Below are 60,948 nucleotides of genomic sequence, written 5' to 3'. Positions count from 1 at the left end.
AGCAGTTCGAAAGCACATCAAAGTACAAGTAGATAAATAGGTACCACTCTGGTGGGAAAGTAAACGGTGTTTCCATGCACTGCTCTGGTTTGCCAGAAGCAGCTTAGTCATGCTGGCCACATGACCCAAAAGCTGTCTGCCGACAAACGGCGGCTCCCTCGGCCTATAGAGCGAGATGAGTGCGCAACCCCAGAGTTGTCTGCAACTGGACCTAACGGTCAGAGGTACCTTTACCTTAGTAGTTATTAATCTGCCTTCATTTTGCTACCATAATTGCTGCTTCAATTAGATTATGTAAGTAAAGGCTACTTTTAGTTCTTCACAAAACAATGTTTTATCGTTTTTAAGCCAGCATTAAAGCATCCTGAATTATTGCTTCTAGAAGATTAAATCAGCCTTGTCAGCTTCCAAGTTTAAGCTACAAAGGATGGTACTCTGCTGATGTGCAGCTGTCATAACATGGCAAGCGCAGTTAGGGGCGGGGCTGTTCTTGTCTGCCATTTGTGACTGTTAATATTTTCAGATTTTGAAACATCTCCTCCTTTCTGAAATATAAGAGCCCTTCATGGTCCTCCTACATGCTGTGTGTTTAACTCCCAACACAGACAGAATATGACAAAACCGCAAGAGACCCAGCTGTTTGAGGTCTAAAGGAAACAGAGTAATCTTCTTGGCTGCCTACTGCAGAACCAAGGAATCCCATAGGAGACAAAACAGATCTGGCAGGCTATTCTTGTTTCTCTTGGATCCCTTTCTCTGAAAATCTACAATCTTTCCTCATCCTGTCCAAGCATCAGAAGAGGCAACTGGTAGAAAAATGTGAGTATCTGAGTAACTTACATTTCTAGCTCTCTAATATATGAAACTTGATTATTTAAAAAGTTCACAGCAATATCAAGGATCTTCCCACTCACAACATAATGGAGAATTTCAGGTTCCTCTCCTCCCTATAGTTCTGTATGTACCGTATGAAATTTAAGATTTCACTATATGGCCAAAGAAAGGCACTCACATGGGGAATAAAGAATAGATGCTCATTTTATACTTGGAAGAACTAAGAATTGCTGAGAGATTATGTGGGTGGTAGTAGTTCTAACAGAAGCTGCAGTTTGCCTACTTGCTATCAGGTCATATGTTGTCAATGTTGTGAAATTTGGGTTACCTAAAAATTATGAATCATTCCTATTATTAAATGTTCTATGTTGCCTGTGTGTGTGTGTGTGTGTGTTTGTGTGATTTTTCAAAAAAGTCTCCATATACTATTTTGTGCTGCCAATATGACGGCAAAATTAACGAAGCAAATTCAAGGAAACTCAGCTACTTGTACCAAAAAAGAAAAAAACTGAAACAGTTGTTTGGAGGGGTGGTGTGTCTGCTAAATGGTATAATTCTTAGAAACAATTTGTGGTTAAAGTAATTATATTTACAGTTCACCTGCCATTTTCTCCCGCCTACCCTTCCATTCAACATATCTGCTATGCAAAGAAATATTATGACGTTTTTCTCAGATTCAAGTCCTCCATGCATGCGCTCTATGGGGCTTAGTCCCACATAAATGTGCATAATAATGTGGCCTCCTAGGCTATTGTCAGTGAAAACACATAATAAAGCTACAGTCCTAAATACACTATCTGGAAGAAACTTCCATTCAAATGGAATGGTACAAATCAATGTGTATAATCAGATTTATAAGGCATGTTTCATTCCTTGTAGAATTGTGCAGTTTGTTTGTTACTCAGCTCTTTTCTGTTGTACTTTCCACCCTTACTTTTTCTGGCCGCATGAGCCTTTAAATCAGTGCTGGCCATCCATAGTATTTTGATCCTTTTGATCAGTTTGTGCTCATGACTGTGGATGTGCTAGTGGAGAGAGAGGTCTGACACAGGAGTCTCGCCTCCACCCCATACAGTGGCAAGCTCAGCCACCATCACTATTCCTAATGCCCTTATTTCCCCAACATTACCCCACCCCGAATCAGCAAATTCCCTCACATTAGAGTCAATAGGGAAGGGGGAAATGGTTCATTCCAACCTGGTTGCAATGAGTCAGCAGGGCTTTCAATGTGGCAATTTCTTCACCATGTATGTGTTCTCATTCTCATTGCCCCTCTCATGTATGTGTGTATATATGTGTGTGTGTGTCATACATACACACACACACACACACACACACACAATTGCTATGCCCATCTGTAGCAAAAATCCACACCCATCTTGTATCAGTAAACATACAAAGGAAACTTTCCTATAACTGAAGGTCATTTTATACTGTACTATTTAATATCCCATACTCATTTTGCATTAGGAATCTGTCTAAAACTATCAATTAGGATGGTGAAGCATTGGAACTGATGCCCCGCAATATTTTTTCTTCAGTCTTCCTTGTTTTAACAACATATTTTTTTCCCAGCTGTTCACATACTTTCACTGAAAAGAAGACCATTTTCTCACATCTGGTCTGTTCCCATCTGATGTTCGTTCTCGTATTTTTCGTCATACCATACAATTGCTTGACATTTCTTAACATATCCCCCCCCCCCCCCCGAGCTGGCTGGAACAAATCTATCCATAAATCTGTTACCACATTGCTAAGAATTTCATTTTGCTGCCATCCAGGTCACTAGGATTGAGGCTGCGTAATCTGTAGAAATCTAAAGAAAATGTTTGCTTTGTGACATTGACCTTAGGAAAAAGCAAGCTTGTTTGAAGGTGGCTCTGATCGTCAGTGACCTATGCAATACTCAGTCTCCCAATTTTAGGGTCCCAACTGCTCTCTGTGTTTTGTGTGTGTGCACAGCACTCTTGAGCACCCAAGCATTCTCATTCACTTAACTGGGAAGGGACAGTTCTATGAATGCATCCTTTTGCCAGCAAGAGACTCTGCCTCTCACACTGAAGTGACTGGGGAAATCCTGGTTGCTCTATAGGCTTCAGAGTCTCTATGCTTGTATGCAATATTCCTGTGATATGCAGACTTTTATTGTATGATTCTTCAAGGTTCTTCTATCAAGACTAAACTCATGGGGGTAGACAACAACATGAAAAAGCAAAGATGCCAGCGTAGTTAGCAGTCAGCTGTCAGCTATTAGAGGCAAGAAGCCTGCCAGATGAGAAGAACAGCATCTACCTGAGAGTTCTCAGAGAACTCAAATGTCAAATTGCTGGTCTTCTAGCAAAAATATGTAATGCTACTCAGGCCACTCTCCATCTCTGAGGACTGAAAAGTAACCAATGTAACACCAATTTTTAAAAAAGGATCCAAGGGGGTTCCTGGAAGTTACAGGCTGGTGAAATATAATATTAAAAATAAAATATGCAAGCGTATTAGTATGTATTTATTTAGATGTCACCTATCTGACTGAGTTACCCCAGCTACTCTGGATGGCTTCCAACCATTATAAAACCACAGTAAAACATATATAAAATATATAGAAGAACAAGCCTTGCTGAAGCAAAGCCAGCATGGTTTCTTCAAGGGCAATTCTTTCTCATGAACCTATTAGAGGTCTTTGAGAGTGTCAACAAGCATATAGATATTGGTGATCTGGTTGACGTAGTGTAACTGGACTTTCATAAATCTAGGGTTCTGTTTTTCTTTACAAAACTACGTCAAGTATTAATAGAGTGGGAAAGAAGACCACCAAGCAACCTTTTAAGGGCTTTACACTATTTGGTATATTATGCTCTATTTTTGTAAGGTTTTATTAGGTCACCCAAAATAATTGGTTCATCTCAAAAATAATTTTTAAAAGCAGCAGGCTATTTTTAACAATTTGTAAGGTAAAGGTAAAGGGCCCCCTGACCCTTAGGTCCAGTTGTGACCGACTCTGGGGTTGCAGCGCTCATCTCGCTTTATTGGCCGAGGGAGCAGGCGTATAGCTTCTGGGTCATGTGGCCAGCATGACTAAGCCGCTTCTTGCCAACCCAGAGCAGCGGACGGAAACGCCGTTTACCTTCCCGCCAGAGTGGTACCTATTTATCTACTTACACTTTGACATGCTTTCGAACTGCTAGGTTGGCAGGAGCAGGGACCGAGCAACGGGAGCTCACCCCGTCGCGGGGATTCGAACTGCCGACCTTCTGATATGCAAGCCCTAGGCTCTGTGCTTTAGACCACAGCACCACCCACATCCCTTTTAACAATTTGTAAGTTTTGTTAAAATGGGGTTATTAGGCTTTAAAGATCAAAGGCATGAAAGAGAACAGACACTTGGAAATGGATTAGAATTGTCACAGAGCAGGAAGGATCAAGGATGCTCGACACAGGCACCTTAATGCTGCAGCATCCTTTGGATTTGGAACATCTAGATCATGGCAGCAGATGCTAGGAGGGGGCTGCATTCTAGTAGGTTGCTTTGTTAACATGGCAATTCTAGATTTGATATAAAATGTTAGAAAGCCTGAGAACAATTGATCAGATGGGCTACTGACCCAGAATAATATTTATAGCCACTGGTTCTACACATGTGTAAGCAACAATTCAGTGACTCACTGTACGTTCGCTGTGTTTGGAAATAAGGCAGACAATGAAAGAACCAGACAACCTTTGTAGTCCAGTAATGTGCGTAGCGCCAGGTCTTTGGAGTCTTTCTTTATCTGATTTACTCAAGCACAAAATATAGCTTCCAGCAAAATTAAAGTTAACATGTTTCTCTAGAGATTAAGATCAAAGCAGTGGGAAAGATTCTATTTCAACAGCATGATGTTCGCTCCCTTATCTATAAACTGGGGGTTGGGGGGTCAGAAGACAGCAAGTGTAGGGAGACGTCTGTTAATCATTTTGATGTGTTGTCTTAGAGAATGTCCACACTTCCACTTGTTTTTTTTTTCTTCCACTTTTTCCATGCTTTTTAGGCACAGGTCTGAGAGGTTTTTCATTTGCCCCACCACTTTCCCCAAGGAAACCCACTGTTCACCGCTAAATCGGAACAAACGTCAATCCGAAAACTGATACTTGCGACAATTCGGCAGGAAGCAGATGGTTTTCTCAGGAAAAGCTTCAGGGCAAACAAAAGCTCACACCTGTGTCTAGAAAGCATGGGAAAAGCAGAAGGGTTGGTGAGTCCTTCGAGTCCTATACCACAGAGCCTTGAATAGACCTTTAATGAGTCACTCACTACTCCCCGTTTTCTCTTGAGTCTCACAAAGGTTCAGGGAAAGCTACAAGATTGGACCACTCCGCAGGGGTGCCATTTTAGATTACAGTAAGAGAGTGGACAGAGCTGCAGCAGGGCACTCCATACAGGGCAGACACAACCAGCATTCTGTGTTTCCCATTGCTTATGTAGTCAAAACAGCCTCACACACTCAAGGGTGCGGGGAGGTATTCATCAGACCTAAGAGAGAGCCTTTAGGTTTGCATCAAAACAAACAAAAACTAGGGAGGAAAAAATCAGGGGAGAATACTTGGTGGTGTGCTCCTAGTTGTAAACCTTACAACAAATTTGTAAGTGAAGTCTTCCAGAGAGGACTGGGGTTGAAAGGAAGTGGCTTTCCTAGCTAACCAGTGAGTCCATGGAAGAGACAAGATTGGAACTGAGGAGCTCCTGGTTCATAACACAGCCTCTTAGCCAGTATGCTCCATCAATTTCATATGACCTACTTTCTTCCCTTTTCTTTTTTAAAACCAGGACCATTAGTTCTCCTCACTCGGTATTGTCTATGCTGATTGACAAGGGCCTCAGTTAGCAGTTTTTCCAAGCCCTTGCTGCAAATGCTGGGGATTGCACCAAAGATCTTATGCACACATTACCTAACAGTGTAAACTCTTAAGATGGTCTTCCTCAGGGGTAATAGTTTAATATTCCACCACTTTGGTCCCTTTGTGTTCCCCATTCAAACATCTATCTACCTGCTTTTGTTTGACTTAAAAGCAAATAGGCAATAGTTTTGAGCATAAGATGCTCGCTCATTTCTGGGATTGCTTTGATGGATTGTATTGTCGGTCATTTTAGATAGCAGGCCATTTGACACAGTCGTAGACACAGCAAATCACTTTGACACGAAGTTTTGTAGTATGCAGAGACAAGGAATTTTCCACTGCTTGTGCCAAATAAAGTAGTCACTATTTTTGGTCTGAGATCAGCATTCCATCCTCCTCCTCTTCTTATACTCCTCCTCTCTGACATTCCACAAACCCTGAGGGAATACAATTAAAAACTCAAGAGTTCTCAGCCATCCACTCATTTTTAGCAGGAGAGTCTAATATATTATGTTCTCATATCTGTGTGTGTGAACTGAGGGCTAGATAATAGTTGGTATTTCATAAACCATTCTATTCCCAAACCAGCTCAACACAGGAAAGGTGGGTGGAATAATCCAAACATTATATAATTCAGAAGTTTTTCTCAGCATTAAAAATCATTTGCAAACCCATGCTGGTACATATTGATTTTGCCCATAGCATTCCAACTTCCACCGCCCACCAAAAAGCTCTTTTGCATATGCCCTACTGAAATGAGTGGGCTCTCCAATGAGGCAGCCTTCGCCCAGCTTGTGCCTTCTGGATGTTTTGGACTCCCATCAGCCACAGCTGTTGGGAAATGGAGTCCAAAACATCCAGAAGGCATCAGGTCAGTGAAGGCTAAAATAAGATATGTGGGGGGAAGGAATCCTAGTGGATTGTGTGAGGTGGGTCAGATTTATCTTGGCTACGGCTCTGCTCATTTTGCTCCTTCAAGGTTTTCTTCTCATGAATTACTCTGATTTATTTGATCAGTGGACTGGAAAGGGTTGTGTGCAGGATTAAAAAACAAAAACAGCAGCTTCTGGGAGCCAGACATCATGAAGGGTAATCCTTGAAGGAGGGGATCCCTTGGCAAATGGTCACCAATCACCTATTGGTAGAAAATCCTCACCTCCTTTTTCCAAAGCACCAACCACTTGTCTGCTGCATCCAGAGTGTTGCTAATGTATAGCACCATGCCCCCAGATTGATGCTATGAGGGTATGTGAATCATAGCAGCTGTAGCTATGTGGGAGCCAGTGTGGTGTAGTGGTTAAGTGTGGTAGACTCGTAATCTGGTGAACCGGGTTCGTGTTTCTGCTCCTCCACATGCAGCTGCTGGGTGACCTTGGGCTAGTCACACTTCTTTGAAGTCTCTCAGCCCCACTCACCTCACAGAGTGTTTGTTGTGGGGGAGGAAGGGAAAGGAGAATGTTAGCCGCTTTGAGACTCCTTAGGGATATCAAATCCAAACTCTTATTCTTCTTCTGTAGCTACATGGTTGTGCTTGGAAGAAGGGATGCATCCACATGGTGACAAGATAGTACACTAGTGCCATATCTAGAACAGAGTGAGGCAGTCACCTCAAGCAGGTGACTTGGGGGTGTCATGAACAGGCAGCAAATTGTTAGGTTTTAATTTGTGGTCGCATTTTTACTGCCAGGGACAGGCCTATGGGTGCGAGCATCGCTTGAACGGACCTGGGCACATTGATTTGTAGGGGACCAGAAGTGGCCCAAGACATTTTGCTGACTGAGGTGGAACAGAAAATGATGTCCACCTCTCCAGTCTAAGTCAAAGTACATGGTTCCCAAGGCTCTCACTCCTCTTTGGAAGTAAAACATACTGTAACTAAAAGCTAAGTCATGGACACATTGCTGCCCTTCATGATACCGAAAATTAGTCATCTGCCTCTGCCTAACTGTAGAGTCAGTCCTGTTGGGGTGATGTGATTTGAGATTCCATCTGAGGAAGCAAATTATCTTGGATTGGCCCTCTTCCTTTCCATTTTGTTCTATACTGGTCAGCACTGTTTCTTGTTTTCTAGTACCCCACAAAGGGGCTCATTTTTTAAGTATACAAGCTACTTTACACACATTTTGTCCTAACTCTGTTCATCCCTATATTTTCTTACTCTTCAGCCAGTCTCACAACTGGGGCAGCATGCATAGAGTCCTTTCAAAGTGTGGTATTCAGCTCAGAGTAGAGCCACTGAAATTAATTTAGTCATATTCATTCATTCCAGTGGTACTTCTCTGGGTAAAACTGAGTTGAATTCTCATCAATGTGATTAAAATTCTGCCAAGCACTCATTTAGGAATAGGGAGCTGAATTCAGTTCCCTTTCCTTCTTTCCAACCAAACACCTGATCAGAAAATTTAAAAATAAAAATCTATGTATGTTGCTTTGGAGCCACCATTGTGGCTCAGGACCAGATCTGAGGAATTGGAGAGCTCTGATTCTGAAGTCTCTTTCCACCATTTGGGGAAGGAAATCTCATGAAGCAGGAATTCTCTAAAAACCAGTTTGTGGGAATCATGTGGAGAGAGTACTGTTGCACTAAGATCTGCTTTCAGACTTTCCATGATCACCTGGCTGGACTAGATTGGTCTCCAGCTTGATCCAGCAGGGGTCTTCTTAAGCTCTTTCATTATGCTGTGTTGTTTTTTAAAAACACAAACAAAACAAAATGTTAACAAGGCAAGGCACTGAAAAATGAACTTGACCATCATGAAAGGCACTGCAGAAAGTAATTGGCATAAATATAGTTCTGCTGTGAAAGGGAAACAGTCGGGTAAAGCAGAAAGTTCAGGTTGTACACTGTCATCAACCATGTCAAATATTGCATCCTTACCACAGGTGGGACAATAGCACTACAGTCCATACCTGAGAGAATTGTGCTGCACTTGTGGATACTTTCTCGGAACCGGAAATAAATTAGCATCTTGCTAATTGAATCTTGCTGGCATTTTCATTGTTGAATGGAAACAAAGTATTTAAATTGCAGGCAACAGGAATGATAATGGAATGTAACACTTTAAAAATAATTCGCTGTAGTAAATGGATGAATTGTATTATCAGATTTAAAAGCTAAGTTTGAATAGTATATTTTCTTTCTTTCTTTCTTTCTTTCTTTCTTTCTTTCTTTCTTTCTTTCTTTCTTTCTTTCTTTCTTTACCTCACATGAAAAGCTTTTCATTCTATTTTGTCTAATTTCAAATACCATGATAAGATACCTTGAGTGCAATGGCAAGTTGGTAAAATTAGATGTAAGATACTGGATTTGGGAACTGTAAGGTTTACCTGGATTGTTGTTGTTTTTAGTTGTTTTTAGTATTCCTTTATTTTTAAGACAAAATAAATGAGAGAGAGATATACATACGGGAAAAGAGGCTGAATTAACCCGACAGATACCTTCTTTGTATGTAAAGTAGATCTATTTTATCCTGACACTTACCGGTAATAAAATGTTTTTCGGGTGGTAAAAAATGTTGAAACACACAGAGGATTTCTCTGCAGTATTTCTAGTTGTTGGGTATGTTTCACCAATATTTTTACACTTGAAACCCATTATCTGGTGAATGTGCCATTAGGTGAGGACTTGCATATGTGAAAGAAATCAGCCCCCACAGAGCACTGCTTTCTGTTACCTGACATCCCTTGCACAAAATGTTGTGCCCACCTCCCACTGAGGCAGTTAACTGGTTCAGCTGAAGGACACAGAGGTTTGCGTGAGCCAGTAATGAGATGTCAAGTAGTGCTGGTGCCTGAGTGAATCAGCCCTGAACTAATGCCCTTTATATTTTTACACACAGCAGCACATACACACTCATGCTCTTTATAAACAAGACTGAAATGGTTGGGTTGAACTATTTAAAGGTCAGACCATTACAGAAAACCAACTGGCCAAGTGGGCAGGCTTTCCACCATGGAATTGTTCAGTCTGAGTTGATGGAAACCTGGTGATATTTTATTTCTTGCTGCAGATTCTAGTCTACTTGAAAAAGCCTTTGATCTCAAGTAAGGTTTCCTGGCATTTACATGGCCAACCTGGTGGTGGGTTGGTTGTCTGAACTCATCCAAACCCACCCTCAGTTTCTGATTATGCTGCCTCCTATGATTCTTGGCACCAAACTCATTACTTGCAGCTAAATAAACAGTAGCAGATGTCAAAAGCACTCAAAGCTGGTATTTTTCTCCTACATAAGTGCTAGTCGCTTAGTGTTATAAATGAAATATTGACTCATTGCTTTGGCCAGAATGACATCTCAAAGCAAAACTGGGCATGGGATTGCTTTGGTCAACAGAACTCGAGTTATTTTTGAATTCCCTCCTTCCAAACAGTGGTCAATCATGTTGCTTATAAATGGGCCAGGGGTTTAATCACTAATAATTACCCACTATTTACTTGCCATCTTTACATGAACATCAGGACACCTGCAAACTATGTGACAAAAAAATTAAGTTGTTATTGGTCATTTCCCCCTTCATGATGCATAGGTTAAAATGATAAAGGTGTCTCCACATGTTAACAGTGTAAGCTACTGCATAATGAAAATCACTTTGTTTGACATTATATTCTACCCCATTTCTTTAAACTATAGATGTAGCTTATCCCAGCTATCAGTAGGTTAGGTAGTTGTTAATGGAGTTAACTTGGGGGAGGGGGGCATGGTGGGGTATCCCTTACCACAACCCTGTGAGGACATATTCTGAGAGTGATTGACTGCTCCAAGGTAAGCAAATGAGCTTTTTGGATGAGTGAGTCAGAAGACCTGGTTTTCCTGCCTCCAAATGCAACACTCTAACCACCACACCACACTGGTCTCCTTTTCTTCATATTTGGGAGCTAACCATTTGGGGAATAGCCATAGCTTGCAGAAGGTTCCAGGTTTAATCCCTGACATCTTCAGGTAGTGCTTGGGTACGGCTGAGAGAGACTCCTGCCTGAAACCCTGGAGAGAACTGCCAGTCATTGGAAACAGTACTAAGAAACCTGGACCAGTGATCTGACTTGGTATAAGGCAGCTTCTTACGTTTCTGTGTTGAGAAGCGGACACTACTTCACAATACTTACTTTGCCACACAGATATTGGGAGGGAAATCACCACACAGTAGCTCTTCCAGCTGAAAAATCAGTGCTGTGTGGTTCTACTTCTGTAACACAGACATTGTCTCAACCAATGAAGCTTGTTTATATATCTTTATCTATATCTATGTCTGCATGCAAAGAGAAACCAGACTTATTTACCTTGGGACATGATTTTTCACTTGGGGCAAGAAAGAAGCTGACCAAATTCCCAGACCAGTCCATGGCCCTGAGGAAAGAGACACCAAACCTTGTAGGGAAGAGGTCATAGCTCAGTGGGAGAACACATGACCTGCATGCTTGGGGTCCAGAGTTCAATCCACCATATCTTCACTTAAAGGATCTTAAAGGGGCAGATATCTGTTTTTCCTAAGCTTGAAGAACACTGTTAATCAGAGCCGACAAACTGGAATTGGATGGACCAGTCATCTGATTCACACTATAAGGCAGCCATGTATGTTGAAACAAAATAATACGCCACATTATGGCCTGTGATTTAGCATATGGAGCTGAATATAGGAATTGGGAGCTGTGCGTAGCATAAAAAATTAACCAGTACTTTTAATACTCTGGGTTATCCTTCTCATTTAGTTACTGCATGATGAGACGTATATGCTAGGAAAGTGTTACTGTTGTACCAATGATATATAATTTTCTTTTCAAAAACAGCTTGAAGGATTGCCCCACGCCTCCATAGTTCTTCTCCGAGTCCATAATAAACCATGCACTCTTGACATGAGCTGCACAATAACATGAATAGAGAGAGAATTCAATGAATCCAGCAGATGTTTAATGGTCAGCTTCACTGGGAACTCTTTGGCTTCTGATCTCCCTGATTCTCAGGAACCGTGTCCTAATTTTAGTAAAGTCCTTCTGGGTCCAATGGGCATATAACAAACCAAAATAGCTTGCCTACAAACCTGAGAAGATTTTTCTGCTGTATCCTGAACTTTGAGTATTTATTCAAATGAGTTTTCCAAGAACAGAAGGATGAGCAGAATCAGGTTTCAGGCTTGTGGGATTTGCTTTGTTTTTTTCTAGAATCCTAGGATTCACCAACTGGAGCCAGGTACAAAAGACATACTCTTTGGCTGTGTACACATTACTGGTGTTTGCTGTGGCTCTGGAGCACTCCTACCCCTGGCTTTTGAGTCCGTGTACACATGGTGTTACCCACGATGCAGAGCTATCCTGCAGTTTCTTGAGAAATATTGCTGTTTGGTTTGTTTCCACCCAAACCAGCTTTGATCTGAAAGAAAAAATAAGCCACATTTACTTGACAGTTAAGCTGAGGCGTGTACACTTGAGACAGCCATTACGCATGCCAGAGGTGCCAACTTGCACCAGAGATTGAGGGGCCCAGCGAGGTGTGCTTGTGATGACACACGTTTGATGCCTTGTCATTGGGAGGAGGCTGAGCATGGCTTCAATGGCTGGTGGCTCCCCTCTCATGTTTGGCCTCCTTCCATGATAGGAGGAGGAGGAGGAGCTGGCTACTGAAGCCATGCCACACTCAGCTCCGCATTCAGCTTACTCTACCCCCTCCCAAAAGATATTGGGGGCCCCAAGACAGCTCCACCCCATGATTTGACGTAATGCATACTCTGTTGGTGTAGATTTGAATAGCACTTTTAAAAAATATAATCTGCATATGATTAGGTGCTGGATTGACTGACTTTTACTCTTAGCTCATAGGAGATTATTCACAAAGACCTTTTAATGCAAGGATGTGGAAATTCTGGAGAGTCATGTGTGCTGCAGTTCCAAAGACTCATTATAGACAAATTTCTCCCTAGAAACATCAAGAAGAATTGAAAATGGCAAGTGATCAGTCTGCTTGCTATCACTGCATGGCCTCCCTTTGTGGAAAGAGATACGCCACGAAAGAAGACAATGCTTACTGTGTGAAGTGCTACGACAGCCTGTTTGCTAACATCTGTGAAGAATGCAAGAAGCCCATTGAATGTGACTTCAAGGTAAGTGTTGATTTGTTTCAGAAGCAAAACTGTTCCAGTGTTATTCCAAGCTTTGTGGAAATAGTACATATAGAGATCATAGGGGCACATGTGTTGCCCTGCCTTCAATGTCCCAGTCGGTTCTCCCCGTCCCAATGCATGAAAGCCTGAAAGATATTTCTAAGAGCAATCAGCTGAATGTTCTTAGAAACTTTCCTGCAATTGGGAAGGCTGCAGTGATCGTGAGGGTGGGATCATAGGCATGTTCAGCTGAATGCTGAAAGAACCCTGTACAGATCTTCCCACAGCCAGACACCTCTGGCCCAGTTGGGGCCTTCAAATACCTAAATAGAGCTACACTTTCCACATGAAGCAGAGTTCTGGGTGTTTGCTGAATGCTCAAAATCAGCAGTTAACTATAGAAACAGTTAAAAAAATTATTTCATTTTCTTTATTTACTATTAGGAGTATTAACTACTACTATGTAGTTACTAGGAAGCAGTCAGGTCCAGGGGTCTGCTACCTTGAAAACTTCAGAATTATTCCTCCTAGCAAACTTCATTAGCTCATGCCTGCCATGTTGGAAGTGACAGGAAAGAAGAAAAGGGGCTCCTCAATTATTGAAAACCACCCACAGGCTTTAAAAAAATGTTTTCATTCAACTCAGACATGAATCTACCATGATCAACAACTAATGATTGTGAGCCATGAAACTATGCTCCTTTTCTGACATAAGTGTGGGGCAGCAGATGAAGTAGAGACTTTGTTTGGAGGGGTTCTGACTGCTCCTGTGTTGCTTGTGACTCGCCGCTGCCCAAGATATAGCACTAGTATTCATTCTTGTTAGATCGGAGATGAGGTTTGAATGGTGAACTGACTGAAGTGCTTGTCTACAGAATAAGGCTGAGGCATTGATATGTACACCAGATTACCTGCACACAAACATACCCACCCAAATCCATAGATCGGTATAATGCATCCATAGATATAGACAGGAAGGAACAAAAAAAAGAGAGTATATTATTATTAGTTGGGTGGAGGGGTAGGTTGTATGTCTGAGCCTCCTTCTAATTCCTGGACCCAGCACTGCTTCATAGAATCATAGAGTTGGAAGAGACCACAAGGGCCATCGAGTCCAACCCCCTGCCAAGCAGGAAACACCATCAGAGCACTCCTGACATATGATTGTCAAGCCTCTGCTTAAAGACCTCCAAAGAAGGAGACTCCACCACACTCCTTGGCAGCAAATTCCACTGTTGAACAGCTCTTACTGTCAGGAAGTTCTTCCTAATGTTTAGGTGGAATCTTCTTTCTTGTAGCTTCAATTCCTGTCATAGCCAGGTTAGCTTCCTGGTAAAGTACTGGCCACTAATTATGGGCCATAAGCTAACAAATAAAGGTAAAGGTCCAGCCCGTTAGGTCCAGTCGCGGACGACTCTGGGGTTGCAGCGCTCATCTCGCTTTATTGGCCGAGGGAGCTGGCATACAGCTTCCGGGTCATGTGGCCAGCATGACTAAGCCGCTTCTGGCGAACCAGAGCAGTGCATGAAAACACCGTTTACCTTCCCGCCGGAGTGGTACCTATTTATCTACTTGCACTTTGACGTGCTTTCAAACTGCTAGGTTGGCAGGAGCTGGGAGCTCACCCCGTCATGGGGATTCGAACCACCAACCTTCTGATCGGCAAGTCCTAGGCTCTGTCGTTTAGTCATCAGAGTGGCAAATGGGGGGGGGGCTCTCTCAACTCGCTGGTATGTAGAAAGACAAAGGCCAGAGGTGAGACTTGATTTTTGTGAGCTAGAAGCTAGAAGCAAGGCTGCAGACTGGGCAGCTCGGAGAGAGAACCATGCCTTCTGGAATCCAAGACAGTGGCTATGGGAGAAGCAAGACCCCCTTGGGGTTTTAATGCTGTGAACCCCTCTGTGTAGGCTCAGGTGGTATATATGTATAAAAAAAGCACATATCATAAAATAACACCACAGTCTCCACTGTCCCTCATTCCAAAGGAAACACAAACCCTGGGTAAGCGCCTGGAACCCCTGGGATTTTGCCCTGCTCAGAGATTGGGGTGGTGCACAACAATATAACCTGTGACATTAAACTTCTGTAGATAAATGCAGGTTTTTAATAGTTTTCAGGCTCCCTACAGACCCAATGGGATGGGTTTCATCCATCATTTGAATTCAGCAGCTTAATATAGAGATTTTAAACTGCATTAACCCTCAGAGTAATGTCTTCGCTTCTTTAATATCTGGGTTTAAAAAGTGGGAGGGGGGGCAGTAAGTTGTATTATTTTAACAATTCATTCCAGAGAGATTTCCTTTTCTAGCCTGTGCTTAATTCAACTGATAAGATCTAGGGAAACCTTAAAATAAATTCCACTGACAAATAACCAGTGAAAAATGACTTCCCCTTGGTCTGTATTACAGACAGCCTCCCCTGTAACTGCTAAGATTCGCAGGGAAATAAATGGCATTCATCATTTTTATGTAATAACACTGTCTCCGCAAGCAAGATATCTCAAGGAAAGATGTGTTTGGATTAAAATATTTTATTCGCCAAATGACAACTTCATTTTGTTGTTTATCTCCTAATGCCTCCTCACTCATCACAGAAATAGCATCTTCGTGGCAAATGGGGATGAAAGGAAACAAAACTTCATGTCTTTGGGCTTCATCTTTTCTCTCAGAACTCAGGCAGAACTTTTCATGAAAACTATGCACACCATGGTGGGATGTGTGTATAGAGATTTGTTCCTCCTTTAACTCCTCATAAAGCACAACTCTGTATAGGAAAAATAAGAGTATATTAAATGTATTGTACACAAAATATCACAATATAACATGTACTAATACTCTGATTGGTATGAGATCTCTCTCTCTCTACACACACACACACAGTCTCTGGTCAATCTTTAAGTGATATATATAATCCTACAAATTACGGTACTATTCAATGTCTCCGCATCCAAAAGTTCAACTATATTGTACTGAAGTCCAGAGTGTAGATTCTCTGTGTTAAATCTTGTAGTTGAAAAACTGCTTATGAGGAGGACTCCAACAACGAAATATCCAGGTAAAATCCTGTCACCCTTCATCAAGTCAGTCTAAGTACATTGCTAAATGATACATAACATGCTGTAAATGACTCGTATAATACAATCGTATATGGGGGGAAAAACCCACCTAATGTGATCCAAAATATTCAAGTGTTTCACTTACATATGCAGGCAACTTAATGCTCAACAATATGGTCAGCTCCCACCTTGCGAGGGCGCTCAGCTCCTGGTGAATTGCTGACTCGGATACTCATTCTCCTGGGGTGGAGATTTAAAGGGACCATAGCATTCCATCACACTCTGGGATAGCATACAGTAAAAATCACAGGAACAACGCACAAGAAACTACTCCAATCCAGACTGAGATTTAGACCTTTGGGGATGACTGTATTCAGATGGAAAATCCATCTGGCTTCCAGTTGCAACATAACCTTTCTTACATCTGGTCTGCTGTATGGGTGTGGTTTATACACTTATATACATACGTACATGGGTATGACACTCCGTTCTATACAAATCAGGATTTTAGAAGATATGTCCAGAATTAGACACAAAAATTTGGAGGCACCTATGGTACAAAGCCACATACGACATAGCCACACTGGTGAGAAGATATGCTTTTGTGGTTCTACAAGACAATACACCAAATTACAGCCCATTTCCCTAGCACAAATAGAAGAGGCAGTTTTCCCTTCCTTACTCCATTGACCTGAGAGTGACTCCCACTGAATTCAATTTTGCAGAGACGTGGTTCAGATTGCAGGCTTTTCCAAACAGTCCCTTTCATCCTGTGCTAGCTCAGATAAAGTATGCAGCTTGAGGGTAGACAAGGAAGAAAAGCTCAGAAAACTTCCTCCGATGTGGTTAAACTACAGAATATTCTGTCTCCCTGCAGGTCATTTTTGACAATTATTCCGAAACCAATGGCTCATAGCGCCTTCTGATTTGATTGTATCGAACTGGTGGGTTTTTTTGGGGGGGCGATGTTTAAAGGAAGCACCTGCTTTTTATTAACATGCATTCATTGTCTCTCAAAGGATCTTGCTTATAAAGGCTGCCACTGGCATGAAGCATGCTTCAAGTGTGCCAAGTGCCATCAGTCTTTGGTAGAAAAGCCTTTCGCTGCCAAAGATGAGCTCCTGCTGTGTACAGAGTGTTATTCTAATGAGTATTCATCAAAGTGCTTCCACTGCAAGAGGACCATTATGCCTGGTAAGATAACAAGGAGCTTTTGCTAACGAAATAAATAGTGTCGCATGGCAGTTTTAATTAATTTTGAACACTGGTCTAGTGGAGCTCAATAGGCAGAAGTACGATTAAGGTGAAACTCTCTTCTTCAATCCAAGGGCCTTTTCAGACGAATGCTTCATTTTTACAGGTGTTGCACATTCCTTATGCAGAGGCCAGTTTGCTATTTACTGTCCAATTCACCCACCTGCTGCCATTTCACCTTTTGCCATTTTACCTCCCCTTTCTTCTTTTAGCTTTTAGGAATGTGAGTAGGTGAGTTTTATGGAGAGCTACTTATGCAGATCCACATCGTTTTGTATGTCTTTTTCCTGAAAGATTTGTTTCAAAATGAAACTCCAGTGGGATCCTAAATATCCTTAAATTTAAAAAGGAAATAAACCTTTTTTTCTCCAAAAAATGCTTTTGGGTGTTGTCCTATTCCACTTGTGATACAAATAGACATTGGGATCCCATAGCCTGGCTGCTTCCTGTGGCAAGGTTTCCTTATTCGGAATCGCAAAACCTTCATTGTGCCTCCAAATCTTTTTTCTTTTTTTTACCTTAAATTCTGGGCATGCCTTTCAGTCACAAAATGGAGTCCCAGGGAACCACTGGCTGGTGGATTCTTTCTCAAATTTTCTTTTTTTGAGCAGCATTTTCAATTACCTCATGGAGGTCAGTTGAGCCACCCATCTCACACATGGCTTGTCGCTCTACTTTATAAGACTGGTGCATTCCCCACTGCACTTCCTCCAGAAGAAAAGTTGTGGGGGCTCTGGATCCTATCCGCCAGCTCTGACAATTGTGAGTAACAGGTGCTCTGCCACAGTTCTTTATTCAGCCAGAGCATAGGCAGCAATCAGCAATTCCGGCTATGCAGAGAGGGAGTACAAATTCAGGCTTGCATCTGAGACTGAAATGTTGTCACTGAATAATTCAGACCCATTCAAAGCCAGGGTGCTGGCCTGGTGTCCCAAATGGAAATTTTAATTATGTACTAAATTGCCAGATTTGCATCAAATTTTGCCTATACCAAAAATATTCGACAGATGCCCTAGTGCAGGGGTAGCCAAGGTGGGGCCCTCTAGAATGGTTGGTTGCTTATAAGTCACTTTGGGTTGCCTTGGGCAAGATAAAGCAACTAACAAATTTAATTAACAACCGCAAAACAATAGATGTTGTGAACAACTCCTGTCATCAAAGACCATTTGCCATGTTGCTGGGGCTGATGGGATTTGTAGTCCAAAAACATCTGGCGATACCATTGACTGCCCCACAGTAGTAGAGCATTCTATGATAATTATTTGTATCATGTCCCAAAATAGCCATTTCTGTGTTACATAACTATTTTGTGGTGGTGCTACAAGGTTGCAACTGGAGAGAGTGAATGTTTTCTAGCAGATGGGCACTGAAACATTCTGCTACATATAAGCTATTATCCAAACAACTGGCCCTAATTTCTGATTATTTTGTCTAATAACATGCCAAGTTATATGTTCAAGATATTGATTATCTATAGAACAATTCAGAAATCCGATTCGCAAATCAATCCACCTTACCAAAATTAATAAATAAATGTTAACACATTTGGCAAGATTTCCTCAGCATGGGAAACAAGTGTGACAGATCCAGTATTTTAAATTTTAATATGCTGGACACTAGTAGCAGTCACACAATTAAATTAGTCTACTTAATGTTAAATCTGTAAGCTGTACTTATGGTCCCTTCTGAATAAATTGGAAGACCAATGTGACTGTGGCGGAATCTATGCACATATTTTTAAAAAACACTGTGAAAATGCTTTTTTTAAAAAGTGTTTTGAAAAATATATTGAATTTGCCATAAGCTCACCATCACCATCTAACGTCACATTTGTATAATGCACTTAAAACACACCTAAGACATTATATTTGCAGCTGTATAGCTGAGTCCTGTGAGTTGATTTAGGAATGGGATTTGGCAGCTGAATTTAGACAACTATGGTTGAAGGTATGAAGCACTGATAGTGATAGGTATCTAGTTTCTTTTAATTCAAGCAGCCTAGTCAGATGCAATCAGAAGGGTCACAGAGAGAGTGGACAGTGCAGAGATGTGAGAGCCAAACTACATGTGATACCATAAAGTCTGGCATAGAACCATCACTGGATTTCACAACTTTTCAAAATTTTATTGAGGTACCCATACATCCCCACCATGAGCCCAGTACCAGCCTCAGGGGAACATTTAGGTTGGGGGAGCAGTGTAGGCACAAAGGACTAAGACCCTCCATCTACCCTGTGCCACTTCTCCAGTAAACCCCAGAGAACCCCCACAACTACTAAAAAAATGCAGGGAGGTTTGGTCTCCTGCATTCTTTGTTGCTTGGTTCTGATACAGAGATGTGATGGCACCCTTATTTTTGGCTGCTTGTTTCACAGCAGAGTTTTATTTCAGATTATCGCATATATATGGCAATTTCCCTCTACTACTTATAATCAACTAAAAAGAAAAGAAAAGGAGGATAATAGGCTTGCTAAAAATTGTTTACTGGTACAGGTAAAGTGCTGTAATGAAATAATTTGTAGACCCAACATGAAGCTAAAATGAAATAATGCAGTGTTGACACTTTCCAGCATAAGATACGAGAGTCTTGAAAAGGTGCTCAATTCACACAAGCACTGGCTATAGGAGTTTAATGCTTCCCAGGACTTGGAGCTAATTAGAACCTTATTATTTTCATTATACTTACCCTATATTCAATTACCACTTGTACAAAACAGCTATTTTCCTGAACTGCCTTCCTCCTCTCTGTGTAAAGCTTCCCCTGTGCTGCAATTTCAAACCATGCTATTTCAAGTCCTTGAAGAGGAGGTGTTGGAAAGTATTGGTTAACTAATGTCTTTGCATTTATTTTCAATAGTCAATTGAAAATATTTTCCATTAAGTGTTATAGTATTCCATTTATGGTAAACTTAGAAAACAGCTCAGGATTAGAAAAACTAGCTGCAAAATGTTGCTGATTTACTTAAGCTCCTGATTTTTACCTAAAACATTGCTGTACAGACCAGAAGGGGGACAGGGATGTCTACACCCAATGTCCATTTCTTGATTTGCTTCCCTGCAACGAACTCCAATTCACTGAAGGTGTCATCTGTGTGTCTGCTCTCATCTACACACGCATCATCATTCGCACATGTGCAATGGCTGTCTCAAATGTACACACCTCAGTTTAACCAGGGCTTCTGCGGAAATTGATTTGAAGGAAAGCACATCACACCAGAGTATTTTTCAAGATGCTGCAAGATACCTATGGACTGTGACTGACGTCAAGTTTCCTCAGCTTCAAACACCTGTAGTGGGTGTATGCTTGAGGCAGAATAAAGCAGTAATGCGTACATAGACTTAGAAGAAAATTTGTTGAAACAAATATGGCAAACTGCAGAGACCTCCACATGTATTATTATGTCTTTCCCTATCGGACATATTAATACCTTACCTCCCTATATCTTATTTTTATGTCCTTTGATTAGTTTTGAGATGGCCATTTCACTTTGACATTAAAACTTGAATTTAACCATGAGTTTCTGTGCTTGGCTGAACTGGGGCTGTTGTGCTATAATTGATAATGAAGAAATAATGTCCTAACCATACTGTTTTAGCACAGTTTTTAATACAGCATTCCCAGCCGGCCAATAATCTGTCAGGTTTCATGATTGGTTTTGCAGGTTCTCGCAAAATGGAGTTTAAAGGAAGTTGTTGGCACGAAGCTTGCTTTGTTTGCCAACACTGTCGGCAGCCGCTAGGGACAAAGCCTTTGATTACCAAGGACAACGACAATTATTGTGTGCCTTGTTTTGAGAAGCAATTTGCTCAGTGTTGTTACTCCTGCAAAAAGGTAATGAAGCAAATGAAAAATACTGGGGCAGTGGGGGTGGAGAGATAGGTGATCACAATGAACTTCACTGTCCATTCCACAAACAGGGGGTTGTCATTTGTCCACAAAGGAGAAACAGACACTCTTGGTGACAGAAGCCACCCTCTGGAATGCACTCCTTCAGATAATTCATGAGATCATAATTACCTTCAAACCCCTCTTCATATTAATGTTTGTTAACAAACCAAAAATATTCTTTCTTACAATGACCCTGATGCAAACATCCTCAGGTTTGATAGAATTCATTGCCAAGAGATGGGAGGAAGCAGATACTCTGAATCTGTTTCCATTGTCAAAATTACACACGCTGAACAGAAGGTGAATGCTAATAGCACCAATAATGCATTCAATGGTGCATTTTACATTTCAGGAGCACCATATGGGATACAAGATGGGTGCCCCCCCCAAATCATCATTCAGTGCAGCATTTCCCAACTTTGGGTCCCAACATCAGACCCAGCCATCAGACCCAGTGGTGAGGGATGTTGGAAGTTGTAGTCAACAACATTGGAGGACACAAGGTTGGGAAAGCCTAATCTAGGAGGCACAGATGTGTCATTATTCGGAATAAGTCCCATTTGACACAATTAGACTTCTTAATGGACAACGCGGGTGGCGCTGTGGGTAAAACCTCAGCGCCTAGAACTTGCCGATCACATGGTCGGCGGTTCGAATCCCCGTGGCGGGGTGAGCTCCCGTCGTTCAGTCCCAGCTCCTGCCCACCTAGCAGTTCGAAAGCACCTTAAGTGCAAGTACATAAATAGGTACCACTTTATAGTGGGAAGGTAAACGGCGTTTCCGTGTGCTGCTTTGGTGCCGGTTCGCCAGAGCAGCTTCATCACGCTGGCCACGTGACCCGGAAGTGTCTGCGGACAGCGCTGGCTCCCGGCCTCTTAAGTGAGATGAGCTCACAACCCTAGAGTCTGTCAAGACTGGCCCGTACGGGCAGTGGTACCTTTACCTTTTACCTTTAATGGACATATATGAGATTGTACTGTTAGAGAGATAATCATATGAAGGCTTCAGTCCTAAGACCACTTATTAGGAAGTGAACTCCATTGGGCACAGTGGGACTTCTGATTCGCATACATTGGATGGTCTTGAAAGTATGCTTCAGCTGTCCATCCACCCATGCAATTCCACAATATAACACCAAGCCAGAGCCCTTCTGTTTAAGTATACCGTACTTCTAAAAATCTCAATGTTGCATTTCCTGTTGGCAGTCCAGCAGCCCCTTATCCATTTCCCCTTTACAACCAGCAGCTGTTTCTGTAGGAATAGTCTCAGAGCCAACCCTGTTGGACATTAGTAATAAAAAAGAAAATAATTCTTCTGAGCATGTGTAGAGTGCCTTTTCCCCTTGCTACAGAGACCTGGAGTGACATTTTCCTTGATCCGTGGGGTGACTCCAAAGTACGCTGGATATTCAGCATCTCTCTCTTTTTATAAATTAACCAAGGAAGTGTGGTGCTTATTGACCTTTGGTTTTGTACTTAATGCCGAAGTTCAGCATCTGGCTACAAATGCTCCTTTATCATCCAATAGGTGATAACTGCTGGCGGTGTGACCTATCATGACCAGCCTTGGCACAAAGAATGCTTTCTGTGTACCGGATGTGAGAAGCAGCTGGCAGGGCAGCGGTTCATTTCCAAAGATGAACACCCCTACTGCCTTGAGTGCTTCAGCAGGCGCTACGCAAAGAAGTGTGTGGCCTGCACCAAGTCTATTACAGGTAACTGTTGACTATCCAACTGACAAAATACAGTCCATATTTTGATAGTCATTATGGCAGAAGCAAGCCTCCTATATAATCATTGGCAGCATTTGTGCTCCTTATTGCTGACGGATGAGCACAGGGTGCTAAAATTATTTATGGTGAATTGGAGAGCAGTACTATTACTGCAGGACATTTAAATGATCATGAGAAAGTGGCCCTGTTGCCACAATTCTTGAGCTGTAATGAGATTCAGGCTCAAACGAAATGTTACGGTACATAACAAAATATTGGCCACATGCCTAGTTCCCTCTTTCGTCTCCGTAAGATCTTGCATAATTTATTTGCTATCACAGCACCCTGGTTCATATCCAATGCTGCTGTTCTCTGGTGCATGTAGCAGAATTTCCCCCCTTCTGCCCTTTCCCCTGCAGCTCTCTGAATACTCCCAAAATCTGTCCCATGAGATTAGAGAACCCTTTGGAGCAGATTTTGAAGGTGCTTAGAAGAGAAGGAGCAGAAGTCCCATTACACAGGCATAACTCCACGCAAGCAGTGCTGAATGCACTATTCTATGTTTAGTGACTCTACCAGTGGTAGTCAACAATTGGCAGCTGGAATGAGAAAATACAGGATTTTGCAACATGGATACATTGGACTACATTTTAGGGAGGGGGAGGGGAGGGGGAGGGAGAAGCTATACAGTTGCTGCTCATAGCTGTCAACTTTTCCCTTTTCTTGCGAGGAATCCTATTCGGAATAAGGGAATTTCCCTTAAAACGGGGGGAAAGTTGACAGCTATGTTGCTGCTGTCATGTTGTATGAACTACAGTGGTACCTCGAGTTACAAACACTTCAGGTTACAAACTCCACTAACCTGGAGGAATTATCTCGAGTTGAGAACCTTGTCCCAGGACTTTCGCCCTTTTAGTTTGGTTCTGATTGTATTCACTTTAACTGCAAATAGATAGATGATAGATAGATGGATGGATAGACAGACAGACAGACAGATAGATACTAGTGAAAAAACAATTAATTCACCCCGGGCCTTTGGGAACTGAATGGCCAGGGACCCACCAATTGTAAATATTAGATTGTAATTTTAGTACACTAGTTGATGGTTTTAGATTTTTTATGGCACTGTGAAGCATTTAGTGATGATGAGATGATTTTAATTATATTTCATGCTGCTCTGGGCTCCCAGTTGGGAGAAGGAGTAATATAAAAATCAAATGAATAAACAAACTAAAAATAAACTCACAAGATGGTTATGGAGGATAAAAATGAAGAGGAAACTGCCTATGTTACTCTGAACTTCTTGGGGAAAGGTCAGATCCAAGATGAATTCTTTAGGAGAAGGGCCCAAGTTCAGTGGTCAGGGATGTGTCTTACAGGCAGAAGGTCCAAGGTTCAATCCCAAGCATCTCCAGACAGGCCTTGGAAGGACACCTTACCTAAAACTCTGGCGAGCCAATCACTGTAGACAATATTGAACCAGATGGACCAATGGCCTGATTCAGTGTAAGGCAGCTCCCTGAGTTCCCATTTTCCTGTGAGAATAGCAACACCAATGCAGTTACCATGGTAAGTAAGTGGCGACTCCGAACATGGCCTTGTTTACATCCACATTTTGGGTCAAAGAGTATTAGTGCAAGAGGAGAGGCATCTATTCCCAGCCTCTGAAAATCAAAATAACAAACAAAATACACAACTGTTTCAAGCAAAGCAAAATCTCAATGAGTCGTCCTCCCCTTTCCAATTTCTAATACGCACAAACACATTAAGCAGCAGCTGGAATTGTTTTTAAGGGTGCCATGGTAAGAGTTCACCCACTTCCTGAGCATGTGATCTGGGGAATCCTAGCATTGCCAAGCATCCTATGAAACTCTGGCTGGCAGGTGTGTCTGTTATTCTCTCTGCAGTGAAAGACGTAGAAGGCATTTTCTGTGTGTCATGCTTGAATCATTTAGCCTCACCTTCATATTCCCAGAATTGAAGAACAGATCTTGCCAGAAATAGAACACTGCTTTCAAGATTTGTGCTTAAATGGCTTATAATTAAATGTTTGGCAAACACACAGAGGCTATTTAAAAGTATTCTAAGACCATTAGCTGGATCCTTTTAAAAACAAATTGAATGACCTCTTGTCCCAGTTCTGAGGGGTAACACTGCCAATTAATTACTGATCCCGTCATTCAAAGAAAGAAACAAAACTGATGGGAAATTCAATCAGCCATAACCTTTCTCTCCATTGCGTATGTGAGTTCACACACAGCAGACCCTGGAATTTCTTCTACAGGCATAATTAATTGCAAGCAATTAAGCACCACCTTTCCACAGCTCCATAAAAATGTGCTTTTTAAGCCAATTTACTTTTATGTGTTAGATTTATAATTCACAGTATCCAACAAATATGGTGAACTGTTAAATCCATAGTAGGATAAAGCTATGAGTATTGAACTAGGTGGGCCTTAGGTCTGATCCAGTAGGACTCTTCTTATCTTCTTACGTATACAAAGCAGTGTGTACCTGTGGATATGCATCCTGAATTAAAACGGACAAGACAGCTCAGGGAAGCTGGCTTAAATGTGCACATTGTTGGTCCCATAGTGGCCAATTCTGAATCTCAGAAATATATACCATATTGGCCCGAATATAAGCCTCACTTTTTCCCCCAAATTCCGACCATGAAAAGTTAAAGCGTGGCTTAAATTCGTGGCCTTACAAAAATTGGCTATTATGATATCGCTGCTGAAACAGTGGTAAAATGGAATGGGTATGAGTGCCTGCGGAATTTTAAGGGAGCAGCTCATATTTGGGCCAATACGGCAGCTATGTCAGCATCTATTGTTGTAGTGCATGTCAAAACATGGACCCTTCAGTGAATTGAGGGTGGCCCTAGACACTTTGCTGCCTGAGGTGGAATTGCAAATGGTGTTCCCACAACCAGGCCAAGGTGCATAGTTCCAAAGACCCATCAAATTATTTTGGCGCCATGAGACAGAGACTCCCAAAAGCATTGTCTCCATACCTGGTAGTAAAGAATATTACGTATCTGATGTTTTGCTGTGTTTTCATCACAGCATTTCACCTCACTCTACCTAATGGTAGGACTGGCCCTGAATGAATCACATGTGTTCATTGATCCAATTTTTCTCCAGTTTCCATATATTAGGATAACTGAGAGTTTTATTTAATCTGGGAGCCCTCAGTGGACATGACATAATAAGTGGTGAGAGAGTCCTATTTAGATTTTTAGATGGAACTAATTTGCCTCAGTGTATGGCAGCTTCACTTCATTTAGCTCAGGTTTTGACATTTATTAAAGGAAGAAGGAAGGGACTTTGCTTATTAGAGCATAAGTTACTGCCTTTGTGATCTGCTAAAAGGCACTCACAGCCCCACTTTTCATCTCCATGTTTTCTCTTCATAGCTCTCGGCGAAGCCAAATTTATCTCATTTGAGGATCGCCAGTGGCACAGTGACTGCTTTAAGTGTGGGAAATGTTCCAGCTCACTGGTGGGGAAAGGATTCCTAACCCAGCAGGATGAGATCCTCTGCTGCAAGTGCGGGAGCACTGCTTAGCTCACAAGACCTTGTTAATTTCCGTGTGCTTTAAGTATCACATGCATAATTGCTCAGTGGTCAAAAATCTGTCTAACAAGTATAATTATTGTTCAGTTGTGCAAATTGCTTCCTGACAGCATTTCTGACACAGCTGGCAGACGTCCCTTTCATCCTGTATAACCACTTTAAATAACAGGGTTTCTGCTAGGAAACAGTTATAAAGATATATTAACCTGAAAGCATGTTTGGTTGTTTAACTGATTAGTTGGATGGATGGTTCCTTGTAGTAGAGTGCACTCTGCTGTTGGGAGTGCAAGAGTGCAAGCTTGCAACACAAACCAATACTGTGCTCAAATTCTAATAAAAAGAACATACATGACAGCTCTGTTTAAGAAACACCAAAATGAGATTTTTCCGACAGCACAGTGTTTATCACTGTCTGCGACCCTTTCTATGCATATGTAGGTCAGCAACGAAGGGTGCTGTCAAACAGTAACAAAGTTGTGTGAGGAAAGTAATGGGGGTGTTCTGTTTTATTTTGCTGCTCCTAGAGGTGCTTTTCCATCTTATATTACAAAAATGCCGCACTAAACATGACATTGGAGCTCCTGGTGTTTTTGAATTTGTGTTCAAAAAGTCACATTGGCTGCCTTGATTTGGATGAGAAATATATGGCGATTTAACCATTCTCCCCATGCTGATTCCTTAACACAGATCTTGTAGGTACCCATATGGAGTACAGGAATTTTGCTGTCAGAGGCAAAGAACAAGATGGTACCTCTCTTCCCATTCCATGTGCAGAAATCACCTAATTGGTCTAGCTCATAAATCTTACTTCAACACTGCTGACATGATAATGACCACCAGCATCAGCCTAGTTTAGGGGAACCAGAACATACACAGCTCTGTCCTGTGTCCTGAGAAGAATAGCAGTCTAGGAAGGACAACCAAGTGGATGGCACAGCTGCTCCCATGTACCCTTGCCTAAGAGTAGGGCCGGCCCTGGCAGTTGAAGTAGAAGCAGGTCTCTCTACATGTTTCTCGGTGTGAAGCACAGGAAAGGTCTCTGCTTTCCATAAATGGCAACACATTTGACATGTGGGTTTGAAGGGAAGGGAGTTGGAGAAAGCATTATAGTACTGTACCTTCCTATGCAGAGCCCGATTCACAGCCTACTCTCAGCATGCTGAAGGGCTGGGTTGGATGCCCTTTCTACAACAGGTGGAAGCCATGTGGAAGCACCCTAGGTCTTTTGCTGCAGTTAGTATTGTAGATATTGATACTGTGCAGCATGAAGCAATTGGATGCATAAAAACTGATTCCTTTTGGAATAAAACATTGTCCAGACCCATTATCCAAAGCTTTACTTGCAGAACTCCTTCAAGCGGGCTGTGCCTGCAAGGTTTGTTTGTGCCAGCATTGGCATCCTGGTGTCCCTGGAGGTGGAGGTGATGCCAGTTCTAGTTCAGCTTCCAATTTACTCTCAGTTGCCTCCCCCAAAGGGAGACGCTCCTCCCTGGCCAGAAGAGGCAGCTCCCCAGCACCAGGTGTTGGGGTGACTAGGGGTGCTGAATATCACTGGGGCGGCAGACTCCACTACCAACCCAGTTTGCCCCACCCCTGAATCAAGCTCTCTAGTCCTGGGCTTGGACATTTCTTGGGGTCCCAATTTCACCTTCCCCATCCTGATAGGACCTTCCTCAGGATCATCCAGCTCCCTAAGCTCCTCCCATTGCTCCTCAGGATGCAACCATCCCTTCTATGACATCTCCATAGGCCTCATGCCAGTCACTGCCAACCAGTATTGACAACACTGAGCTGGATAGACCAATAACATGACTCAGTATAACACTGCTTTCAATGTTCCTGTGTTCCTAACTGAGAGCATGATGTGCTGCCATCAAAAGGTCAGGGTTGCTCAGCCCACTCATATGACCAGCATTATTTTTCGTAGCAGAATTCCAGCTCTATCAATAGTGCTGCTTCTTCCCCTTTGTCGCTTCCAAAGCCACTCATCTCTGCATTCTCCCCCACTTGACTTCTCCTGCCTGCTTTTCATTTCTCTTACATTCTGCACCTTCCTCTTTACAAGGCTAAAGTTGTCAAAAATAGAACTAGGTTGCAAGGCCTAAAAATAAAAATCCCAAATAGAGGCGCGTATGTGCAAGGATTTTTCAGAAATGAATGCTCCGTTAAATGCCAGGTGGTTTGAACTATCTTAAAATAAAAATTAGAGCTAATCTGAAGTGCTTGTTTTGTATCACTTCTCACCTAAACTTCTGGGAGGGTGAAAAGCAGACTTGTAGAACATCTATGAAAGTGAAGCCAATTTGATATGTATTTCTCAGATTCTTAAGGAAGTTCCAGTTAAGTACCAAAACCATGCATCTCTGTTCTAGGTGACAAAATATAGAGGGAAGGCATAAGCTTGCGCATTCTGGATCAGAGATTTTGATTTTGAGAAGTGCTAGTAGATATATTTATGTATAATTGAACTGATTCTGGTGTGCATCTATAATCCTGCCCACGGGCACAATTTCAAGGTGGGTGGTGTGGTGGCGGCAGCGGTGGCATGATGGGGGTGAGTGTCCTAGATAGAAAAAGTTGGAGCATCTGGGAATAGCCTCTTCTTTTCCTATTATTTCATCTGTTGAGTTGCATAAAATGTAAATAATAGGTGGCATTATCACTTAGTCTCTTTTTGGAAACCTAGCTTATTTTTCAAAGATTTATAAGCCACCTGACACAATGGGTGTCATCAGCATAGGACTTTGAGGCAGGCGCCCAGGGCCCTACTCAGCAGAAGGAGCTGGTGAGCTTCCAAATGTTGAAGGAAGTCAAGTGAATGCACGTTATCTTTTAAACTGGGGAGAGGAGTCCTAAGGCTGTTACACCCAGAATTCAAAATCGCCCAACTGCAACACTGACCCTACAACAATAGTTCTCTGGTCAGCATATAGGATCAAGCACTGGCAAGGCCCATTGCTGAAGGATAGGGCATCTGTTTTGCATGCATAAGGTCTCAAGCACAATCTCTCTCTCTCTCTCTCTCTCTCTCTTTCTCCAGTGGCTTCCCACTGGAGTAGGGATAGCACAAGCCCTGTGAAAGCCCAGGGACCAGCAGAAGGGGCAGAGAGAACAGGCCCTTAATAATTAATGCGTTTTAATGCCATTGCAACAAATGGACTGCGGTATACATAACTGGACACAGAAGTGCACTCTTCAGATTCTGCCTTTCAGCCACTAGGTGGCGCAACATCGCTGCTGTCCAGGCCTGGAGAGTCCTTAATACAGTATCTGATTTCATCAGTGTTGTATCAGAAGAAAGCTGATAGGAGAAAGGAAACAAAAGAAAATTAACTTCATAGAGGAATAAACAGGCATAGTGTTGACTTCAGCACTGCTAATATTGATTTATGCCAGCCGTGCGACTGGCCTGATGACGTTATTTGGAAAAAAATCCAACCAGCGTGTTTCAATATTATGCAATTTATCACATGGATTGAAGAGCATCCCTCATAATTCATCTGCTGCTAATACAGCGTGACTGGGTACTATGGAAACTGATACACAAAACTCTTGAAAGTGTACCTGATTCTATCAGGGATCATACTGTCATCTCGGCAGGTATTTAAAATGGATGCACAGCTCTTATCTGTTTTCCGCACCCATGGCAGGAGACATTCAGGTGGGAAAGTATTGGTGTGATCTGGGGAGCCTCATTCACACAACAAACAGGGAGCACCCAACAAGCAGAGAAGGGGTGATTGGCAGCTCAGTGGCAGACCCACCTTCCTCCAAGGGTCTCCATGCATTCAACTAAAAAATCTGTACAGGATTGACAAATATAAGCTTTGTATTCATGATCAGGGTGATTGAGAAAGATCCTACATCTGGTCAAGTTGTATGTGCAGAGTCTCTTGCAAATCTTGGTGTGAATGTGCAGAGGTCACATGCAACATCATTTAAATAAAACAAATGAAATCCAAAGAGAAAAGAAACTGATAATTCACTAGTTAAAGTTAACAAAAAAATCACAATAAAAAAATTCCTTCCTGTAGCACCTTAAAGACCAACTAAGTTAGTTCTTGGTATAAGCTTTCGTGTGCATGCACACTTCTTCAGATACACTGAAACAGAAGTTGCCAGATCCTTCTATATATTGAGAAGGTGGGGAGGGGTATTACTCAGAAGGGTGGTGGGAATCGGAGATTGGCAGATAGCTGGGATGAGCCTGTTGACGACTCTTAACGACTGTAATAGGTCTTACAGGAAAAGGCAAGGGGTGAGAAGGTGAGAAATGGCTTAGTCATGTATAATGAGATAAGAATCCAATGTCTCTGTTCAGACCAGGTCTCTCCATGGTTTTAAGTTTGGTAATGAGTTGTAATTCAGCAGCTTCTCTTTCCAGTCTATTTCTGAAATTCCTTTGTAGTAAAACAGCTACTTTGAGATCTTGTATAGAATGTCCTGGGAGATTGAAGTGTTCTCCTACTGGTTTCTCTGTTTTGTGATTCTTGATGTCAGATTTATGTCCGTTTATTCTTTGGCGTAAGGTTTGGCCTGTTTGTCCAATATAGAGAGCTGAAGGACACTGTTGGCATTTAGTGGCATACACAATGTTGGACGATGAGCAATTAAATAGTCCTGAGATGGTATGTGTGATGTTGTTGGGGCCAGTAATGGTGTTGTCCGGGTGTATGTGGCAGCAGAGTTGGCATCTGGGTTTATTGCAGGCTCTGGTGCCAGTGTCCGTATTAAGTCTGGTTGTAGTATTATTGTGGGTTAGGAGTTGTTTAAGATTGGATGGCTGTCTGTAGGCAATGAAAGGTCACCACCCTTCTGAGTAATACCCCCCCCCACCTTCTCAATATATAGAAGGATCTGGCAACTTCTGTTTCAGTGTATCTGAAGAAGTGTGCATGCACACGAAAGCTCATACCAAGAACTAACTTAGTTGGTCTTTAAGGTGCTACAGGAAGGAATTTTTTTATTTTGACTATGGCAGACCAACACGGCTACCCATCTGTAAAAAAAAATCACATAATATGACAATATATAAGCAGAGGGCTTCTGTCTGTGCTGGTCCAGGAGGGAGGTTACCATGGGGCGAGGTCCAGGACCTGAGTTGAGGGTCGCCAGACAGTCCTCCTCGGGCAAAGCAGGGTCCACAGTGAGAAGCCGGGCAAAGACAGGAACAGGACTGGATGCTGGCCGAGACAGCTCATCAACGACGTTGCTCCCGCAACCTGGGACCTGGCCTTTATCTTCTCTGAGGCCAGGGGCGGTCCCGGCCCCCAGGAGACCCGCCTCTCCTGGCCTTAAGGCGAGCACTCCTCCTGGGAGAAACCAGTTCCCTTCGCCTCTCTGCCCTGAGCCTCTGCAGTTCAGGAGAGGCTGAAGGGTTACTGGACCCAGGGGGAGACTCACCTGTAGGCACTGAGTCCTCAACCACCTCCGGAGCCAGAGTGGATTCACCTGGTGCCTGCTCCTGAGGATCCGGCACAGGTGCAGGCGCTTCAGAATCAAGGCCCTGCCCCAGCTCAGCCGGCCCTGGAGGCGGGGACTCCTGTGCAGGCTGGGATTCCTCCGGTTCAGCCTCTGAATCAGATTCCCAGGCCATCACACTGTCTTTCCTTCAGGCCATCTTAATTGCAAGAAGACATTCAGCAACTAAGCAAACCAGGAAAAACACCCTCGGAACTAAACAGCCAGCCAGAACTCATTGCCTCAGCAAGGATCATGCCAATCTGACTGGTTGCCAGGCAACAACACCATCATCTTCTTGTTGGATGTCAACAGAATTAACCCTTAAGTTACCTAACTGAATGATTCCTGCTGTTGTGCTTCCAAATGACCATCCTACCACAACCCTTTCCCCATGCATTCCATGTACCATAGGGTAGAACTGCCAATGCAAAGTTGGAACAAAGTGGGAGCAAAGCAAATGCTTTCCTGGTTCAGACCAATAGTCCACCAGGAATAGCAACCTGTTTCCACTTGTGGCTGGCTGCTTCTGATGAGGCTTGAATTTAGGGACCAACAATTCCCTAAACCAATTCAAAAACTGGAAAACAGCAATGCAATTCCTTTGAACAACAAATATGCTTGATAGTTTGACAGCACAGAAGAAGAACCACAGTTAACAGAAGCTAGATGAAATCAATATCAACAATTTTTTGCAATGTGGGTTTCCCGCAGCACTCACGGGCCTTGAACTTGTTTATTCTTAAGCATTTGTATATGGTAGAGGTACTATTTACATGCCCTAATTAGTTGAGGAAGAAAATGTTTAAGGCAGTCCTTCCTCCTAGAAAACGAAGCTTTTGTTTTGCAATCGCAAGCATCTTAAACTTCAGAAACAATCTCTTTCCTTCAGAGTCCTCAAAAAGGCCTTTTCATGGAGGTTATGCAGTAAGTGAATATATGGGTTCATATTTCTTCAATTTAAAACTTTAAGCAATTGTCAGAACTAGATGTTTATTTCTTCACTTTGAGAATCCTGAAGGATAACTATGTTTTCCCCTGGGGTTGTGTGTGTGTGTGTGTGTGTGTGTGTGTGTGTGTGTGTGTTTAAAGGAACCCTGCCAATGGTTTCCTCCCCACATCTTAAAACACAGTCACTCCAAATGTCCTTGGCCTAATTTGATCTCCCTTACCTGTTATGCTTTGTAACAGAAGTATGATTATGCATCATAGGGATGTCAGCATTTCAGCATCACTAGGCTCTAGTATTAATAAATATGTTCATATTATGACAGAAAAGGTGATATAAAATCTAAACAGCTTTATTGTATGTTCAATTTATATAACAAAAGAAATAAAAACAACAGCTTTTTGCACTTCCAGAGAAGTATGTACGTTGTTACACATTTTGTAAGATGTTACAAAAATATGTAAGATGTTAGACATTTTGTCAGAAAGAGCTCTTTTAAAAAGTGGATAAACATCACATTAAAATATTTTGATTCAGAGTCAGTGATGATGTCAGGAGGGTAAAATGCTCCTATTACTCCCATCTCTATCTCTCCCATTAAATATTTGTTTTTGATTTTTCTTTTGTCAAGAAAAATTCCCTCTTCGACAGATATCTCTCCCCTTCCCCCCTCCTTTCCTTTCCTTTTCAATTTTGTCGCATGTTTTTCTTTCCCCTCACAAAGTTAATCAGGTATGTGTTTTCTTCCAGAACTGCATTCAAGCACCTACTTATCTTATTGAAAATATTTACATATTGGTCCCTTCAACAAAGCTGCATGCAACTGTTACCTAATTTTGGGATAACTGGGCAGGACTTGGCTTTGGATAAAGGGCAAAGGGATTCAAGATGAAGATGATGAGGAGTTTGTTGCTAGGAATTGGGGGGGGAGGTTGGTTTGCATTTAGTATGTAACTCCCTAATTCTCACTTCCTGAAACAATACACAAACCGAAAGACAGCTGTCCTTTGAATAGTGTTGTTTTTCTCTGAATTTTGTGTTGCAGTTCTCCCATCCAATAATATGCAAAGAAACCTTATAAAAATGTGCACTAAAATGCATGCATTGGTGAAAATAGCATTCAAAAATACATTATATCATGAGAAATTGCTTGCAAAAATGTGCATATTGGGGAAAAACATACATAAAAATATGGAGAGAGAGAGAGAGAGACTTTATTTGCATTAGCCAATGGCCGTAGCAACAGTAAAACATTACAGTACACGCAGAAAAGAAAATTTGATATAAAAGCACAATTTAAAGTCCTGAATCAGCAGTCAGTTAGTGGCCCTTATTCCGATTGCCCCTGCTATGAACCTAGCAACCTTTGCTGCTATCTGCTCATTTTGATCTGATAGAAGAAAGGACATTGTGGCAGTGGTTTAGTGCCCTGGGATGGTTAGTACGAGTGGGGTGATGATCTCGTTCCTCAGGTCTTTGTAGAGAGTACAGGACAGGAGGACGTGTGCTGCTGTTTTGGTGCTACCATCTCCACAGGGACAAAGACATTTTTCAGGCTGGATCTTTTGGAATCGACCCTCAAGTACCACACATGGCAAAACATCCTTGTAAGTGTAAAAGCATGTCTGTATTTTGGGATAATAAGTTTGTGCAGATATGGGGCCAGAGAATCAAAATGGAGAGGTGGAAACTAAACATACCAAGGGCAGAATTGCCCTATGGTGGCCAGTTTGTTCTGATGCTCAATGTCTTTTAGATGTTGACCAGTTAGACTGTTTGCTTTAGTGGGGCCCATATTGAGTAGGTGTTGTGGGGATAGGCCACAAGAGTGAAGTTTTTTATAGATGGTTTTAAGCCAGACACTTTTATGGGAGTCTTGAAGTATTAGGGATAGTAAACTGGGGGGATTTGTGTTTAGGCGGCCCCAGAAGTTAAGAGTTCTTTATATCAAGAGAAATTTGCACTAAAATGCTGGCGAATTTTCATGAAGACTGATGTGGAAATTGACCTTAAAACTGAAAAAAACAAGAAAAGAAGAAAGACTGAAATGGGCAATCTGTTCATCCCTAGTTGTTTCCTTGTATTTCTTTCTGCTCCATTTGTGCCTCAAGTGAGGCTACCACATTATTACTACAGTACCTTCTCTCTATACTCCATTGCTCCTTCCAAGATTGGCTGCTAATTCTCACCTTCTTTTAATAGATGGTGAATTAAGATTGGCAGGCAGCTTTTGAAACAATTACTGCTGATTTAGACTGTTACATCATTCTGTGAGTCAAATAAGGCTTACTCATCCTCACAATAATTTACTGATGCATCACTTCTTCCTGTTCTGTTGAGGGCAACCAAGCAGCCTGTTCATACCCACTGAAAAAGGATGCTTGAACTGGATGGGATGTGGTGCAAAAGGACTAGCTTTTGCTTTGTATTGGTGAAGTCAAAAGGCGGTCCTGCCATCCATTTGCACAGGAATGTGGCATGAGAAGGAACCGAGAGTCTACCTTAAAATAATAGCCTGTTGTCAACACAGAACCCCTAAGATATATACAAGTCAAGCATATCAGGGCTAATGCTTCCATAGGACAAATGGAAGAAAATTGCCTTATGTGGATTAATGCCCCTGCTCATTTGCCTTACCAGAGAGATCACTCACCAGGTGTTTCCCCAAGCTTCACTCTGAAGAAGTGGGTGTTCAGAGTGACGCAATCCCTTCAAAATATGATTTCATGGCATCTTTTTCCTGTTTCCTTCATTGCACAAAGTAACTTAAGTGTGTTTTTTATACCTATTTATATATTTTTGATTTTTAAAAAATTGTATTCATTTCATTTCATTTACCTGACTTTTTCATTTTACTTTTACCTTGTCAAGAGCTCCTTATTGCTGAACATATATTATTTTGTGGTTGTTTTTCTCCTTTTGTGTATTTTCTCTTTTTGTTGTTTAATACGATAAAAGAGTGACACAGTCTGGTTGAAGTGCAATGGGAGTGTGCCTATGCTGCCACCACAGATAGAAATACTATTTTTACATTTAGTTAAAAAGGAAGTTAAAATAACTTTTAGCTAATTTTCAAAGAAGATTTCTAGCTGCCATGGAAAAGTGTTAATGCCCTCTGGCATCAAAATTTTAGCATCAAAGAATGCAAATGGCCCATCCAAGTGTCCTTACAACTTGCTCTTTCAACCTGTGGGGTTATCATACAGCAATTTTATAATCTAAGGAACTCCTTCGTGGTTGGGAGAATTTATTTGGCGCAGAAATGGAAGAAACTACAGGACTTAAACCTCTGGAAACATATATTTAGGATAGTATTCAATATAAGCCCTATTCGGAGTAAGGTAAAGGACTCCTGACCATTAGGTCCAGTCGTGACCGACTCTGGGGTTGCGGCGCTCATCTCGCTTTATTGGCTGAAGGAGCCAGCGTACAGCTTCCAGGTCATGTGGCCAGCATGACTAAGCCGCTTCTGGCGAACCAGAGCAGCGCACAGAAACGTCGTTAACCTTCCCACCAGAGTGGTACCTATTTATCTACTTGCACTTTGACGTGCTTTCAAACTGCTAGGTTGGCAGGAGCAGGGACCGAGCAACAGGAGCTCACCCCGTCACGGGGATTCGAACTGCGGACCTTCTGATTGGCAAGTCCTAGGCTCTGTGGTTTAACCCAAAGCACCACCTGTATCCCCTATTCAGAGTAGATCCATTGAAATTAATAGACATGAGTAACTTATTTCTATTAATTTCTATGGGAGTACTCTGCATAAGATTTAGTTGGACACAACCCCATATTTCTTCTCATGTACAACAGAATCAGTGAGAATAGAGTTAAAGAATGTACCCATCGGTGATGGATTTTCTTTCTTTCTTTCTTTATTCCTTTCCTTATACAGTATTATTCAATGATTCTTCCTCCATTTCTATCCTTTTCTACAATACAATCTAAAGGTCTCAGAAGATTTAGTTTTCCAAGCAGTTTGCCATTTTTGTATTCCCTGTAGGAAGCAGTGAATGTAACCATCTGATTTAGCCATCTGTAAAATGATTTAATGACATTGGATGGCTGAATGAGATATTTAAGCTCTCTTGTTTGAAGGGAAAGAAAGCAAGGCTCATCTGTGGGCTATCTGAAGGGTTGTTTGGAGATATTTTTATCTTCTACAGAGATGACCACGGCACCTCACTGACTAGTCCAGGATCCAAAAGTGGCACAACAGGAGAGCTTCCATGTTCACAGGGGGCTATGCCATCCATTTTTTTCCTTTTAAACACATCTCCTTGAATGGTATTGATTGCTGCTCTGGAGGGTTCTTCGAAAAGAGCCATTCAGGATGTTCAAAAGGCTGCAGCAAAGGGGTGTGGGCACCTAGAGCTCTAAGTACACACAAGCATCATATTTAATGACTGCGGGGACATTTCAGTTAAAAATAACACTTTTAAAGGTGTCAGTGGTCCAGATTACAAGAGCACAGTGCATTTCACATACTGCAGCACCAAAGTGAGAGGAAACTGGAATCTATTTCTATATTCACACTGCATTTAATCTGCATCTGTGCCTGACTATAGCAAAATCACATTTCCTCCCCAGTCATTTTCAGTGTTAAGAACATAACAATATAAGAAGAAGAGCCCTGCTGGGTCAGACCAAAGACCTCACTAGTAACAACATTCTGTTTTCGCTCTGCCTCGCCATATGCCTTGCTTCAGAGGATGCATATGGACAAGCCAGGTTTACAGCAAAGTGAGGAGAAGAAGTGTGCCTGCACACGAAAGCTTATACCAAGAACTAACTTAGTTGGTCTTTAAGGTGCTACTGGAAGGAATTTTTTTATTTTGACTATGGCAGACCAACACGGCTACCTATCTGTAGCAAAGTTGGAAACATTCAGTTCTCATTTCATTAGGTTTAAGTTAGGTGGAACCTCATTCCTGAAAATGAGCCCAAATTGAGAATATGACCTAGGAATTTGTTTTCAGCACCAGAACAAAACTGAGCTCAAAGTCATTTCGCACATGTTTCTTAATGTTATTGTTGTTAAACAGTTGTGAGCTAGAAACTCTTGCAAATCATCCAGAGACGTACCAGTACATCATGAGGTGTCTTCTGCCCTAAACCATATTTTAAAGTAGGGGTAGTCAACAGAGTGCCCTTCTGAATTACAGTTTTCATCATCATCGATGGTTGGCCATGATGGTTGGCTAGGGCTGATGGAAATGGGAGTTCAGCAACACCTGGAGGGCAAATGGGCTACCCCTGAATGTAGCATTATGTGCACAAGCCTACTCCTCCCTTCCTTCTCATCCTGTTCATGTGAGTGGGAGCATGTTTCCTTTCCCAACTAACCACAGTTTATCATTTCATCCAAACCAGGAACTGTGGTTAGTTTTAACTATGACTTATCTGAACAAAGCCAAAATCAGAAATCATAATTTGATCTTAGCTTATTTAGACAAACTAAGTTCTCCCACTCTGGAAAAAACAGCAAACTGCAGTTAGTTGAAAAGGGAAATAAATGTTTCTGATGTCCTCACAGGTGCACTTGAGGAGAAGGGAAGGGAAGCTCATGAGCCCAAGGGTCTTTCTTGTAGCCCTAAGCTACGGCTTAATGTTACATCTCAACACACTGCCTATGTGACATTATAGATTGTCTCCAGGAGTAAAACATTAGCAAAATGGATTTTTATCTACTGTCTAGAATGCTGAGAGGCAAACAGAGAACTGCTTTTAAATGCAAAATAATGTCTATATTCCACTTTGCGAGCCACAATAAACCGTGTTAATATTGATTGTACAGCAACAACTACTGTGACAAGCTCCCACCATGAAACACCTGTGGTCAAAAATTAGATTTAATGTTGTGAAAGGCAAGGTTGCCAGACTGTAATAGAGAAGCACTCTGGAGCTACAGCACTGTTTTATTTCAAACAATGCCATTTTTCTTGGGCTCTCTGTGTTCTTACTGCTGACAGCCGAACGACAGGTAACATGAAGTTGCACCTGTTAAACTTCTACATTTTATGCAGCTGTTAGTCATAATCATAGTCCTGGTCAATTTATTTATATGGCACATTTTCCACAAAGGCACCTGTGCTCAAAGCAATTCACATTAAAATAAGTCTTTAATATTGGTACAATAACAGCACAGAATGAAAAAGCATACTGTCACTAAAACTCAACACTAAAATACTAAAAGAAATCAACAATTAACCATTCATTTAGCATACATCAACATTCAAATGAGAATAAATCTAAGGGCAAGAGAGTAGAGTACTGCTTGATGGTGCAAATGCAGCTGGTGCTGCCATTGCTAAACTGCAAGCCCCACATGAAAATAATGTGCTCTACTGCCATTCCCAGTCCTTGATAGGAAGTCATGATAATATTTTCAAAAGTCTACCTTCTTGGGTACATTTCAAATGTCATGGGCCTCATAATCTCTGGATCAAGATGAAATGACATAGAATCTTATATCAGCCCTATCAGCTAGCTTTCAACTGACTGCATGATTTAGGGCTGAGTGAGAGAGTGACCAAGCTTTGAACTGCATACACATTTCAGCATAAATCTTTATCATCTTGTGTAAGGTGAAGACAGGGGTCATTTCCAGGGGGGCAGCGGTAGTAAGTATGGCCACCACTCACTATGTGGGGAGACCTTGATGTTAGTCAACGAACTGGAGGGATGCACACAAGAGTCAAACTCAGGCAGCAGAAAACATCAGTGAAAGAAAACTGCAAAGAAATCAGGGTAGAAGAAAGCAAAAGACATGAAAGCAAATACATTTCCATTTTCAGTTAACTTCCTTTATTCTTCCCCCAGGTTAAGCTGCCAATTCTTTTTACAGAACCCTGCTCTTGTGCATTTAAGAGTAGCTTAAATGACAAAGAATTAGCTAGTGATCATATTTATCTCCATGCCATGAAACACTTCAAACTATGATTCTGGGGTCCCTTGGGCAAACCGCTCATCGCTCCTCCTCCTCTGCCTCATCATTGCTGCCACCTGATTGCTTGCCGGACAGAACCAATCAGTAAGCAGTCAGCGGCAGCTGCTCTTCCTCCTCCTCGCTGCCAATGTTCCTTGCTTGCTCACCTTCTCTTGGCCAGAGCCAGAGGCAAAGGACCAATCCGGTTGCAGCTGTGAAAGGGAGGAAGAGATCCAGGACTCTCTTGACAGTACACTCCCCCATGCTGGTCCTTGATGCTTCACCTGCTGCTCAAGTGGCTTTTAAAGGCACAAGACAATGACAGGGTCCAGGTTCATTTTTCTTTTCTTAGGCCACTGTCAACCCTATGCAATCTCTATCTGAAAATTCTAATGTCTATCTTCAATATCTGCTTTTGTTCTGTTTCTTTTATGATGCTTCCTAAATTGAATATGACATTCCCATTACCAGAATCACACCAGTAACTTTGGTACAGAAAGTTTCGTCGCACCTTCCATTTTTGCTGAACAGGAATTTACAAAGAATTTTAATAGGCCAATTTGTTGCCACCGTGGGTGTGAATATTCTCACCGTTGCAGATGTTGAGATGTGACCTGTAAACTAATTAATTCAGAGCGATAGCACAGTTGCTAAATCCACCTTGCTTTTAGCAGCCAAACCTGGACTACAAATAGTTTTAAAGTACATGAAAGAAATGTATATAACATTTTACCTTTTTCGTTCTTGTTTAAGCAGAATAAACAAGCTTGTTTAAGCAGAATAAACAAGCACTTAGAGCAGTGCTCTTAAGGGGTTTTGAGGGAAGGGCACAGGAGGAGGGTATAAGGGGGTCGCAGCACTTCTAGGGCACATCACTAGGACTTCTTCCACTTTGCTATGTAGTTATAGAGTTATGTATGTTTCCATGTCTGTGGAATCCCAAGCTAGAAACTGCTCCTTTATTTTGAGGCGGCCCCATTTTCACTTCCAAATTGAGCTGGATCAGACCAAAGGCCTAGTAGCCCAAAAACCTGTTTTCACTGCGGCCAGCCAGATACCTAGGGGAAGCTCACAAGCAGCACCCAGGTGTCACAACACTCTCCACACTTGCAAATCCCAGCAATACTTATTCAGAGACCTACTGCCTCTAGCACAGGAGGTAGAACATAGTCCTCATAGACCAGGGTTTGATTCTCCTCGCAGCTATGAAGCTCACTGGGTGAGCTCACTCCTCTCTCAGCCTAACTTACCGTATTTTTCACTCCATAGGACGCCTCTTAAAAACTAAGGGGAAAAGTCTATGCATCCTATGGAGCGAATGCAGGGGAGAGGCAGGCAGGAAAAGCCCCCAAGAGGCTTCGCGCGGCTCTTGCGGGCTTTTCCCCAGGAGGGAGAAGGGACTGACGCAGCCCGTCAGTCCCTTCTCCCTCCTCGTGGGCTTTTGCGGGAGGTGGGGGAATTGCCATAGCCACGCGCAGCCTCTCCAGCCAGGAGAGGCTGCGCAAGACTAAAGAAGCCAAGGCAGCAAGCGCGATTCTTCCCACTCGCTGCCTTGGCTTCCTCTTTAGCCTTGCACAGCCTCTCCCATGCTTCTTTAGCCACGCTTCTTTAGCCGCGCTGGGGAGGTTTAGCTCCCAGCTGGAGAGGTTGCACGGCTATGGCAGAAGCCAAGACAGCCAGCGGGATGGATCCTGCTTGCTGTCTTGGCTTCCTTGCTCTTTTGGGCTGGGGGGGGACCCGGGCTTCCCCCGCAGCCCCGAGAAGCTGTGGGAGAAGCTTTGCTCTTTGGGGCTCGGGGGGGGGGAATAATATTTTTTTTCTTGATTTCCCCCTCTAAAAACAAGGTGCATCTTGTGGTCCGGTGCGTCCTAGAGAGCGAAAAATATGGTACTTTACAGGGTTATTGTGAGGATAAGATGGGGAGGTGAACCATCTACACCACCTTGAGGAAGGAAATAAATTAACTGAATAAATAGTCTCCATGAATTTGTCTATTCTGCTTTTAAACTGTTAAGATGCTCAGTCACTCGAATTCACTATGAGAGGAATGATATGCTTGTTGGCACTGCATAAAGGTGTGCTGATGTGGACACCTATGAAGATATGATCGCCCTGTTTGGCATGACTTCACCCGCATTGATATGATGGGTTGCAACTGTGCCAATTTGGAAGCCTTTCGAGATATCGCCAACCAACTTGGTATATGGGTTCCCAAGGCAGAGGAGGTGATTTTTACCTACATTTGGATGCCGGTGGATGCATTGAGCATCAGCATGCATGTGTATGGGAGAACACAGCCTCAAAACTCACAAATTACACTATCCATTAAAAAAACACACAATATTTTTGGTTTCTTAGAATTCCCAGGCAGCACTGGGCACTTTTCAGTTTTATGAATATTTTCGCTGTGTCTTTGTTTTTAATCACTGGTAGGAAGACATTCGATTGGGTCAAGAAAAGGTGGGGTAAGAAGCAGCTTGGCAGGTGGGGTGGAACTTGCAGTAGCCCCACTTCTGTTTCTATGTATGTTGCATTTATCAGTGAGAACTAGGATAACCAACATGTTGCCCTCCAGCTGTTCTTGAGCCCAAATTCCCATCAGTCCCTCTGTCCCAGCCAGGACAGCCAGTGATCGAGGGTATGGGTAGTGATGGGAGCTGTAGTCCAGCAACTTCCAGAGGACAATGTATGGGCTACCACTGTTCTTAAGACACCAGCTTCCCTCACAGACAGCATCCACTCAACAAGGTAAAAGTTTTGGGGTCTTTGTATGTTTACATGGATCCCAAACAGAGGAAGGGAAGGTTGTCTCCATTCCTTTGACTCTGAGGCAATTCAGCACTATAATAATGCAAAGCTCTTTTGGGGGGAGGGGTGATGAAATCTCTTCCATCTATATGACTAGTTTCCTAGGGAACTGACGGGACAAGCAATGTTTGGGAGGCCATGTGTATTTAACTGGAATGCACCCCCCCTCCAAACTCTCTCTCTGTCACTCACACACACAACGTAGCCCCACAACTGATGAGTACTTAAAAAACTGTCACTACAGGATGGTATGTGATCCAACTGGAAAAGCAAAGTAAATGCTGGTCCTTATTCTGCCTAATTAAAGTAAATTAGTTACAGCAACTTGCTGTCAGATTAACACAGGTTCAGGCAGATGGCTGGAATTTATTTAAAGAGTTGCTTTTTGTTGTTTATTTAAAATATACATTAGTTTCCACAAAGTCTTTGCTGCATCTGACAGCTTACAGCCTTGTTCCCATAAGAAGTGTCTTTATTGGCGGGGGGTGGGGTGGGGGTCCAGTTTGTTCTTGTTATTATTATGCTGCAATTGATGGAAATTCTTGTCAGTTTATAAAAGCCTATTTGATCCCAACTTTCTGAGACACTCCAGGTACTTGACAACAGATCCATAAACAATCCTCCCCAAAATGCATACAGAATCAAACATAAAATAAAATGTAGTTCACCTGAAGGAGGAAAAAAAGCATCAAACAGAATTTTATCCTTTGCTTTAAAAACAGTTGCCATAAAATATTTGGTTAAATGTTTACTTCTGAAGTTTACTATCTAGAATGACTCCCATTCATCCTATTTTCTCTTTTTACAGAAGTTATTCATTTGAATGATGAAAATCATCATGTCAGCTAAAGGGGAAAGGTTTTTCTTTTTTTAGTAGACAGAAGCCCAGACTTGTGTTTGGCCCCAGTGTTCAATACTGTAAGTTGCTTGTGGATAGAGCTGGGAGAGAAATTTTATTTTGTTTGCATTTAAAAGCAAACCTACCTAATTCACATTTTCTGAAGCTATACAAGAGTCAAAACAGAGACATCCTTTGCCGTATCCACTTCTTCAAGTTCTGGAGTTTAGTTCTGCAGCCACATGTACAAAAAATGCATATACTAAATTAAAGTGTGCATAGAAATGCATTTATTAGTGACAATAACATTCCAAAATGCATTGTATTGGAGGAGAAATGCATATATTAGGGAAATTGTATACAAACATTTCTGAGAAATGTTCAGAAAAATGTTGATGAATTTTCATGAGGACGACTTCTGTGAAAAAGGGTGGGACTGATGTGGAAATGAAAACTGAATGAAAGTTTGTAAAAATGAGAAACAAAGGGAAATCCAAATTGACAGATTTGTAGATCAAAGATCAGGTGCAGTGACTGCCATACTGTTGTACAGCAGGCTGAATTTCAGAAGATGCAGTTTGTCATACATGTGTATGACAAGTTGGACATATTCTAATTTCTTCTTCCCCAGAGCTTCTAAAGACGGGGGAGCACTTTGCTTGTTATCGTCTTATGAAGTATAAAGCTAACATGATAAAGATTTAATATGAGAGGCAAGGGATCCATAAACATACCAATATTTTATATAAATATGAGAATGCACAGCAGTTATCAACATGCATATAATGCATATAATGCGTATAATGTAGGAGTTACATGGGACTGCCTTGGTTCTGCCTTGGCTCTGCACAACCATATCATCACCTGGGTTGTGGCCCATGGCCAAAAAGGCCTAGCTCTTCTCCAAACCAAAATTCTGTTAACGACGCCTTACAAACTGGAATGGTAGGCACATCACAGCTTCAAAGTACATCTTGCATCCTTACACATATTCTTCTCTTGAGTTTATTTCCAAACATCTAGTAGAATGCTTTCTGGCTTCCTACAAAAGCTTTGTTCATGTAGCCTGAGCACTATCTTGAAAACCGTAATGAACAAAATGACAGCTGATTGTTCTGCAGAAAAGTAATTTTGTAAAAGAATGCTTACCTCAGAGGACTGTTCACACCTACCACACAGTGTAGGCCAGAAATAGCCAGATAAATAAAGCTGCTGCAGAAAGAAAAAATTAATCAAAGCAACATTATTTACTCCTCCTTTCAAAGAACAACTTTTAAATTGCTTAGGAACCAGTTTTCAAGCTAAATAATTGGAAATGGCCAGTTTTTCAATTCTGCCTTTCTCAGTGCTATTGCATAGCTAGCATTTTACTTTATCTGCATTTTTAATCCTTTAATCTTTACCATTTTATGCTTGCTTGCTCATGAGATAGTTGAATTCACCATAACCATTTCAGAATGGTGAACTCACAGGGGCGAAGAGCTCATTCATCTTACATTTTTTGCAGATCTGTATCTACATTGTAAACACCCATTCTTCATTTGCAGCATCTTCCCTGACTCTGAGGTAGTACAGAAAACTTTTTTGTTTAATCAGTGCCCCTGAAAAAAATCACCAACACAAAAAGTGTTGGGTTCAGTAAAGTACATATTTGTGTGCATTTGTGGTTCCCTCACTCATCTCTCTGTTGCCATCCTTTGCGCGAGCATCAATGTAATTTTTTTCAGGAGCCTTGCAGCTGGCTATGAGCCCAGAGGGAGGCAATGGAGTTGGCTCACAGAATTTCAGCAAGCACACAGGGATGTAGTCACACCAATCCTCCTTGCAAGCATTTGACCAGCTTTGTAAGCATGTTTGATTGAATGCTCATGACATCCCTAAGGCATGCAGAAAATAAGAATCTACAGCTGTGAGCCTTTGCCTAGCTTCATTTTATAACTGGCAACATATTACATGATCTTTAAGACAGAGCTGCCCCTGTCACCCATATCAAGTTGCATGCAAGGTGCTCTGGGAACTTTATTGGCTAAAGAGCAGGACTAGAAATCCAGCACATAGCCATAGTTTCCCATTATGTGCAACCCTGGAAACTATGGTCAATGGCTTCAAAACAAACCAAGGGTATTGCTCCATGGTCCAAAGTTAGCATGTTTGGAAGCCATTAGTTGCAGTTTCTGGGTTCACAAATGGGGAGCTGTGCTTAAGCGTTTGCTCAGTCACATGCGCAAAGGGGGGACCGAAACGGTTGCAAAGGCACTCCATGAACCTGCTTGATATCCTGGCTTGATAAATTAGCATTTGTGGCTTGGTACAGATGTGGCCTGTGTCTATTTTCCCCTGCAATTTTGCTGGTGACTACTGTGCAAGCAGTGGATGCTAGACTTGGCTTTCTTCTCTTCAGGCACGTCACTCTGTGAATCACCATGGCATTAACCTGCACCTAGATTGCTACAGCAACCAGAAGCGTGGTACAAATCAGGCTGTTCTACTTTCATCATGGTTTCATAACTGTGCCTTGGGAAATCTTTGTAAAGATGCTGAGCTGTGTGAGGGACTAGACCAGAGAAAGTCTTCTGGAAAATCATAAGCAGAGCCGCATGGATGTCTTCATCATGTCTAGATGCCATAACCTAGCCAGAGCTGGAAGAGACTGGGAAATGTGTATTGGTCCTGAGGAGCCAGAACCAAATGTCTTTGTTCCCTAGCTTGGCTGGACTGGAGCAGACAAAGCTTGGCTGGAGTGGAGTGGACAATGAGAGCAAGAGGACAGCTCCCATTGGTCACTGAATGGCTAATCGTGAGTAGGGTAGAGGGAATGATCAAATGGCTAAGCAACAAAATGAGTTACTGTGGCATCTGAATATAGACTGCATTTTTAATCAAGGCATATATTGGCTTATATCTTGATCAGGTTCCTAAATTAAATGGGCTTAGATTTTCAAAAGTTTCATGCCAGGCAGATCAGCTGCTTAGAGGATCTTGGCAATGTTTTCCTCCTAGACAAAGGGGCCCCTTGATTTATAGCAGAAAACAATTCTCAAAGTCGTAAAAAGGGAATTACAGGTTAAGAACAAGGTTACATAGACCAAACATAATTAGGAATGGGTAAATAGTAAAATAAAACCGTTAAACTTGAGCCACAGGACAAAAGGCCAAGAGCACATGGAAAACAAAGCAACTGGCTGGAGAAGGGGGGGAGTGTAAACTGAAGAGGCTTCTTTTGAAACTGCTTTTTTTACTGAGTTCCCTTTTCTACTTTACAAAGGCCTTATTCCTTTTAAGAGGCTACCTGTGTTGTGTATTAAGTGTATTGGCATAGATGTAATTATGCAAAGGATTTAGAAATGCTGGATTCTTATTTCATATAGTTGTAAGAGTTGTATTTATCCTGAAATTAAGTCAGCCACCAGCCTAGCCCCCCCTGTCAGACAGGAGACGCCAATCGAGCACTCATGACAAATGGCTGTCAGGCCTTTGTTTAAAGACCTCCAAAAGGAGATATTTCATTGATGATGCATGAGAATATGAACCCAAGGTCTCTGACATCTGTTCAAGATAAAATTTTAAAATTATTAACCATCTGTTTTGGAGGGCAAGGAAGGCAAGAGGTGAGCTGGTAATTAAGATTCCTTGTTGAGACACATGTAAGATATATTACTACTTATTTGTCATTTATAGATGTAACAATATATAGCTCTTTGTGTTCCATATAAGGACAGGAGGATATGGGTGTATCTTTTAGAATTGGTTATAGCAATCAGCCAATAGGAAATTCAACCAGGCTGATTGAACAGAGGCAGCCACAGGAGGAGCAAAGGGGGCTGGATTAAGGGAATATAAGTGCTGGCCATAATGGCAGGAGGCCAGGCCAGAGCTTGGTAACCATATACCACTGTGCCTCTCATTTATTTGTCTGACAAATAAATTATTATTTTAATTTCTCTGTTGCTGCGTTGAATATTTCATTCCAGCTAAGCGTTAACCACAAGCAGGGTGCTACATTACTTGTTACCAAGCTGTATGAGCCAGAATGCATCATAGGGATTCAACGGATGAAATATTTTAACGTCGTTTTAAGGCTTGGCCAATGGTGGTATGTCTGATGAAGTCTTCAAGGTCAATTCTGCAAATAACGTATTTCTACAAACAAAATATTTTTTTAGCGCAAATGAAACTTTAATAATTATAGTTTAATAAGTAAGAAGGACCTCTGTCCAAGATGGTATAGCCTGGTTTTATTAGGCCTTCTATGCAACTTTATCTTGTATCTTTTTTAAAAAAAAAAATGCATTGAAATACAGTGCAATAAAAGTAGGATATAAATCAATACAAAATAATGAGAAGGTACCAAAGATTTCAAAAGCATATCAAAGAACAAATACAGGTAATATGGTGTTGTTGTTGTTGTTAAAAAAGCTCATACTGGTTTAAAATTGACTTTAACAAATGTTAAGATCTTGAAAGTCTGATATTCATATAGCCACTAAGTAGATATCAAGAGATTCCAAATGTTATAAGGAAAATGATGCTTACATGCCTGAAAACTGAGTGGGAGAACTGTACAAATAAAAGCTAAGTATGTAATTAAAGTCTTAGCAACAATTTTCTCCTCAGCAGGTGGAAGCTGTATATTCATGTAAAGCTAACAATTCTGTAGTGTTTGTCACTGGCAAGCTTGGCTGGTGAAATGGTTAGCCGTTCTTGGGCCATGATCCTAAGCACATCACTGTATTGAAATCAATGGGCCTTCCTTCATAAGTAAATGTGTTCAGGACTTTCAGTTACAAACAGGAATCCTAGCCTGTTGCTGTTTTTGTTTCTTCAGTATGAAGTGTTGGATTTGATCTGCAAGTCCCATGCGCAGGTTGGTTGAACTGGTTAATTTAAGTACAATGCAAAACATCCCTTAAAAGGCCTTGGTTCAAAGAAAGTCTCCTGCAAAGCTACAATATGCTATCAATTACCACAAACATTTTGCACAACACCTGCTCTCTCTTTGATAGCTTCCTCTCCCTCCTGCAGCAAGTGGTGTAGCAAAGTTGCATGAGTCATCTAGCCCTATTAAGTTGTTCAGTGCCTCCCGTTTACCTGCTGTCTGTTTTGGGTACACTGTGGTCTGGAAAGCTCACAAAGGAGACAAGGAGACAAGTTGTCTTTTGCTGGACTCAGTGGGGTTTGGTTCTTCAGCTCTAAAATGAGATGGGGTTTCTGACCCCCTGAAATGTCATACTATGAGAAAGCACAGGTATTTTTTATGAGAAAGCACACATGCTCAAAGGTAAGCCACTGGTTCCCTGGGCCAGAAATTGGCACATCACATATCATATTAGTGACACCATTTTCTTTAAAAATCTAATTCCACAGTGGAAATTGCTGGATTTGCAGTCCTCAACACGTCCTTTGGTCCATTTGTCCCTTTCAGTTCCTTCCTTCCCATTCTTTTTCTTCCTTCTCTCGTGCTTGGATTATCACTCCAAATGTCCTCAGTAAACTCATTTTCCTTTCTTCCCCTCCAACTTTGTATACTATAGCACCACTCTTGTCTCTTTCTCTCTCTAACCACCTCCCACTCTCATGGGTGCTCATGCACTGCACATTCATGGCTCTACTGCTGCTGACGAAAGTATGACCAGAAGGTGAACTGTAGCACCCGTGGTCCCCAGCCCACAATATAAGAACCACCACTTTAGAGAATGCTTCATTCATTTATGCTGTTAGTTCAATTTAAAAACCAGCTAATCAGCATACAGATCACAGGGTTAGAGCAGATACCCATCATTTGCAGCAGGGGTTTGGAATCTTAGGCCTGGGGGTCAAGTGTGACCTTTCAGGCCTTTCGTGTCTGGCCCTTGGGACCATCCCTAGGCCACGCCCCCTCTATAGCCATACCCTCTCTCTTCAGGCCACACCCCTAACAACACCTGCTTTGCTGCCTCCTTGAGTATGTTTGCCTGTTTGGAATGTGGTCCTTGAACGTGGTGCCTCTCAGCTAGACGTGGTGCCCCTCAGAGACGTGTGTGAATGTATGTAAAAACTCGCCTACTGTACAAAGGTATGATTCACTGATCCACCCACTGGTATATGGCCTCAGTGTTATGGACTAGCTATGTCTTCAAGAGTACCCCACGTAGAGCATGTTACAGTTATCCAATCAGGATGTTAGCATGGATCATTTGGCAAGGCTTTCTTCATCCAAAAACAGTCATAGCCAGTAATAGCCAGTGCTTTCCAGTGAAGCTACTTGAACTTCCAGTGACAAAGATTGCTCCAGGAGCTCTCCCAAACTACAAGCCTGCTATTTCAAGGGAGGTGCAACACCATCCAAGACACCATCTACCTACGGTAATTCCCAGGCTCAAGAACCACCAATGCACAGCCTTTCCATCTTAGCCGGACTCATCTTCACTTTATTGGCTTATATCGAACTAAGCAATGGTCCAACACCCACACAACCTCTTCTGTTTCAGGAAGAAATAGTGTTTCATGTGCATATTGATAACACTATTTTCCAGACCTCTTGATGACCTCTCCTACTAGTGACTTCATAAACAGGGAGTGGTGGGGATATCATTAAACACGAAATCTTTTTGTCACATTTAGCCCCTTCTGGACATGTACAGCAAATTGTTGATGAACTGTCTGTCTGTAATGTTTAATTGTACCTTTCATGCCAGACTTGCACAGAATGTGCTGCTGATGTCCTGAGCACTCTGTAATATGCTTGACTATTCCTAGTAAGCCAAGGCTTTTGCCTGCTGCTCCTATGTATTATCCTCTGGTTCTTTGCTCCCATGACTTACATAGGAAGAACTGCATGGTAACAAACATTGTGCACTGCTAAAGAATTTTTTTAAAAAACCCAACTGCAGCACAGATAGCTGGACAATCAAACCAGTCTAAAGACTTGGCAGGATTTGGGGTGGGGGAAATGGATGTGTATTTGATATTGTTTCCATACAAGAACCCTAGGGCTGTGTGCATGTTGCCAGCTTAAAATGTGGGTTCATTTTATCAATTCATATTGAAGCTTGTCTGGGGAAAACACATCAAAATGCTGTCTTTCATAAGAAACAACAGGGTAGGTACAAGATAGGTATGAATTGTGGCTAATGTCATGTGTATACCTCTTCCCAAACCAGCAGTGGGAACGCACTAGATGCAGAGCAAGCAGGAGTGTTTACACAGACCATGTAGATATGCCCTGAAGCAAGTTTAATACACATATCGGAAGGCACACTGCCCATGCAACTTTTGGCTTTTATATTCTGAAAGGCAGCAGTCCAGCTCAGGAAGGCAGAAAGGAAAAGATGCTGACTGAGTTTAGCAATCAACCTTTTATATATTTCACAGTTGCTTCTCCTATTACAAAAGCAAATTCTGTTGATGTGTGTCAAATAATCTCTTAGCTAAAACCGTTCTGCCCTCCCAACCATAGTCAGAATTTCATTGTGGATTTCAATAACGCCAGAATAAGATTCTGAGAGTTCAACCATTACACCATTTTTGCCAGACACAAACACATTTGTTTTTCATTTGAACTTTTAAAAAATATCACTTTATGATTTCAAATATTTACCATGGGGCAGGAAATCAGAAATTAACATATTTAATTTACCATCTGTTTAAAATCTTTCTGCCTACACAATTGTCAGCTATCCAATCTACTCCCCCCCCCTTTCCTTTTCCTTCCCAGGTTTTTATTTTTGCTGGCTCGCTCAGTAAATACATAGCACGCCACTACAAGTGCAATTGTTGGGAGAAATATACCATGTAAACAGATGGTCAGGTAATTCTACTACTGATAGGTCCCCAGTAGAGCCATTACTAGCATCTTGTTTCATCCCTGGTCATTTCCCCAGTCATCAGTTAACAAGACAGGGAAAATATACTTTGGTCGACCAGCTACTTCCAGGATGGCAAGCACATCTCAGAGTTGCTAGGTAACCTGCAAAGGCTCCTTCCAACTTCCATCAAACAGGGCAAAATGGTTGCTGGTGGCAGAACAACTAACTCCAAAGTAGGTTTAAAATATTACAGATATTCACATTCAAAAGTTAGCCATACTCACCAAGGTTCAAATGGAGTTTGCATGTCTTGAAAACTGGGGGGAAACAACAACCCTAAAATAAGGCAGTTGGGTTATGTGTGTGAAAAACATCTTTGTGAAGAAACCTAGTTTCACAAAGATTTCTACAACAACAAGCTCAGTTACATTATTTCTCATATTATTTACACTACATGATGTGAATCTATAGGAAATTATGTAAGTTTCATAAATATTGAATGTCACCAGGAAAGACAGTACAGCTGTTTTAAACTAAAGCAATTATGTGTTTTACGTAATATGATCCTAACTGAAATGCTTGTTTAAAAATTTCCATGTCTGGACATGTATATTAGAAGACTTTGTTTCAATAAGGCAAAAGGAAGCAGCAGAATTTAGTTTACTTTTAGGTAAAGGTATATGCTTTTGTTTACCCAGACATGTAAAGCTGACATGTTTTAATGCATATTTTAAACTGTTGGTTTTATTTCTATTTTGATTTTTTAATATAAACCCAACTTGTTTTAGCCTTGGCCTTTATCAACTATTTTAATACACATTATCTATCTTTTGTAAACCACTTAGAGGTTTTATTTACAATCAAATAAATAATATACAAAATACATTAAAGAAATGAAATATAGATGACACAATGCTATTGTACAGCTTCTTATGCTTATTGCAACTGGATGCAAGGAGAAGTGGTCAGCTATCATTATGCTGCAATCAGGTTGTCAAATTTTTTCCACTTTGCACTGATTGGGATCCTAATTAAATAGGCACAAGCGGCTGCCAGGAAAGATAAATGTCCTTCATCTGCTTCTGTAGCGAGAGTCCAGCACACATTTTTTTCCAAAAAGGCTGAAAGAAGACAGGACATACCTTGGGAATGCTGACTCTAATCCCCAGTTTGTATGTTTTGCTTGGTGTATTTTACCATACTTCCCATCAAGGACTTTGATTCTCATATCTGGCAGCACTGGAAGTGAAAAGCTATAAACCCCAGGAGCAAGTAACCCTGGTGTTGTGAACTATTAGCAAGAAGGAAGTAGATGGGCATAGGTAAGGGAAGTTGAGAAGGTTGTGAATGGTCTGTAGTGAACACTGGAAAAGAGGTATGAATCTGGACAAAGCCTTCTGACTGTTAAATAGGACTAATTGTGACTCGTCAGAGCACTAAGCTACAGACACAAGCAAAGACCGTCTGACAGCATCCTGGATCATTGTACATCAGGAATTGAGACCATCTGTCTTTCTGATGCTGTTGTATTCTAGTTCCTATCAGTCCCAGCCATCAGGGCCAATGGTAAGGGATGAAGAGAGCTGGAGCCAGACAGCATCTAAAGAACCACAGGTTCCTCATCCCTGAACTACATGGCTTGAGTATCTTGTTGACTATCAGTAAGCATATATTCAGGAAAATCAAACGCAAATTCTCCCCTTGCCTTAAGAGAATTGGTAAATGACTTCTCAAACGACATTTGTCAGTGTGGGCTCTTGCCTTTGCTAGAGTAGAGCATGCCACTGTTTGACCTGGCACAGAAAATGATGACTTCTAGGGCTGAGCTTTCACATCCATTAAAATCTGAGTTGTTTAAGCTTAGCCAACTTTTCAGTTCGGCATGTTCCCATTTTCCTGAAGAGTTAATTGTGTTTCCCCCGTAGTTCTGGCAGTGCAACCAGGTATTCTGTGGGAATGTTAAGTTTTGACTTACTTTCAAAACTGGCACAGAACACCTGGAGGAGGCAGTAGACGTAAAGCCAGTCAAAGTCCTTGCAGTCTCCACACCAACACCTTTGTTTTAACTGGTGCTCTAGAGCTAGCTGGGTTGCTGAGTGTTCAGCTCAAATAAATCCGCCTGTTGAGACTGTCAATTAGTGCCAGTTTTGATGACAGCTTGTTACCTTTTCCAAAAGGTCACCTAGATATTCATCTTTTCTGGCACTCTGTCGGAATCAGCTAGATATAAATAATACTTCGCTGGGATTTGTCAGCAGTGCTTTCACTTTATTTAGCACAGTGCTGGGTACAAATAGCTCCAGATTTCAAAATATTTCAAACTCAGGGTGTTCTTTAGCATAGACTATATTTAGTGTCCTTATGTGCAATGGCTGATTGCAGAAGGTTCATTCATCCAGTCAACAGATTTTAGCAGCATTTTTCTCCATGGTTGTTTGCTGAGTTGAAAGGGAACCTTTCCTGTGCCAGAAAAAGACCTAATAATCTACTTGAAGATTACCTTACCAATCAAGATTATCTTAAAAATAAAGATATTGGGTTTTATCCTGTGCTGTCATGCAGATAGATATGACTTTGATTCATCTTCCTTTCCTCCCCTCCGCAGGCCCCATGTACCCACAAAATCTGCTTTCCCGCGGACATCTGGCTGGCCAGAACAGGATTCTGAACTAGATGGGAGAAAAGCAAGAAGACCCATTGCACCAGTGAAGTCTACTCACACAGTGTTGGGTTCTGTGCATCGTAAATTAACAATGTAAATGTTTCAATGTCAATCTGCCAATTACAGTCTGGAAATTATACTCCTCTTCTGTTCTTCTCAACAAGTACACTCATTCATTGATCCCATGTGAAGTCTCTCTAACCCTTTGTCGCTTCCACTGCACCTCCCATCAAGTTAGTTCTTCTCGGCTATCTGCTTATTAGTGCTTTCCCTTTCCCTTTCACCTGGGCTGATGGCTCCATGACCTCCTTGTCTCCCCAGGTTCTTCTGATTTAGAAATTTCTGCTCAAGTACAACTCACCTTCCTGCTTGGCTTACTTATATTCCAAAGGCTACTTGTCATTTTGTGAAATTTGCATTGTGTTTTGTTTGATAGTGCGGTTTCATGTTGTTGTTGCAATTTTAATTGTAGTAAACTTATGGATTCCAACCTGTCATTGGCTAGGAGTGCTTATGCCCAGCATAGGCTAGTTAGTCAGATGTAGCCATTCCTGGCAGCGATAGCCTGGCCTCAGCTGTCCATGCTCTAGTGACCTCCTGATTGTACTACTGTAATGTGTTCTACATGGGGCTGCCCCTGAAAGTGGTCTGGAGGCTGCAGCAAGTGCAGAATGGGACTGCTAGGATGGCAACTGGGGCAACCTGATGGGACCATGTGACACAGTTCCTGAAAGCACTGAAGTGGCTTGGGACCCAAGTATTATTATTATTATTATTATTATTATTATTATTATTATTATTATTAATTTTACCCAGCCCATCTGGCTGGGTTTCCCCAGCCACTCTGGACAGCTCCCAACAGAAAATTACGGTAAAAACACGATAAACATCAAACGTTAAAAACTTCCCTAAACAGGGCTGCTTTCAGATGTCTTCTAAAAGTCAGATAGTTCTGTATCTCCTTGACATCTGATGGGAGGGCATTCCACAGGGTGGGTGCCACTACCGAGAAGGCCCTCTGCCTGGTCCCCTGTAACCTCACTTCTCACACTGAAGGAACAGCCAGAAGGCACTTGGAGCTGGGCCTCAGTGTCTGGGCTGAGCAATGGGGGTGAAGATACTCCTTCAGGTATACTGAAGGTATATGCCTTCCCCAATACCAGCTATATTGGACCCTATGATAGGCAGGTGAGGCCTTGTTGATGTCGCTGCCATTGGATGAAAGGTTTTCTAACTGTAACTACTTTCAGATGTTTTAAATTGTAATTGTTTTTATAATGTTTTAACTGTTTTATAATGTTTTTGCTTTGTTCTTGTTTTTAAATTGTGTATCTGATGACCACCTTGGGCTCATTGGGGAGAAAAGATGTGCTATAAAGTCAATAGATAGTAGTAATTTGTTGTAATAATTTGTTGACTAGTTTTCCCCATTTAGCATAATATTCATGACTATTCCCATGACATCACATTAACTCAACCAATGACAATTTCTGAGACAATAATAAGATTGTTTATTTATTTTTTTAAGTGACATTTTCACTGGTATGCTTATCATTTGTAGTGGTTTTAGAGCCCTGTAGGATGATTTATCCCCCCTTACTAGAGCAGCCCTAGTGCCACTTAATGGACTCTTTAACTATGATTCACATCATATAGGCACTGTAGCCTTTGCCCTCAAGAGGCACCAAACAGAATCTGTTGCTTAGCGATGGCGGCCTTCGTGGAAATTAGTTTGAACTTCAAAAGCACAAAACATCTCTTATTAGGCATGGGTTTCAAAATAATGAATTCCTCAGAGAGTGCTTATTAGGATCAGTGTAGAATCAACCTGCCATGAGCACCAGCAACAAGAAAGGTCTTCAGCTCCACATTAGGAGGAAATTGACTATAACTTCCTCTCTTTGTAATGTTATGTCACTAAAATGTGGCAAGCAAACCTAAAATATGCGGTGAGAAATAAGCTGCACCAATCAGTAAACTGCGGAAGTAAACCACATGGTTTTGAAATGATTTATTAAAAAGAAAGAGCAATCTGGTAAAGAGGTGGAGCAACAGTAATCAAAGAAATTAGTTAAGCATGAAATGAGATAGAACTAACATCCATGGAAAAATTAAGATACACCCCACTTACTTAAAAAGGGGGGGTTACTAGGTTCATATTTTATATAGCAGTGATATGACCAAGTTTGCTAAAGACATTTAATACGTGATTCAGTGCAAGCAAATGCAAAGTGATGTACTTTGGAACAAAAATCCCTAATACACTGGATTTCATTAATGGCATCTGAATTGGCAGTGACTGAGCACTGCTGATAGTTCAATGAAGACGTCAATCTAGTGTGCAGCAGCTGTGAAAAAGGTGATTCCACAATGTGAATCATTAGGAAAGGGTCCATTTTCAAACTGTGAATATAATAATTTACACAAATGTTTTGTGTGATCACACTTTGAATATTGCGTACAATTCTGGTTGCCGTATCTCACAAAGGATATTTGTAAAGCTGTAAAAGTGCAACCAAAATGATCAAGGGGTAATAATAATAATAATAATAATAAATTTTATTTATATCCCGCCCTCCCCAGCCGAAGCCGGGCTCAGGGCGGCTAACAACAATAAAAATAGTTCAACATTCTAAAACATTCATTATAACATTAATTAAATCAAATTAAAATCAAATTAATGGCAACCATCAAGCAAATTTTTGTGCAGATTGCCAGAGGAGGGGGTCAGGCTGCGCCCTGACAAAAGGCCTGGTGGAACAGCTCTGTCTTGCAGGCCCTGCGGAAGGATGCCAGGTCCTGCAGGGCTCTAGTCTCTTGTGACAGATTGGAGCCAGATTGGAGCCGCGGCCAAGAAGGCCCTGGCTCTAGTTGAGGCCAGCCTAACCTCTCTGAGGCCTGGGATCTTTAGGGTGTTTTTATTTGCAGACCGTAAATTTCTCTGTGGGACATACCAGGAGAGGCGGTCCCGTAGGTACGAGGGTCCTAGGCCGTATAGGGCTTTAAAGGTTAAAACCAGCACCTTAAACCTGATCCTGTACTCCACCGGGAGCCAGTGCAGCTGGTACAGCACCGGATGGATATGATCTCGCAGCGAAGACCCCGTAAGGAGTCTCGCTGCGGCATTCTGCACCCGCTGGAGTTTCTGGGTCAGTCTCAAGGGCAGCCCCACGTAGAGCGAGTTACAATAATCCAGTCTGGAGGTGACCGTCGCATGGATCACAGTGGCTAGGTCAGGGCGAGAGAGATAAGGAGCCAACTGCTTAGCCTGGCGGAGATGAAAAAATGCCGCCTTTGTTATAGCTGTAATCTGCGCCTCCATAGAGAGGGAGGTATCGAAGATTACACCCAAACTCTTCACGGATGATGCTGGCACTAATTGCACCCCCGCAAGAGACGGGAGTTGCCCCCTCAATCCCATATCGCTCCGTCCCAGCCAGAGGACCTCTGTCTTCGAAGGATTTAACTTCAACCGGCTCCCACGTAACCATCCAGCCACAGCTTCCAGACATCTGGTCAGTGTGTCTGGGGCCGAGTCAGGATGGCCGTCCATCAACAGATAGAGTTGGGTGTCATCGGCATACTGATGGCAACCCAGCCCAAAACTCCGGACAAGCTGGGCGAGGGGGCGCATAAAGATGTTAAAAAGCATCGGGGAGAGAATTGCACCCTGAGGCACTCCACACACCAAGGAGTGGCGCGATGACAATTCCCCCCCAAGCGCCACCCTCTGTCCCCGACCGGAGAGAAACGAGCGCAGCCATTGAAGGACTGTGCCCTGGATCCCCACGTCGGCAAGGCGGCGGTCCAGGAGTTCGTGATCGACCATGTCAAAGGCTGCTGACAGGTCTAGAAGAATCAGCAGCCCCGACCCGCCTCGATCCAGCTGCCTGCGGAGATCATCTGTTAGGGCGACCAGAGCCGTCTCGGTCCCATGACCAGCGCGGAAGCCGGACTGGAATGGGTCGAGAGCAGATGTTTCATCCAGAAACCTACCAAGCTGTTCAGCAACCGCTCTCTCAATCACCTTACCCAGGAATGGAAGATTCGAAACCGGGCGGTAATTGGATAGATCTAAAGGATCTAATGATGTTTTCTTTAAGAGCGGGCGCACCACTGCCTCCTTCAGTTCCCCTGGGAATATCCCAGTGCCAAGGGACAAATTGATGATATCACCCAGGGGGGCCCGCACCTCGTCTGGACACGCTCTAATCAGCCAGGACGGGCACGGGTCAAGAGGACAAGTGGTGGGCTTTCCAGCTTGGAGGAGTCTGTCCACATCAGCTGGGGATATCCGGTCAAAGTGGTCCAATACTGGACCCGAGGACAGTCGAGGGGCCTCCAGTTCCTTCATTGTATCCAAATTGGCAGGGAGGTCATGGCGGAACAACTCTCTCATGAGGAAAAGTTGCAACACTTGGGACTTTTAAGCTTAGGGAAAAGGAAAGGGAAACATGCTGAAATTATGGGGAAAGTGGATAAAGAGAGGTTCCGTCTTTGTCTCTTTTATAATACTAGAACCCAAGGTTATCCAACAAAGCTAAACAGTGGGAGATTCACAATAAAAGGAAGTGATTCTTCATGCAGTGTATATATTTAAACTATCGAATTCACTGTAAGAGATAGTGATAACCAGAAACTTGGAAGGGGTTTAGATGCATCCCTGGAGAATAAGGCGATCAATGACTGTGTGTTGCCTCTAGTACCAGACACTGTGTGTCTACAAATGCCAGTTGCTAGAAATCACAAGTGGAGAGTGCAGCTTTACTTATGCCCTGCTAGTAGGCTTCCCACAGGCATCTGGTTGATCACAGAGAATCAGATGCTGGACTAGATCTTATCTTATCTATCTTATCTATCTGACTCTTCTTTTGTTCTTACATTTTACAAATGGTTGTTTAATCCCAGTGGAATCTTGGCTACCTCCCATTACAGAACAGCTCTTATCTTTTCTGATATTCAGGAGAAGAAAGTAGCACAAACAGAAAGTTGAGTGAGTCATAAAGGTCATTGTTTTGTGTAGAAAATGAATCATACAACATGATACAAATGCCTCTGGCACACATTCTGTTTACTTTGAACAATTTTTAATTACTCAGCTACAGCTAGCTGAATGGCAAGCTCTAAAATCTTCCAGAGACTGTGGACATGGAGCCACTTGGAATTGTTAGTGAAACGCTGTGACCATGATGAAAGATACAAATTCCTGTTAAGTCTTCTGGTTGATGCACAATCAATTATCCGCTTTAAGGAGGAATCCTGCATCCTTTTCTACAATGGTTATAAGCAGCAGAACTGAGACCACTTATAAAAATGTTTGTCCTGGTTTATTAATCATTTCCTTTTATGCTACGGCATCAGCCAAGATGCTCCGTAAAGATCCCAGGTTCAGTCCCCAGTATCTCCAGGTAAAAGGTGGTGGTAATGGGAAAAACCTTTGCCTGACATCTGGGTGAACTTCTGCCCACAGGCAAAACTCAGCTAGAGCTTGACATACCAATAGTGTGATCTGATGTAAGGAAACTTCCTATGTTTATTTAACCCGTTCTTTTCAGCACCTAGGACAACTCCACTGTGTGGCAAAAAGATTCTCTAGTCTTCAAAAGGCTCTAAAACCATGCCTCTGATTTTTCTAACAAAACACAAAAACTGAATTGTTATGAAAACGTTTTTAATAGGTCAGCATTTCAAGAATAGACATGATTGGTTAACATTAGCAGGCTCCTTCTGGACTGCTAGACAAAGTTCATTTCCCCCCTTTGTTTTCCTGTTATTTCCAAGGAAAATATATGTACATCATATACCCTTCACCTTTAGTTTAGAACTCTACATCTGAGGTGTCCCTATCCATACTGGCTTTGTGAAGAAGAAAAAGGAAAGAAAAGTCAAACCATTTCATTTCATTGACAACCAATATCAGTTCTAAAAAGTAACAGATTTTTAGAAATTCATAGCTTTTTCACCTGCAACAAGTGCATAATATTGGCTTAGTTGCCATATAGCAAAAATAAACTAATACATCTTTCTGTGAGGACAGTGTTTCATTAACTGTAGGTGGTAAATATATGAAAGAATATCAAACTCGGGGAGCTACTTATGCATAAATTCATTTTAAAAAATATATAAAAATACCGAACAGAAGGGGAGGAGAAGAAACACCACTGTTATTCTCTGTACAAACAAAATAGGTTACACAAAGTAGTAAATCCCCTCAAGGCATGTACAATGTCCCTCAATAATTTGCAGTGAAAACCCCCTTTAGCAACAGGTTTGTAGAACCATGACAGTTTTGACAAGTAGTTTAGATAACTATAAATATATATACTTAAAAATCACATTCAGTTTGATCTTCCTACTGCAATCTCCTCCCTTTTTTGTTTCCCCATTATAAAAAGGAGGAACTTCAAGCAAATATGTATTTGAAAAATAAACAAAGGGTAGAAGTCCTTACCCAAAATTTATTAATGGCATGATTTACATCATTTTTATTTATTTTTTGGAGAGCGGGGAATCTCTACTTCACTGTTGCCTTCTGAAATGCATACAAAATGACTTCTGTAAACACGGGTGTAAACTTTAGAGAAGTGTAAATGTATGCATGTGTGCAGCTGATTACCAGTAGGAGTGAAAGCTTCTCAAGTGTAAGAGGATATAAAAATTCATCCCAAAATAACAAGGCACTGTTCTAAAACAGCATGTGAAAAGCAACAGAGCCAATGGTGCTATATCACAATATCACATTTTAAAATCACACATGCTCACGTTTCCCTTTAACACACAGTATCCTGTTAATAGCTTTCCTAGCATACAAAGATCTTTTTAATATTTACCTATTCCAAGTGCAGCACAATTTAAAAATCCAGAGAACAAAGACCAGAAGAGCAGGTGAAAGGGGGGAGAGAGAGAGAGAGAATGAGGGAGAGACATTTTGTCTAGTCACCTCTTACTTCCAACCTTTTTGTTGAAGCAGGATTTTTTTTTCTTCACTCCTAAGCCACTAAAAAAAGTCAGGCTGTCATATACTGCATCAGATACCAAATTCTGTTGCAAAGTAAATTCACAGTTGTACAGCATAAGCATAGCCATACCCTCTCCATCTAGTGCAGCAAGACATGCTGGCTGAAGACAGCATCTGCAATCCTAGGCGCATAACCTGGGAGCAAGACCCATTGCATGTTGTGAGACTTGCTTCCAAGTCAACACAACAGGCTCATGCTTCAAGAATGCTTGTTGTTTACAGAATCA

General features: G+C 41.9%; 1 protein-coding gene across 2 annotated transcripts; it reads left to right on the top strand.

The window, feature by feature from the left end:
• The first annotated feature begins 561 nt into the window (after window positions 1-561).
• On the top strand, window positions 562-26,489 carry FHL5 (four and a half LIM domains 5). 2 transcript variants are annotated; one of them, XM_082216687.1, is made up of 7 exons: window positions 562-819; window positions 4,854-5,057; window positions 12,610-12,789; window positions 16,864-17,038; window positions 20,761-20,930; window positions 22,515-22,701; window positions 26,117-26,489. In XM_082216687.1, exons 2-7 carry the CDS (start codon window positions 5,037-5,039, stop codon window positions 26,266-26,268), a joined length of 885 nt encoding a protein of 294 aa, XP_082072813.1. In that variant the 5' UTR covers window positions 562-819; window positions 4,854-5,036; the 3' UTR covers window positions 26,269-26,489. The 2 variants fall into 2 exon arrangements, with proteins under 2 accessions (XP_082072813.1, XP_082072814.1); XM_082216688.1 differs by lacking the exon at window positions 4,854-5,057 and having other exon boundaries at window positions 563-819.
• The last annotated feature ends 34,459 nt before the right edge of the window (window positions 26,490-60,948 follow it).

This window comes from Podarcis vaucheri (assembly GCF_965113315.1).
Source record: "Podarcis vaucheri genome assembly, chromosome: 3".
NCBI lineage: Eukaryota > Metazoa > Chordata > Lepidosauria > Squamata > Lacertidae > Podarcis > Podarcis vaucheri.
The sequence above is the reverse complement of the archived record's forward strand: the minus strand, read 5'-3'. Positions and strand labels throughout refer to the sequence as shown.

Coding starts and splice junctions, on each gene's coding strand:
- FHL5 (XM_082216687.1), top strand. CDS start 5,037: ATGGGAAAAGCAGAAGGGTTG. Junction 12,790..16,863: donor CCATTGAATGTGACTTCAAG/GTAAGTGTTGAT, acceptor TGTCTCTCAAAG/GATCTTGCTTATAAAGGCTG. Junction 17,039..20,760: donor CAAGAGGACCATTATGCCTG/GTAAGATAACAA, acceptor TTGGTTTTGCAG/GTTCTCGCAAAATGGAGTTT.